Consider the following 60,948-nt stretch of genomic DNA (forward strand, 5'->3'; position numbering starts at 1 on the left):
GTGTCGCTTTAAGGCCTTGTCTATGTGAGGTACATCATAAATATAGCCAAACAACAAAGAAATGTCATTGGCTCTCTTTATTACCCTGCCTTACAAACATGAATACGCAATAAGCATCCACCCCCAGGTTCACCACCCCAAGACAAATTCAAATGTCTATATAAATGTGATACTTTTCCGATATTGAGCAAATGAACAATGTACTAAACAAAGTAAAAAGGTAAGCTCTCTTTCATACTACACCATCAGATATCCTCATTAATGCTTTCTGCTTCTTCATAGATGAAACCCATTGGGATGAAACAGAAAACTTCATCTTAGTTATCTCATCGCTTGATTTTGCTCTAAATTTTGTGGAGTCAAACCAAGAACTACAAGACTAAAGTGTAACGTGTAACATATTTATTACTTAAGTTTACACTAATGCAAAAGGACAATGAACTCTACAACACTTCAAAACATTTTACCAGACAGATATGCTGAGTTTTTTGTGAATAATTTCACTATTGTTGTTCTTGGGATCATTATTAACTCTATCAACGGAGTATTTGTGTTCACATTTTTCAGAAGTTCATTTTTCTACAATGACCCGAGATACATATTATATATTCATCTTGTTATGAATGATATGCTCATGGTTTTTATAAATGTAATTCTTACTGTGATGGTTACTGCACGGACTTATGTTCCTTTACCCATCTGTATTATACTGTTAACAATCGCCTCCACAACTCATAAGAATACTCCATTGACTTTGGCTGGTATGGCAATTGAGCGTTACATTGCCATCTGTAAACCGCTGCATCATCCTCAGATCTGCACCATACGCCGGACCTACATCCTCATCTCTCTCATATGGGGCGTTGGAGTTTTACACGGATTGTCTGACATGATTTTGTTTTTAATTCTTCGCCCTTTACCTATTTTTGAAACTGTTTTCTGTAGTGCGCCAAGACTGTATAGCACACCCTACCATGAAGAACTGAGCAAAGCTATGAATGGACTTTATACATCTGCTGTGTGGCTGATTCTTGTGTTTACATACTGCAAAGTTCTGGTTACGGCCAGAAGAGCCGATACTGATAAATCCTCAGCTAAAAAGGCCCAAAGCACCATCCTGTTACATGGACTACAGCTGATGCTCTGTATGTTATCTTACATCACTCCTGTTATAGACAGGATTTATGTTTCAATGTTACCTGCTTATCGATCAAAACTGATATTTTTAAATTTCATCGTAACGAACTTATTACCACGATTGCTCAGCCCTCTGATTTATGGTGTACGGGATAAACAGTTTTATAGACGCATAAAAGGACTTTATACATGCAAATTACTTATTGTTAAAGTTGAATCAACTAAGCATTAAGCAAAAAGAATATCTTTAGATAAGTACTGTAAATTTGGCTAACATTTTTTTATTTATATTAGAAATGTTGTTAGATTTGTGTTACTGTGGTATTCACACATTCTTGGAAGATTAACATTTTAAAAGTCAAGTGTAAAATTGCTTGTAAAATCGTGTTTTTGTAGCTTCATGCCCGCACATTAAAACTCTAGACATGCAAATGCTTAAATATAATCATATTTATTTGTGATGTGTTTCAAAATACTGGCTACATTTTTTTTAATAAATAAAAGATTGTAAACTTTAAAACATGCACAAATATAAACATAGATGAACGAACGTTCTGTGGTCATGTTAATGTTAAATTTGGCCAAATGTAAGGGATGAAGGCAGCCATAGTGTCCTGTTATAAAAATAATAATTGTTGAATGATGCTTATATGAAATCTAAATCCATATGTTAAGAGGTTTTCTATATATGTTGTATAATAACCAAAATTTTGCATCAGCCTGTTATATACACGTTCCTATAGGCTGTCAGGGGTCAACAAATGGTCCTTAGCTGTAAAGTACACCTTTTAAGGGGGTGCTGCCCTATAGTGACAGCTTATAAGTATTAATTTTTTGACATTTTTTCTGACAGTGTACAGTAGGCATGTTATGTCTCTTTTATTACATTATATTCATTTATGCATTTTGCAGACACTTTTCTCCAAAGCCACTTACAGTGCATGACCTTTTGCCCTGTTAAAACAATGCATACCATTGAGCTATGAAAAAAGTTTTGTACCTGTAGCCATAAAAGCCCTTAATTCATTAAATGTGTAACCTGTTGGTGTTATATGTGTGTATTATGTGTTGAATGTGATGGGTACAATCTGTGGAAACAAATTTCCTCTAACGGGGACAATAAAGAATGAATCTGAATCTGAATGCAGGAGAACCTATCTAAGTCAAAACTGTGGTTGAAATAAAAAATTGGTGGATGAAAATATTATTTGAGACAACTGAAAAGGAAGAAAAAAACTGTTATCATCAGGGGCGAATCTAGGATTTTCATTTTTGGAGGGCTCAGTAAGGTTATGCCTATATACGAACAATGGTAGAGCATTAAATAGGGTTGCCGGGGGTGGCCAAGGCTACTTTACATAGTCCATGAAAGAAAACAACGTGCAACCTGTGGATTACTAAACTTTAAGGATTTTAAGTAATTTAGCCTAGGCCTATTAAAATAATAATGGATTAATAATAACAATAGGACACCAAGGCACTCTTCATAATAATAAAACCGTTTTAATAAAGGTGCTCGTTCATAATGGAACTTAAAAATACCAACATGTTTTTTTTGCCCTGATGAAGGCCTAGATGTAGGCCGAAACATGTTGGTATTTTTAAGTTCCATTACGAACTAGCACCTTTATTAAAGCGGTTTTATTATTAAGAAGAGTGCCTTGGTGTCCTATTGTTATTTTTGATATTTTGCTTATTTGCCAAAGAGCACCTTCGATTTATATATACTTTTTTGACTTCTGGATACTGTTTTGAACGACATAGCCCTCCAGCCCCTTCTTTGTGGGTTCTTGGTTTTGCAAGTTAATTCAACATAATATTTAAGTTTTGATAAGTAAAAAGTTGACATTATCGAGGTTACGCGCCCACGTCACGCTCCTGTGCACGTGGTCGCAAAAACGTAACGTTTGTACATGTATTTAAGCACTGCAGTTTTAAAACAAGTTATTTTAAGCCAATGAAACACAGACAACAGATCTGTGTGCGTTCTTTCTGTGTGTCAGGAGCGGACAAGTCGTGCAACCGCTGCTCTTTCTGTCTGTGAGGAGCGCTACTTATTAAGCTTGTGAGCATTTTTCCGCTTTATTGGCCTTAAATAGACATATGCGTCAATTTCCCGTCTTTGCAAGCATCCTCATAAACACAACAAGTTAGGTCTTAAGAGAAAGTAAACAGCTAAAAGAGAAAGCGCATGCGTGACAGTGTATTGGATCTGGACTTTGGTCTTAAAGGGGAAGTTACCTAATTTTGCTCCTGTCTGTCACTCGTGTTAATCAAACAGCATTGAGAGAAAATCTCTCACTGCTCCTGATTAAATCACTTTTGTATCTTAAATAAAAAAATATAGGCCTATACATACATGCATAATTATTTATTATCATTCTTATATCATATATCTTCAAAGAGCTTAAGTTTTGTTTGTTTTTATCTTCTTTCTATGCTTGTATATGTTTTTTGTGAGAATTATGAACATTTCTATGTGTTGGGACTCGGTTTGTGGGTTTTTGAGATTTATTATTTCTTTGTCATGCTTTGTTTTATTTTACTTATTGCTACTTTTTGTTTCTTGTTTATTGTATTGGGTACTGTTTTTGATTGGGGTCTTGTCTTTGATTATGGTTTTGATTTGTATCATATCTTGTTTTGTTTCTTATCCTGTCTTTGTATTTGATTAGTATTGTTCCTGTGGTTTAAGTATTATTTCTAGTGTTTATGTTTGTATTTGAGTCTTGCCTGTGTCTCCTCGTGTTGATTTATTGTTACCTCCTAGTCATTTGTTACCCTGGTTACTCATTGTCTTTATGCTCCTCCCCTTGTTTGTTGTCATGGTGTTTTATTGTTCTGGTTCTCTCATTGGTTCATATTGTGTATATACTCACTTCCTGTTCTCCCCTTTGTCACGGTCCATTGTTTGATGTTACGGTGTTTGTGCCTTGAGTTTTTTCGTGTTTGCTTTGCTTACCTGTGGATTAAATCATTTAACTGCACTTGGATCTGTTCTCTCCTCATTCGTGTGCACATCGTGACAGAATGGACCGTCACACACAGGATCCAGCAGTTGTTGTGAACTCCGCAAATGAAGTTGTTTGTCCCGATGTCTGTTTGTCTCCTGTCATGTCGGATAAGGAATTCAGGAAGAGACGCACCAAACTAGCTTCACTACGTCCGCGGGATGAATCTGTGGAGGAATTCGCTCGTAGATTCTGGGCAGATTCCCGCGATCTTCGTCTCAACCACACAGAGATGAAAGTGTGGTTTAACCACTGTTTGGGTGAGCCGTTTCCTATGAGTGAGATTTATGAGCTTGATGTGCTGGATTTTTTCGCCTTTGCTCGTCACGCAGATTGGCGTTGTAGAGGGCGTGTTTCATTCACGCCGGAGCTGCCCGAGGCGAAGTCTTCAAACTCCTCGTCAATGACTGCTGAGCCGGTGAGCTCGCGCTGTTCGCGCAGTCGGCGGAGAGGGAGGAGATCCACACACAAGCAGTCTGTTGACAGCGTTGATATCGGTCTCTCTTCTCCAGTCTGTTCGGCAATAAAGTCCGAATCTCTCCACAAGATGTCAGCCACCACACCCGAGTCATCGCTCAAGATGGCCGCCTCTCCAGTTCTTCCAGTGGGTGCCCAGATGCAGCGGTTGATCTCAAGTCTTGCTGATACTCCATTAATGTCAGTACGGTCATCTGCAGCCACTTTTGATCATTTTAAAGCCATTTCTGAAGCCATCTCATCAGTTAAGCCTGGACAAGGCTCTAGACTGGCAATAAGAAGAACACCTTTCACCACCAAGCCAGTTAAAATTACACCTATTATCAAGATGGCCGCCGTAGAGCCTGCACCTCTTCTAAGAACGGCTATAGTGAAGTCTGCACCAGTGGTTGAGAATGCCACCGATATACCTGCACCCACTCTTCAGAGAGCTATAGTTTATCCTGCACCTGTTTTTAGAAGGGCTGTAGTAGGATCTTCACCAGTTCTCAGGATGGGAGCTGCCATTTCTGCACCCGTGTTCCAGACAGCTGTGCCCTTACCTGCACCCATTCTCCAGCGAGCCGTTGCTAGGACTATACTTCTCAGAAGAGCTGTTGTCAAGCCTCCGCCCATTCTCAGAGAGGCAATAGAGGTATGTCCTTTGAACACTGCTCTGTCTACATTTGCCGTAGCCCTGGGGTGTGTGTGGTCTGTCTTCTGTTCGTTTTTCTCCTGTGATGTCTCCCAAGCCCCCGAGACTGAATCTTTGGAGGATACTGATGTGCCGCCTGTCACGGTTGGAGGGTCTGGACCTGTGTCATTTGAACTTTCTCCCACGACTAGAGGGTCCAAACCTGAGTCTCCTACCCGTTTCTCCACTGAGTCTATTGTCACCATTGAGCCATCTGAGTCACTGTGGCCACGTGAGTCCGAGACATTTCCTATTTATGATGAGAGGGCTAAGATTGAGGATATTAAGTTTACTGCCTCGACAAGGTCTGCTGAGCTGACTTTCTCTGAGTTTCCTGTTTCTACCATAAAGCCTGTCACCAAGCCTCCAGAGCTTCCTGTCAAGGATAAGATGGTTATTTTGGTACTCTCTGCGTCATGTAGGTCAGCTTACACTTGTTCACCTAAGTTTTCAGCCCTAGCCAAGATGGCTTTTGACTCGCATAAACTTTTTGCACCTATCTACCGGGCCTCATTTGACTCTGAACTATTTGCCCCACCTAAAATGACTATTTTTGAACTTTGTGCTCTGTCTAATGTCCTGCCCTGTGCTCTGTTTAATCTCCTGCCCTGTGCGCTGCCCAGTGACCTGCTCTGTGCACTGCCCAGTGACCTGCCCTGTGCGCTGCCCAGTGACCTGCCCTGTGCGTTGCCCTGTGACCTGCCCTGTGCGTTGCCCTGTGACCTGCCCTGTGCGCTGCCCTGTGCACTGCCCAGTGATCTGCCTTGTGAACTGTTGCAAATGACTTTCAAAGAGCTCACTACCATGTTTTTGTTCGAAGAATTGGAACTGTTAAGTGTCTCTTTGCCTGCATTGTGTCCTGTTTTTCTGGCTTTTTTTTAAATATGTGTTGATTTGGAAAAAAAAATGCTGCATGTTTTTTAAGTGTACTACTGTATAAGATCAAATGCAATAAAATGTTTACATTTGGTTAAGTTAATGGGTAGGAAGCGCCATGCCGCGCACACAATGCGCATTGCGTTTTCAAGTTCAAGGCCGCAGTCCAGTCCAGCACAGTTAATCTCATCATTAAAAGATCACTTCAATAAAAATATGGCCTTGAGTTTTAAGCCCAAACTCAGAGAAGCTGCACAAAGCCACATATTTAGGTAAGTATATCTACAAAACAACTGAAACAAAATGGACAACAAACAAAAATTGTGTTATCGTGGAGAAGATATATAGAAATATAAACATATATTTTAATAAACATATTTCTTGTTAAGAATAAAATAAGATTGATTTCACTTTATATTTGAAATTTAAAATGATTTATACAATATAATAAACTTTCCCTAAGACTGGGTCTGACTGGGCCTTTCTCATATTAACCAGTGCCTTATGCTGTTTTTTTCCAGATCCTCGCTTGCAAACATCTGGAAAATGAACTTAACATCTGATTTTGTGGATAGTTATGAGGAAGCTTTAGTTAAAAACATTGTTATAGTTTTTCTTGGACTTATCATTAATTCTATTAACGCAATGCTTGTGGTCACTTTCTTTTCCAATCCAATATTTTCAAGAGACTCCAGATATATTTTATACATTAACCTTGTAATGAATGACATGATTATGATCTTTGTGTCGGTAGCGCTTTATGTGATGAGCTACACTTTACGATTTGTTAATTTCCCATTTTGTTGCACATTGTTGATTCTTGCTGCAACTACCTTTATGATAAGTCCATTGAATCTGGCTGGCATGGCCATTGAGCGTTTCATTGCTATCTGTAAACCTCTGCACCACCATCAGATTTGCACACCACTAAGGACCTACATCTTTATTAGTTTTTTATGGTGTGTAGGAGCCATACCTTCACTGGCAGATCTCATTCTTTTATTTTCAACGCAACCTGCATCTTTCTTCAGGTCTCCTGTATATTGCTACCCATTAATTGTGTTTCCTACCAAACCCCACCAGGATCGTAAGACTTATTCACAAGTCATTTATATGTCATTAGTGTGGTTAATTTTGATTTATACTTACTGCAGAGTTTTGTTTACAGCAAAAAAGGCAACTTCACAAGGATCAGCGAATAAGGCTCGAAACACAATACTGTTGCACGGTGTGCAATTACTTCTTTGTATGTTGTCTTATCTTACACCAATTTTGAATTTTGTCATCCTATCCGATTTACCTGCATATAGAAGTAATATGACTTTCTTAATTTATCTGCTCACAAATATTATTCCAAGATTATTGAGTCCTTTGATTTATGGTGCTCGTGATCAGAAGTTTGCAAGAAAAATAAGGGAACGCTTTACATGTAAAGTCTTTATTTTAAAGATTGTGCCATCATGAACAATTTCACTTAAGTGCTTTTATGACAATGATACTTGATGTATCATGTATCGGTGTGTATGATAGGCTATTTAAATCAAATTTAACAGTAATGAATTGTTGATCAATGTTCATACTTGTAAAAGTTTATTGTAATATTATGGGATGCTTCATGATTACCAGTGTACTATCTCTTATCCCCCTACATGTTACTCACATACAGTATGTAATTGCAGAGAGAAAGAGCAACTCTTAATTTTGATTGAATGTGTGTTTTCTGTGTTTTGTATTGCTAATGCCTAGCAGCATTTCAGTGTGTGTGTTTCTCTGTGTATGACTACAGACTATGACTACAGTTAATCGTGTTTTTAAGCTATATAAGACCCTTTTTACAAACTTTTGACACCAAATGTACTTTCAATCTACAGCAGTATACTGTTAAAAAAGGTCAAAATATGTACTCCAGCTGTGACTAGGTCAGTAACCTTTTAAAGGGCTCTGAAATGTACCATTAGGTACAGATATGAAAATATTTGGTACCATTATGTGCCTTTGAGATACTAATACTGTACGTACATTTTTAGGTGCTAGTAAGCTTTGGTACTATATCATGAACAAACAATGAACAACATATTTAGCAGCTTGACCTTCTTTATCTTTTTAATGATGTAAATTCCAGACGTTAATTTCCCTACACCTCGTCTTTAATCTTCACTTTTACTTGTTTGTTTTGTTGTTGTTGGCGACAGGTCAAAGGTTTAAGAACATCACGCAAGTTACGTTGCTAAATACGGGCCTACATATTGTAACTTTAGGCTTGTTTGAGATGCGGTTTGCCTCGCCTTAAATTTAGACAAGAACAAGTGGCTGCAGTGAAAAAAGATCGGACATTTAACCAATCTCGCAGACCAGTCGACCACAAACGTCATATTAAATATAGACAAACAACAAAGAAATGTCATGCAATCTTACAAATGTATAAAAACCTTAGAACCTTAAAGTGTTAATATTGGTACCTCAAAGGTAAATAATGAAGCAAAATGTATACATACTGCATATGTGCGTATCCTAAATGTAAATTCTTATGGTTGCCCTATAGTGACAGCTTTGGAGTTTGTTTGTTTTTTTACATTTTTTTCTTATTGTACCTTATTCATGTTTTTTCTCTATCACATTACATTCATTTATGCATTTTTCAGACGATTTTCTCCAAAGTCACTTGCAGTGTATTACAAGGTAGACATCTTTTATTAGTTATGTAAGCACCTAAGTCAAAAATTAAAATAGATGAGGGTTGTTGGACGGTGTATGTTTGTACGTGCACACTTGGCTTTCATTTGACTTTTATTAACACAGTGTCCACTCACCATTTGAATGCTCAGATTACATAACATTAACATGTTGGTTTACATTGGTTGGTATTTTGTTTGCTTCCTCAAGCAACACCTGTAACCTGAAGAAAACTTCCCACCTATATATTCCCTCATTATACAAGAGTGAACCCTAGTGGACACCTTTACAAAGACAAAATGGCTCTTACAAGTAATGCATTTCCTGGTTTCAAACCATGACCTTTTGCCCTGTTGACACAATGCTCTACCATTGAGCTTTACAGGAGCACTTATCTAAATCACAAACTGTGGTTGAAACAAAAAATCAGTGGATGAAAATATTATCTGAGACAAGACAACTGAAAATGAAAGAAAAAAAAGTGTAATAATCACGGGGGATTCTCAAATTTTTATCTTAGGGGGGCTCAGCCACCAACGAAGGTATATTAAAAAAGTATTAAAAAAAAATTTGAATACAGTGTAAGGTTAGGCCTATATACGAACAATGACAGAGCTTGAATTAAATGGGGTGGCCAGGGGTTGGCCGGCTACTTTATGAGGTCCATAGTCCATGAACGAAAACAATGTGCAACCTATATCAAAAAAGAATGATTCTTATGATTGCTGATTACTAAACCTCATGATAAACCTTAAACTTAACACGAGGGGCCCTATTTTAACGATCTAAGTGCATGGTCTAAAAGGGTCTATCCGAATCCACTTTTGCTAATTTAACGACAGGAAAAAAATGGTTTGTGTGCCTAGCGCACATCTAAATCGTTGTTCCTATTCTTGTTATGAGTAATGGGTGTGTTTGGGCGTAATGTGCAATAAACCAACAAGAGTCTCATCTCCCATCCCCTTTAAAAGCCAATTGGACGTGACATGCCGATTCCCTATTGATGGTGGAATTTGTAAACTGAAAAACTAAGCTGAGAAAGAAGACCACCAGTTTGTGGGTATGTGTCGGGTATGATAGGGCCCTAATGATTTTTGGCAAAAAAAAACTACTTTTACCTATTTAAAGGGACCATTTAAAATATCCGCCAAAAAAATCAATTCATACTCCACACTCCAAACAGAAGGGGGGAGTATACCTCCAGAAAGTGAGTTGGTCTATTTTAATTTAGCAGCTGCAAATTTAGCAGCATATATCAAGTTTGATTTACATTAGCAACTAAGTTATCATTAGTCACAAAAAAAACATTCAGTCACAAAAAAAAACATTCGATCTCATTAAAATTGCCATGTTTTCCGCTACGTTTCGTGCGTCCATTTGGTGTTCATTATCATCGAAGACATTTCAAGCTTCTTAGCTAATGTTACATTTTAGCATCAGCTTGGTAGATAACGGGTGAAAACCGGATCGGATCTGTGGGTAGAGCTAACTATTTAACGCTAACAGCTAAGGATGCGCGATAATTTGCATGCCATAGTCATTGCGCTTCTCGTCAGTGAAGCCTGTTTCTTGATTAAAAGTGAATCGCCATTAGCTGCTTTTGTAATGACTTGTAAGAGACGGAAGCAAACGCAGATGTAAAATGAAACAATGTTTATTAAATATAAACAAAGAGAGAGTATTCAATGTCAAATGCAGAAGTAATCCAGTCCGGTGTTGTTGCTGGCAATGGTGACGATGACTACGGTGGAAGTTGGTGTTTTGAGTGCGACGTTGGTGTAGTGGTGAGCAGTGGTGAAATCCAGACTGACACGGAACATCCACACGAAGACGACGACGACAATACACATCCAAACTGAAACACGCAATCCAAAGCACAGGGAACAACCAAGCAACACGGAGACTGAGCAAACAATAGAATCTGGCAGGGAACAGAAAGTCAGGTGAGTTTTTATGGAGATGATGTAATGATGAACAGCTGGAGCGAGACAATCAACACACAGGTGAAAGGGATCGCTCTAACGAGCACATGGCAGGGTAAGTGACCAACACACACACACAAACATGACACGGAGGAAAACAATGGATTTCCTACCGTGACAGTACCCCCTCCCCTAGGAACGCCCCTCGGCGTTCCCAGCCTGCTTTACCTGTTGATTGAACGCATCAATAAGGCGGTGATCCAGTATGTCCCGAGCAGGAACCCACCTTCTCTCCTCCGGACCGTAACCTTCCCAATCCACCAAGTACTGAAATCCGCGTCCCCTCCGTCTGGAGTCCAGAATACGGTTAACCGAATATGTGGTCTCCCCATTAACGATACGAGGCGGAGGGGGAACCGGGGCAGGCGGATTAAGCTGGGAAGAAATCACCGGTTTAATTTTGGAGACATGAAAGACGGGGTGAACCCTCCTGTACGCAGGAGGAAGGCTAAGACGCACTGTTACCGGATTAATGATTTTGGTAACAGAAAACGGGCCAATAAATTTGGGAGCAAGTTTATTCGAGACGGAACGCATCGGAATATTCTGGGTTGAAAGCCACACTCTTTGACCGACGACGTATCGGGGAGGCTTTGACCGGTGGCGATCGGCCTTGGCCTTGGTACGTGACCTTGCCTGGAGCAGAGCTCTGCGAGCTCTGGTCCAGGTGCGGTGGCACCTCTGGACTAGTGCGTTTGCGGAGGGAACCGACACCTCGGATTCAGTACTGACAAAATTAGGTGGTTGGTACCCTAAACTACACTTAAATGGAGACATGCCCGTAGATGACACCGGCAGAGAATTGTGTGCGTACTCCACAATTGAGAGTTGCTGACACCAGGACGAAGGATTCTTGGAAACCAGACATCGCAACACCCTTTCGACGTCCTGATTGGCTCGCTCGGTTTGACCGTTGCTCTGGGGATGAAACCCGGACGAAAGACTAACAGTCGCCCCTAGTAATTTGCAGAACTCTCGCCAAAATTTGGACACAAACTGGGGACCCCTGTCAGAGACCACGTCTGTCGGGAGGCCATGTATTCGGAAGACGTGGTCAATGACAGCTACCGCTGTTTCCTTGGCTGATGGTAATTTGGGCAAGGGAATGAAATGGGTCGCCTTCGAGAACCGGTCCACTACGGTCAAAATCACCGTATTACCCTTAGAGGGTGGGAGGGCGGTAATAAAATCTAGCGATATGTGGGACCAGGGTCTCGAAGGGACAGACAGCGGTAAAAGTAACCCATCTGGAGGACGATTGGAAGTCTTACCAACGGCACAAACCGAACAAGCCAAGACGAAGTCGTGGACGTCACGAGCCATACCAGGCCACCAAAATCGTTGCTTGACTAGAAACCTAGTTCTACTAACCCCTGGGTGACAAGCAACACTGGAACCATGACCCCACTGGAGGACGTCTGACCGTAACCCTTCCGGCACAAATAAACGGTTCGGTGGGCAGCGAGCCGGAGGCGTTACCCCTTCTAAGGCTGTCAAAACCTTCGATTCGACCTCCCATCTGAGCGCAGAGATAATGATTTTCTCTGGTAAAATGGGCTCGGGAGTAGCAGTACGATCGGAACGCTCAAAAAGACGGGATAAAGCATCGGGTTTGATGTTTTTGGAACCCGGCCGGTAAGAAAGTGTAAAATCGAAACGACCGAAAAACAATGCCCACCGAGCCTGCCTGGAGTTAAGTCTTTTGGCAGTTCTAATGTATTCGAGATTCGTATGGTCCGTCCATACAATGAAAGGTACACCCGACCCCTCAAGCCAGTGACGCCATTCTTCCAGTGCTAGCTTGACCGCCAACAACTCTCGATTGCCAATGTCATAATTAACTTCCGCAGGAGATAAGCGATGGGAAAAATACGCGCAAGGATGAACCTTTCCGTCTGAGGATGCGCGCTGGGACAACACTGCTCCTACCCCCACCTCTGACGCGTCGACCTCCACTATGAATTGACGTGAACGATCAGGGGTAACGAGAATGGGAGCTGAAACAAAGCAGCTTTTCAGTTTGGCAAACGCAGCCTCAGCTGCGTCTGACCACCTGAACGTCAAACCAGGGGAAGTCAAAGCGGTCAGAGGTGCGGCTAGTTGGCTGAAATTGCGTATGAAACGCCGGTAAATATTGGCGAACCCCAGAAATCTCTGCAGGGCCTTGCGAGACTCTGGGGATGGCCAATCTACCACAGCCTTAACTTTCTCAGGATCCATGCGAACACCCTGAGTCGAAATGATGTGTCCTAAAAAAGAGACAGACTGTGCATGAAAAACGCATTTCTCCGCCTTGACAAAAAGCCCATTCTCTAACAACCGCAGAAGCACTCGTCGTACGTGTTGCAAATGTTCCTGGAGAGACGAAGAAAAAATCAATATGTCATCCAGGTAAACATATATGAACTGGTCTACCATGTCTCGCAACACGTCATTAACGAGTGCTTGGAAGACTGCCGGCGAGTTCGTGAGACCGAAAGGCATCACGCAGTACTCAAAATGGCCACGAGGGGTGTTAAACGCAGTCTTCCATTCATCCCCCTTCCTGATGCGAACCAAATGATATGCATTACGTAAGTCCAATTTAGTGAAAACGGACGCTCCCTGCAACCTCTCGAAAGCTGAAGACATCAACCGCAAAGGATAAGTATTCTTTACCGTGATGTTGTTCAACCCTCGGTAGTCAATACAAGGTCGCAAGGATCCGTCCTTCTTCCCCACAAAAAAGAACCCCGCCCCCGCTGGAGATGAGGAAGGGCGAATGAACCCCGTTGCCAGAGAATCAGAAATATATTTCTCCATGGCCTCCATCTCCGGAACGGACAGAGAGTATAACTTGCCCTTAGGCGGAAACGTACCTGGCAATAAGTCTATCGCACAGTCATAGGGACGATGAGGAGGAAGAGAATCAGCCCGCGACTTACTGAACACCTCCTTCAGGTCGTGGTACTCCGCGGGCACGGTAGACAAATCTACTGCTTTCCCCTGAAACACAGACTCAGACACAGAAACACAAGCAGAGACAAGACAGGACTTATGACACTCCTCACTCCAGCTGGTAACAGAACCCAGTTTCCAGTCAATTCTTGGGTTATGGGAATGAAGCCACGGATGACCAAGAACTATGGGGGAGAGAGCAGTGTCAGTAATAAAAAATGAAATAGTCTCTGTGTGGTTTCCGGAAGTGATGAGTGTGATAGGTGCTGTGGTGTACTTGATAGTGGGTAACTGATGTCCATTGAGGGCGAAGGGCGCAATCTGGTGGGTGAGTGCAGTGAAAGGTAACTTGAGCTTACGTGCTAGTGAGCTGTCGATGAAGTTGCCCTCCGCCCCCGAATCCAGAAGTGCGTGCCCTGAGTGTGACATAGTGGACCACCGTAGTCTCACCGGAAGGAGAGTGGATGTAGTAGAGGTCTTCTGTGCGGAGATCCTGCCCGATAGTAGCCTCTGTCTTACTATCGGGCTTGGTCTTTTACCGGGCACCTCTGGCATTGGTGACCCGACTCACCACAGTACAGGCAAAGACCCAAGGATCTCCGCCGATTCCTCTCCTTCCAGGGTAACCAAGCTCGACCCACCTGCATGGGTTCCGGATCTGAGAGACCACCGGCGGAAACTTCGACGAGAGGATCCGTGGACTCCGCTTGACGTAGGGGCAGAACTTGAGTCCTCCTTCTGGCAACGGTAGAAAGGCGTGCATCAACCCGGATCGCCAAGTCCACCAGACCGTTGAGCGACTTCGGTAATTCCGCCGTGATGATCTCTCGATGGATCCGATCCGCCAACCCATGCAGGAAATGGTCCCACTGCGCTTCCTCGTTCCACCTGCACTCCGCCGCCAGGGTACGGAACTCGATGGCATAGTCCGAGACCGACCGCTCCCCCTGCTGGAGATCCGTGAGGAGCCGGGCGGCCTCCCTCCCGGCGACGGAGCGATCGAAAACCCTCTTCATCTCTTCAGAAAGCGAGGCGAACGAGGAACAACAGCTGTCCTTGTTTTCCCATACCGCCGTCCCCCAGAGGGCAGCCTTGCCCGAGAGCAGCGAGAGCGTGAACGCTACCTTGGTCTCCTCGAGCGAGAATGTCCGGGGCTGTTGGGCGAAATGTAGAGAACAATGAGAGAGAAAAGTACGACAGTAATTGGGCTCACCGGCGTATTTCTCCGGGATCGGAAGTCTCGGTTCCTGGAAGAAACTACCCCCTGGAGGTGAAGATGGTGCGGGCGGCATGGGTGGCGCAGTGGGAGGTGTGATGTTCGAAGATCGCTGAGAGAGCTCGGAAACCTTCGCCACCATTGCCTGGACGGCCTTCCGCATGTCTTCGATGGTTTGATCCTGATGATCCATACGAGCCAGGGATCGCTGGAGAAACTCCTCCAACGCGGAGATCGGCTGACCACCTGCTGCTTCCATGTTGGCCAGATTCTTCTGTAATGACTTGTAAGAGACGGAAGCAAACGCAGATGTAAAATGAAACAATGTTTATTAAATATAAACAAAGAGAGAGTATTCAATGTCAAATGCGGAAGTAATCCAGTCCGGTGTTGTTGCTGGCAATGGTGACGATGACTACGGTGGAAGTTGGTGTTTTGAGTGCGACGTTGGTGGAGTGGTGAGCAGTGGTGAAATCCAGACTGACACGGAACATCCACACGAAGACGACGACGACAATACACATCCAAACTGAAACACGCAATCCAAAGCACAAGGAACAACCAAGCAACACGGAGACTGAGCAAACAATAGAATCTGGCAGGGAACAGAAAGTCAGGTGAGTTCTTATGGAGATGATGTAATGATGAACAGCTGGAGCGAGACAATCAACACACAGGTGAAAGGGATCGCTCTAACGAGCACATGGCAGGGTAAGTGACCAACACACACACACAAACATGACACGGAGGAAAACAATGGATTTTCCTACCGTGACAGCTTTCAGATGGAGCCACATTTACTGCACAAAGCCGTAGTTCATGTACAAGCTGAGCATAGGTTATCGCAATGCCTATTATAAGTGAACTTCTAGCGAAATACTAACAGCATCTTACTTACCAATCGAAAAGAAATGTTGTCATTTCGGAGTCGAACCTCATTTCTTTCATGTCCATTAGTTGTCTCCAGCGATGAAAAGCAGTGCCAGTATTTACTCTGGTTCGGTTCCTTTATTTATCATATTTTATTTGTGATTCTGAGCGCGTTGTTCCCTGCAGCAAATGGTTGTGTTAGTGGTAAATGTCTCTTGCTTTAGCCATTCTTCCGCTCTCTTCCCTGAACTGAAATACGTCCGAAAACCCTATTGCAAGGTAGGAAGGCATGTCCGAATCCATGGCTGTCCGAATTGCATTTCTCTGAGCTGCCTTCATGCTTCTCTAGTCAACAAGTCAGCTTCGGACGCAGCGGTAGTAGTAGAGGGCTGTACTCCCACACACGCGACTTATTCGTGTATTGCAGTTTGGCTGGCGGTTATGTGCGTGGCCCGCATACCGCCTCCCATGGTCGAAACTGGTATTACAACACCAGTCAGACTAATTAGCTAGTAATTTAGCATGCTAATTCAGATTGATATTTCTGCAGCACTATCCCTTGTCATTTTTTTAATGACATCTTTGCCCTTATTTCTTCTCATTCTTTTGATGCGTGTAGCTAATTTTCTAAAATCTTTTACCTCAATTATTCCAAATGGCACCTTTAAAATACAATGTCACAGTTAACCAGTCATACCTGTGAATGATTTTCTCTTCTTCTTTTCTTATTTACAGTACTTTCCATAAGCCGCAACCAAGTATAAGCCGCATCATTTAAAAATGCGTCATTAAGACGAAATAACATATATAAGTCACAGTGGACTATACGTCGCGTTTATTTAGAAAATTATTTCACAAAATCCAAGCCGAAGAACAGACATTTAATCTGGAAAGCCAAGTTATTCATCTGGGCCCGGTTCCCCGATAACGCTCACTCTTAGCACGCTAAGAAGGCTCAAAAAGATATATCTTAGCAAAGTTGTTTATGTTCCTAAGTGTGTTCCCCGAAGTGTCTCTTAGGAAGCTTCTTAACACGCTGCCTCTAAGTACGACGTAACAATGTCGCTGTCCCAAGTGAAGGTGCTGAATTATTTGCGATCGATCTCTCAGGGATCGATTCTCCACTTCACGCGAAGGTGCATTACGGCGTTAAGACAGACAACAAGCTCTATACAAATGGAACATTACTCAAATTATTCCAGTAACATTTATTTTAACATAGTTTAAGTTATCCGTCAAATATAGACTATTAATTAAATTATAAAATTGTCAGTAATACGGGTGGACGAACCGGGTATTCCTCGCTAATCATCCACGTTAAACATGGGTTTAACGACTTTAAAAAAATATTTAATACCCTTTTATACTAATGGTAATGTACTACGATCAGAATTGATTGGCAAGCAGCTGCAGTTACTTCTGTTTAATGCGGTATTGCTGGCCATTGTTTAATGTTTTCATTAAAAAGCAATATCTACAATGAACAGAGAGAGAGAGAGAGAGAGAGAGAATTAGATACAGAATTATGGTCTGAGAAGATCCAGCAGCTCCATTATGGGTTGTCTTGGGAGGCAATTTTTTTTATTTAGCCACGTCAGGCAAAATGTCATAAGTATTGCCGAATAATAAAATTGTCATGGACTAAACGGTTACGCGGCCGGTGTCGAAGTCTGTTCCCCCTGTGTTTCCCTTTAGTTTAGTCTTTTTATCGCGTTTTTATCACATTATATGTTTATTCTTTATATACATTGAAAGTTTTAATGGCTACTGAGATGTATATGTGGGCATTTATGTAATGTATCTTGACTGTTCTTGATTGTAAGTCAATTATTTTAACAGTATGAATCATATTATATGTATAATATATATTTATTATGTTTGGAAACATAACAGTTTTAAAACAAACAGTAGAGAAAAAAGAAAAGAAAATGACAGGCTATATGTTAAAAGACATAAAACTGTCAAATATGAAATATTTAATAAATTGTGTAATAGAATACATGATATTATTGCTTTTTAGTATAACCAATTGAAATCTTTGATCTTTCTAAATAAATTATAAATATAACGTGATGAAAACGCTATAAACATAGAGGGAACAGACTTCAATGAGGAACAAACACCGGCGCCGTCTTTGATTTATTAGTTCTGATACCAAATAAAGTCAACTGCATAAATAGCCCTGTATACATTGCAAACATATTTTATTATAAGTCTTAAAAATGTCCATAACATAAAATCATTGTCAGCATACCATAGTTTGACTTGTACTGCGCTGCACTGATTTCTAAAGACTGCGGCGATAGCGTTTTGCGCTCAAACAACGCTAAGAGAGAGCTTACGAATGGTACAGACCAACCTTACGAAAGTGTGACTTACAGAAGATATACTTAGCGTACGAACGTTTTGGGAACCGTGCCATAGAGTTAAGAGAGAGGTTAAGGAATAGGTTAAGAACTACTTAGCGATAAGAACGTTTTGGGGAACCGGGCCCTGAACAATAGCAGAGAGAACAGCAGGCTGAATAGATATCTGTACGTTAAAAGTAATATTATCAGTTATTTAATCAATAAACCATAGCATACAGAACTTACCTGGAAGGTTAAATAGGCTAAATTTACCGAACAAGCCAACTAGCGTGAAGTTCGCATACTCGTCATTCCACATTACTGAATTCATTGAAATACATAAATACAGAAACAGAATATGGTGAACTCTCGCGGCTGTAGGCGGTAATGATGTCTCTTGCCTCATAAATGTCAAAATTAATTTATACTGACTTACAAGGCGCACCTGACTGTAAGACGCAGCACCAGCCAAGTTATGAAAAAAACGCGGCTTATAGTCCGAAAAAATACAATAGTAGTTAACTTTAATGACTTCAACAGCTAGGCTTAAGATTGAATGCAAGAAATGTTTACGTTCGGTTAAGATAATTAATTGTTTACAATGATACTTACTAAGATGCTAAGACATGTTTATTTGTATTTGTCCGTAAACCAAAAAGCCGCAAACATTAACTCATTTTGCTCTGTACACGTGCACTATTTTGGGGTAGGAAGCCCAATCTAATGGCATAAACAGTCCTTTATTCAGCTTAGGCTTGGGCTGTAATACGGTAATATGGTATACCGCGGGATCAAAAAATAGCAAAGGTATCAGTTTCAATACCCTCTTACCTTCATAAAAAGTCAATGCACTTATATAGCAGACAAGGATCAAATATTAAATATAATTTATTTAATGCCTAAAAATGCGTATGCGTGGTTGTCATCTCGACCGAACAAGAAGGGAGAGGCGGTAAATACGGACGAGGCAAACGTCACACCACGAATGGGTCTATTTACATTATATATACTTTTTTACAAGCTGCTCTTTGTTATTAAAAGTTGTTTGGGCGGTGTGATTTAATTTAATTGATTTGTGTGCCTGTCTCTGCGCGAAAACTGTTCTGGATGTTTATGTTAATTTATTTCTGTTTGCACTTTTTATGAACTACTATTTGTTGCATGTCATTTTGTTATTGTTCCAGTATTAGTGTTTGGTATTAAATCTCTGAAGGGTTTAGCCATAAGCCAACCGTTTGGTGACGCTGTCTGAGCCTTACGTCATAATTTTATAATTACTCACGGTAATACCGTATACCGAGGTAAAATAGGGAAGAGGTTTGACGGTATCAAAATTTGAAAATCGCCAAAGCCTAATTCAACTTATTGGAGAATTCCACAAAAGCCCCCCTAAGATGGCCTAACAACACCCATGGTTATCATTATTTGTAAACAGGCTCTATAATAATATAATACAATGAATGCAGAAAGCAAATGGACTGAAGTGCCCTCAGGACAATGACTAACTCATTTGATATTCATGATCTACACCCTACTCCCAAATCATTCAAATCATATGAACATGCATTAGCACTGCATTAAAACTCAGAGAAGCTGCACAAAGCCACATATTTAGATACAGATATACACTAAGGTAAGTCCATCTACAAAACACCTGAAACAAAATGTGAATGAGAATATGAATAAGAAAATTGGTAAAAAACTTAAAAACTATATTTTAAGAAACATATTTCTTGTTAAGAATAAAATAAGATTTACATTATTTTTAAATTTAAAGTAACATATATTGCAAAACATCTTTCTCATATTAACCAGTGCTTTATGTTGTTTTTTCCAGATCCTCGCTTGCAAACATCTGGAAAATGAACTTAACATCTGATTTTGTGAATAGTTATGAGGAAGCTTTAGTTAAAAACATTGTTATCGTTTCTCTTGGACTTATCATTAATTCTATTAACGCAATCCTTGTGGTCACTTTCTTTTCCAATCCAATATTTTCAAGAGACTCCAGATATATTTTATATATTCACCTTGTAATGAATGACATGATTATGATCTTTTTGTCAGTAGCGCTCTATGTGATGAGCTACACTTTACAACCTGTTAATTTCCCATTTTGTTGCACATTGTTGACTCTTGCTGCAACTACCTTTATGATAACTCCATTGAATCTGGCCGGCATGGCCATTGAGCGTTTCATTGCTATCTGTAAACCTCTGCACCACCATCAGATTTGCACACCACAAAGGACCTACATCTTTATTATTTTTTTATGGTGTGTAGGAGCCATACCTTCACTGACAGATATCATTATTTTATTTTCAACACAGACTGAATCTTCCTTCAGACCTCCTTCTTTTTGCTACCCACCAATTGTGTTTCCTACCAAACCCCACCAGGATCGTGCGACTTATTCACAAGTCATTTATTTGTCATTAGTGTGGTTTATTCTGATTTATACTTACTGCAGAGTTTTGTTTACAGCAAAAAAGGCAACTACACAAGGATCAGCGAATAAGGCTCGAAACACAATACTGCTGCACGGTGTGCAATTACTTCTTTGTATGCTGTCTTATCTTACACCAGTTTTTAATTATGTTATCCTATCTCATTTTCCTGCATATAGAACTAATATAAATTTTTTTATTTATCTGCTCACAAATATTATTCCAAGATTACTGAGTCCTTTGATTTATGGTGCTCGTGATCAGAAGTTTGCGAAGAAAATAAGGGAACGCTTTACATGTAAAGTCTTTATTTTAAAGATTGTGCCATCATGAACAATTTAATTTAGTCAAATAACGTGAAATCATTTTAATTATCTTAATTTTTGACATTCATTTTTAAATATTGTGCCATCATAAATAACATTTTATTATTACTTATTTACCAGATTTTTATTTCAACAATTGTTTGTAACTGAAGTGCTTTTACTTGATGTATCATATATCGGTGTGTACAAATGATAGGCTATTTAAATCAAATTTAACAATAAAGAATTGTTGATCAATGTTCATACTTGTCAGGGAGCTACACTGCGACCAAAATGGTCGCATATGCGACCTTTTGAACTGCCGTTGCGACCCTAATTTTTAATGGGTCGCAAATGTGCTACCTAATGTTTTAGACAATATGCTATGATTTACTGTGAGCATTTATTAAAACATAAATGTGGATTTTAAGAATACGTTTTATAACGTGCTCTGAGCCATCAACACGTTGGCTTCATTTTGCGTGAAAGCACGTCGTGTCTCTCCCCATCAGTGTGCGTTTGCGTGCTCAGCTGTTTCTCAATGAATTGGGTGCGACGCGACGCAAGCGCAGTGTCTTCCATGTTTCTGAACTTGAGCAGAGGTCTTTCTTCACTGAGGACGCGGGACCCGTATGGTTCCGGGTTTATATTTTAAATGGTCTGTCGGGTCCGGTTAGGTCCTAGTTTAATTACTTTGGGTCCCGAATCTGATTAATATTGAGTTTATAACCCGAGTCGATCGGAAAACGGCCATGAGCGCTACCGCGCTAAAGCTCGAGTGCAGTTTAGCGTGCCTTCGGTTTCTATGGCGATGGTTCTTGTTACGACCACGCGCTGCGTTTTCTTTCTCACATGTTTTTAATAATCTTATTATTAATAAACCATATATTTTCTAAAACCATATCCATATTACGTTTGCACAGATTGTAGCAAAAAAGCAGTGCTAATGTCAAGCCCATTGCACTAAACGAGCAAAGCAATGTAAAGTTTGTCACCGGGACAGCAAGTAGATTTGAAAATAAAATAAGTGGAATAATATTATTGAAATAATAAGTGAATTAAGCTTTTTAAATCGGCAAGAGAGAAATAGAAAGATAGAGCAGAAGCAGTAAAAGTGCCTATTTAATAGAAATTATTACCATTATAACATCAGTCATAACTTCAGTCACATTTATAATATATAGACCTGCACTGTCTATGAATATACTATACATAGTATTGTATATAATTGAGTTTGATAAAAGGGGTCTAATTGCTTCATATATCAGTGCAAAAACATTAAGTGTTTTCGTGGTGCTTTGACAAACAGTGTCAGCTTTTTTAATGGAAAAGAAAGATTGGAGTGTTTAGATTAATGAAATATAATTTGAAATTAATATTAATATTAAATAAATCAAAGTATTGTGTTGTGTCACACATTATTATTTCTTCGTCACATGTATAGTAGACCATTATTTGTCAGTGGGTAATGATAGCCCTTTTTACTGGTTACCACCACCAAGTTAATTTCAGATCTTTGGGAAACACTGACTGCAACGTTTAAGAAAACAAGGAGGCATGTGGTTTAAAAGATTGCAAGTAAAATAAAAAGCATATCTGTATGCAATACAGTTTCATTATTGTTCATTATTAACCAGAGCGCCTTAATATAACTTGAAAAAAATATGTGCGACCAAATAATATTTTGCGCCAGTAACTGAAAAAGTTGGTAGCGCAAGTGCCACCAGTGGAAAAGGTTAGTGTAGTTCCCTGCTTGTAAAAGTTTATTGTAATATAATGGTATGTTTCATTATACCAGTGTACTGTCTTAACCTTATATACATACTGTATGTGAGTAACATGTAAGGGAATAAGATATATGTTATATCTTATCCCCTTACATGTTATTCACATTCAGTATGTAATTCCAGAGAGAAAGAGCAACTCTTTCTATCTTTCAGGTGCTAGTTAGCTCCCTTTGGTACATCAAAGGTACTAATATGAACTCGGTAACACAACTAGTAAACATTAGTAAATGCTTTAACTATCATAAACAATGAACAATATATTTGGCAGCTTGACCTTCTTTATCTTTTTTAATTATGTAATCTCCTGAAGTTAATTTGTCTTTAATCTTTTATTTCCTCGTTTGTTTGGTTATTGTGGCTGGCGACAGGATCTTACAAATAAACATTTTATTGATGAATAAAAGGAATTTTCACATGCAAATTACATATTGTCAAGGTTGAATTAACCAAACATTAAGAAAGAATTGCAAAGCAAAAAGAATATCTTCATATAAGTACAGTACTGTATATTTGGCTAACATATTTGTATTTGTATTGTTGTTAGTTCCCTTTCAGTTGGTCACTACGACGTCACGTAGTGACCGACGAATTAGGAACGCGCCTCGCGGGACCAATCTACTTCAAGAAACTACTAAAATGCCAATAAACTTGGCATGCAGGTATTTGCATCTGTCGGCGCCGCTACGCCGGTTGAGTAACCAAATCACTATTTTTTGCTTCGAAACCAGGCAGATCAACTGCTATTGAGAAGCTCTCTTACCTGCGCAGGAAGACGCTGATGGCTTATAGTTGATAGGCTATCCAGCACTATGCAGTGGAAGCTTGCGGATCTTCACCTCTTTTTTCTCAGTTTGAACTTGAAACATAAAGAATCGTCTTGGCAAAGCCAGAAATGCCCTTAGAATGCTGAATAGTGTTTGGAGATCCAAGCAATATAGCATAAAGACCAAGTTGAAATTGTACCAGAGCTGTGTGCTTTCCACCCTGTTATATGGCTCAGAGTGCTGGAGGATAACAGATAGTGACTTGAATAAGCTCTCAGTTTTCCATACAAAGAATTTGAGAAGAATCATGAGAATTTTCTGGCCATGAGCAATTGCTTGCTTGTTGCAATCAGGACAGTATTGGGACCATCATCATGAGAAGATGGAGGTGGATTGGGCACTTGCTAAGGAGAGAACAAGAAAATATTACCCGCACAGTAATATAACACCTGGCGCCAGAGAGTAGAAGGAGAATTAAAGAACATGAACCACACTTGGGGTACCATCCAGAAGCTGGCCCAGAACAGACAGTAGTGGAAGACTTTTGTTGCTGCCCTACATGCCAGTGGCATAACGGGCAATAAGTACGTAAGAACTTGAGTCTGAGTGTGTGCGTTGCCTCTCCCCTGCGCGCTTCATCAACTCAGCACGGCTAAAGAGTGTTTTCCTTTAAAAGAGCAGCACAAGTGGAATTTGTGTCTTTTTAAAGACAGACATTCTCTTGTGTCACGGCGGAGTGCATCTTTGTAAAGGCGTTATTTCGTCCGTGCAGTTCCGGATGCGGCAAATGTATGGGTCCTAAGGATGGTCAAAACCTCAGTCTCTCATGTTTGGCATTCAGCACGCTGAGGCAGCGTTTGTCGGGGGTTCATGTTCTCACTGCGAGAAAATGTCCCTCGGGGATATGCAAAGACGGGTTACGTTCCTCCGGGACCCCCCTCCCCCTCTGTTGCATAGCTCGGTTAAAGTGCCTTGGCTAAATTTTGGAGCAAGTAGCAGTTCCGATGGAGATGGTTGGCTCATGTTCTACAACGCCTCCGGTATCTGTTGGTCCACCCCATACCTGTCGCTGCATTGGAGGTGGGCCGTCTGTTTCCTTTGAGTGGGTAGCGCACCCCGAGTTCGACCCTCAGATGACGGCCATGCTCCCTCGGGTGGAGGCAGCAGTAGAGTGGAGTAGACTCAATCTCCCCGACCCAAACAGTCCTGCCTTCACGATTGGTACTCGGAGCTGCTTGTGTGTCTTAACACTCACCTCCAGAACCTTTCTTCCCCGAGGCGCATGATGAGCCGACTGGGTCTTGGAGAACCCGTTCTCATTTTCAGACCCCTTCAGCCCTGAGCCCTATTGATTCACGGGCCGCTAAGGTATAATGATGTCCCGACTCTGGAGGGGTTGGTTGAGACGCAGCTGCATCCAGCCACCCCGGCCTCCTTAACAGATATGCCTGTCATTTCCTCGCCTCCTGTGGTAGTTTCACTGGACTGACTGGGAGTAGTCATAGTCATAGTCATAGTTATTTTATTGTCATTCTACTGTATACATGTATACAGTTGAACGAAATTTCGTTTCATACAGATCCGTGTGCAACCATACACAAATATATATAACAACACCTCATGATACACACAATACATACCAACAGTAACCCATACAGTACTGTAAAACCAAAACAATTTGTGCAACTCAACCATAAGAAAGTCATTATTATTTAAAGTTATTAAGCTCATAGTCCTTCAATGGGGGGTGGGAAATGGGAAACAGCAATTTATGACAACGGTATGATGACTGGCACCCTGGTGTTTAGGGCTCTGACAGCTTGAGGGAAAAAACTATTGTAGAATCTTGTAGTGCGAGTCCTGATGCTGCATAACCTTCTACCAGATGGTAACGGGACAAACACACTATGTGAGGGATGGGAGGGGTCCTTTATGATGGCTGAAGCTCTGTTCACACAGCGTGACGTAAAGATGTCTTGGATGGGTGGTAGAGAGGCCCCTATAATCTTCTCTGCTGTCCTCACTATGTGCTGCAGGGACTTACGTTCGTGTATTTTACAGTTTCCAAACCACACAGTGATACAGTAGGTCATTATGTTCTCCACAGTTCCTCTGTAGAAGGTTTTAAGGAGGGGCGAAGGGAGCCGTGCTCTCTTTAGTTTCCGCAGAAAGTGCAGGCGTTGTTGTGCTTTCTTCAGTATGGTTCCGGTGTTAACAGACCAGGTGAGGTCATCAGAAATGTGTAAGCCAAGAAATTTGGTGCTTCTGACTCTCTCCACCTCTGAGCCACTGATAGCCAGTGGGCGATGTTTAGATTGCGTCCTGCGGAAGTCAACAACCATCTCCTGTGTTTTATCCACATTAAGGGATAAGTTGTTGTTTTTGCACCAACCTAGCAGTAATTCCACCTCCTCTCTGTATCGGGCTTCGTTATCGCCACTAATGAGGCCAACCACTGTTGTGTCATCGGCAACTTGATAATAAGGTTGGTATCAAACTTGGCTGTACAGTCATGAGTGAGTAGTGTGAACAATAATGGGCTGAGAACGCAACCTTGAGGGGCACCTGTGCTCAGTGTGATGGAACCTGATGTTCTGCTGCCAATGCGCACAGACTGTGTTCTCTCTATCAGAAAGTCTAGAATCCAGTTGCAGGTGGGGGTGCTAATGCCCAGAAGTCTGAGTTTACTAAACAGCTGCTGGGGGATGATGGTATTAAATGCGGAACTAAAATCGATGAACAGCATTCTGATATATGCGTCCTTAGTGTCCAGATGTGATAAAGCAGAGTGCAGTGTGTAGGAGATGGCGTCGTCAGTAGTGCGGTTGGAGCGATATGCGAATTGCAAAGGGTCCAGTGAGGCGGAGAGTGAAGAGTGAATATGCCTCTTGACCAGACGCTCGAAGCACTTCATCAACATGGAAGTCAGCGCCACAGGGCGGTAGTCATTTAGACATGTCACTACTCACTTCTTCGGCACCGGAATAATAATGGCCTTTTTGAAGCTTGCCGGGACCACAGCCTGGCTCAGGGAGATGTTGTAGATGTCTGTAAAAACACCTGTTAGCTGGTCGGCACAGTCCCTGAGCACTCTCCCCGGTATGTTGTCCGGACCTGCAGCTTTGCGTGGGTTGACCCTGGATAATGTCCTCCTTACGTCGGCTGGGTCCAGATGCAATGCCTGCTCTTCAGGGGTGGGTGTGGACTTGTGAGCTCGCGTGCTGTTCATGGCTTCAAACCGTGCATAGAAGTTGTTTAACTTGTCTGGGAGGTGGGCGTCACTATTGTTGACCTGTGTTGTAACTTTGTAGTCTGTTAGGGCCTGGATACCCTGCCACATACGTCTGGGGTCCTTGGCATCACAGAAGTGGTTGTATATCTTCTGCGCATACATACGTTTTGCTTTCCTGATGGCCTTGGAGAGCTGAGCCCAAGGGTTAATGGGAGTGATGCCTTAGTCAAACGGGTTGGCGTGTTTCATTTTATTTTAAAGATGCATTCCAATTAATATCAATTCAACTACAGTTGATTTTGATTTAAACCTTCATAACTTAAAAAATACAGCTAAGTAGCACCATAAAACAAAATAATAACATGATAACAAAATAATTATATTGACAAAATATTGACATGTTATAATATTGACAAAAATGTTAAAAAACGTATTTATCTCGTTTTGCAAAAAAAATCTTCATATATTATTTCTTTAAGCCATTTCAGGCCTATTGTTGTATCATGTACTGAATAGGATTTAGAAAGTAATAAGTAATTAAATACTTTTTGGAGAGAGTAATTTGTAAAGTAATCTAATTACATGATTCAAGCTGTAATTAGTAACTAATAATTAATTACTTTTTTGAGTAACTTACACAACACTGTTCATTAGTAACATTAATGACTTCAACAGCCAGGCCTAAGATCGAATGCATAAATGTTTAAATTCGATTAAGATAATCAATTGTTTACTATGAAACTTACTAAAATGCTGAGACATGTTTATTTATATTTGTCTCTAAACCAAAAAGACGCAAACATTAACTCATTTTGCTCTGTACACGTGTGCTATTTTTGGGTAGAAAGCGCAATGCTGCGTATACGATGCGTTTCGGGTTTCGCAGTTCAAGGCAACGGTCCAGTCCAACGCAGTTAATCTCATTATCATACAGTAAAAAGATCACTTCAATAAAACATGGCGTTGAGTTTTAAGCCCAATCTATTGGCATATTTATTCAGTTTATTGGAGTATTCCACAAAAGCCCCCCTAAAATGGCCTAACAACACCCATGGTTATCATTATTTGTAAACAGGCTCTATAATAATATAATAAAATGAATGCAAAAAGGAAATGTTACTTAGAATGGACCAAAGTGCCCTCAGGACAATGACGAACTAATTTAATATTCATGATCTACACCCATAATCTCAAATCATTCAAATCATATGAACATGCATTAGCACTGCATTAAAACTCAGAGAAGCTGCACAAAGCCACATATTTAGATACAGATATACACTAAGGTAAGTCCATCTACAAAACAACTTAAACAAAATGGGAATAAGAATATGAATAAGAATTATAAAAACTATATTTTAAGAAACATATTTCTTGTTAAGAATAAAATAAGATTTACTTTATTTTGAAATGAAAGTAATATATATTGCAAAACTTTGTTTCCCTAAGACTGAATGGGTCTTTCTCATATTAACCAGTGCCTTATGTTGTTTTTTCCAGATCCTCGCTTGCAAACACCTGGAAAATGAACTTAACATCTGATTCTGTGGATGGTTATGAGGAAGCTTTAGTTAAAAACATTGTTATAGTTTTTTTTGGACTTATCATTAATTTTATTAACGCAATGCTTGTGGTTATTTTCGTTTCCAATCCAATATTTTCAAGAGACTCCAGATATATTTTATACATTAACCTTGTAATGAATGACATGATTATGATCTTTGTGTCAGTAGCGCTCTATGTGATGAGCTACACTTTACGAATTGTTAATTTCCCATTTTGTTGCACACTGTTGATGCTTGCTGCAACTACCTTTATGATAAGTCCATTGAATCTGGCTGGCATGGCCATTGAGCGTTTCATTGCTATCTGTAAACCTCTGCACCACCATCAGATTTGCACACCACAAAGGACCTACATCTTTATTAGTTTTTTATGGTGTGTAGGAGCCATACCTTCACTGACAGATATCATTATTTTATTTTTAACACAGACTGAATCTTCCTTCAAGTCTCCTGCTATTTGCTACCCACCAATTGTGTTTCCTACCAAACCCCACCAGGATCGTGCAACTTATTCACAAGTCATTTATATGTCATTAGTGTGGTTAATTTTGATTTATACTTACTGCAGAGTTTTGCTCACAGCAAAAAAGGCAACTTCAAACGGAGCCGCAAATAAGGCTCGAAACACAATACTGTTGCATGGTGTGCAATTACTTCTTTGTATGTTGTCTTATATTTCACCAGTTTTGAATTATGTTATATCTAATTTACCTGCATATAGAACTACTTTAATTTTCTTAATTTATCTGCTCACAAATATTATTCCAAGATTACTGAGTCCTTTGATTTATGGTGCTCGTGATCAGAAGTTTGCGAAGAAAATAAGAGAACGCTTTACATGTAAAGTCTTTATTTTAAAGATTGTGCCATCATGAACAATTTTATTTAGTCAAATTAAGTCAAATTATTTTAATTATCTTCATTTTTGACATACATGTTTAAATATTGTGCCATCATAAATAACATTTTATTATTATTTATTTACCAGAATTCTTTTAAAACAATTGTTCGTAACTTAAGTGCTTTTATGACAATGATACTTGATGTATCATGTATCGGTGTGTATGATAGGCTATTTAAATTCAATTTAACAGTAATGAATTGTTGATCAATGTTCATACTTGTAAAAGTTTATTGTAATATTATGGGATGTTTCGTGATACCAGTGTTCTGTTTCAATCCTTTATCATATCCCCCTTACATGTTACTCACATACAGTATGTAATTGCAGAGAGAAAGAGAGCAACTCTTTATTTTGATTGAATGTGCGTTTTCTGTGTTTTGTATTGCTAATGCCTAGCAGCATTTCAGAGAGGAAGTGTGTGTGTTTCTCTGTGTATGACTGCCATTTCACATACTGTCAAATGTCAATATTGTTACTCTACTGTACAGAATTAACCACAGTAAATTCATGATTTTCAGCTATATAAGACCCTTTTTACAAACTTTGGACACCAAATGTACTTGCAATCTACAGTATACTGTTAAAAATGATCGAAATATATACTCCAGCGGTGACTGGGGCAGTACCCTTAAAAATGCCCTAAAATGTACCATTAGGTACAGATACGAATATATTTGGTACCAATATAAGTGCCTTTAAGATAATAATACTGTATGTACCTTTCAGGTGCTATAGCTCTCTTTGGTACATCAAAGGTACTAATATGAACTCTGTAACACTTTACAACAAGGTTGTATTAGTAAACATTAGTAAATGCTTTAACTATCATGAACAAACAATGAACAATATATTTGACCTTCTTTATCTTTATAATTATGTAAATTCTGGATGTTAATTTCCCCCCACCTCATCTTTAATCTTTACTTTTATTTCCTTGTTTGTTTTGTTGTTGTGGCTGGCGACAGGATCTTACAAATAAACATTTTTATTGATGAATAAAAGGATTTTTCACATGCAAATTACTTATTGTCAAGGTCAACCAAATCAACTAAACAGAATATAAGCAAAGCAAAAAGAATATCTTTATATAATTACTGTATATTTGGCTAACATTTTTGTATTTGTATTAAAAATGTTGTTAGATTTGTGTTACTGTGGTATTCATACATTCTTAGGAGATTAACATTTTAAAATCAAGTGTTGTAAAATAATGTATTTGAAGCTTAATGCCCACACATTAAAACTCTATACATGCAAATGCTTAAATTCAATCATATTTATTTAAGATGTGTTTCAAAATACCGGCTACAATTTTTTAAGCTTTACAACATGCACAAATATAAGCATAGATGAACGTTTTGCTCTCATGTAAATGCTACGCAGCCATAGTGTTCTGCATATAAGTTGAGAGTTTTTGTATACATGATGTATAACCAAACATTTCCATCAACCCTTCGCATACGCTGTCAGACAAAATTGTCAACAAATGGTCCCTATCTGTCTTTCTATCAAAACGTGCACCTTTTTACCTTAAAGAGTTAATATTTGTACCGTAAAGGTACATACTGATGCCAACTGTACACATACTGTATCGGTACCTAAATGAACATTTTTAAAGAGGTGCCCTATTTGAGTTTTTTTTTATTCTGAGTGTATCGTATGCATGTTTTGTCTCTATCACATTAAATTCATTTACGCATTTGGTAGACGTTTTCTCCAAAGTGACTTACAGTGTATTACAATGTAGACATCTTTTATTAGTTATGTAAGCAGCTAAGTCTACACTTAAAGCAGATGAGGGTTGTTGGACGGTGTATGTTTGTATGTGCACACTTGGTCACTATTTGAATGCCCAGATTATTCATTTTATTAACCATGTTGGTTTGCATTGTTGGTAACAGCATATCCTCATGATATGGTAAAAACATTTGTGCACCTTCCTCCATTTACACATGTAACCTGAAGGAAGACTCCGACCTATATTCCCTCATTATACATAGTGCTGTGCAAAAATATCGATACAGCTAACTATCATGATAGTTAGATGTATCGATAGTGTATCGATATTTCACTCTCTACTATCAACATTTTTAAAACCATCAAATCCCTCTGTGTGCATCAAACGACCTCCTCTGACGCTGCTGTAGTTGTCACTGTCCAGTTGTCTGCCATATACAGCCATTCGGCCAATGTCTCAGAAGTTAGAGGGAGTGAGAACATGGCAGAAAATTTAAAAACAGCTATATTTTTTTACATTTTTGTTAAAAAAACACATTGCATTGTATTGTGATACGTATCGTATCATGACACATGTACTGTGATACGTATCGTATCGGGAGGCCCTTGCCAATACCCAGCCCTAATTATACAAGAGTGAACCCTAGTGGACACCTTTACAAAGCTCTTACAAGTTAGATATAAAGACAGCCGTGGCTGTGTAAGCAAAGCAGTGCTCTGCTGAGGGAAACGTGGGCTAGTAGGATTAACCCCACGGAAAAATACTCACAAAGGAACCCGGTGGGACGCAATGTGAATGCCCGAGCCAAACACATAGGTTTGCGAGGATGCAGCTAGTGAGAGGCTGACAGCAGATGCTCCCAACATCAGGCTGCCAGGGCAGCGGAGGAGAGTCAATCAAACCATTACGCATTTTGACTGGATGGCCTTCCATACTGACAGTTATTGTGTAGCGTCAGTTGGAGGCTGCAAGCCGGCATGCGAGCCGGTGCTCAGTGATCTCCCAGATGAGGAGAGAACGTGAGAAGAGACCGGCTCGACACGAACACTGTAAAACCTAATGAACGTGTAAGGTGTCGCCCAACCAGCAGCTCTACAGATATCTGTTAGCGAGGAACCACAAGCGAGTGCCCAAAATGAGGCAACACTTCTAGTAGAGTGAGCTCTCAATTTAAATGGAGAAGGAATGCCCTGCAGATTATAAGCAAGCGCGATAGTATCAACTATCCAATGAGACATCCTCTGCTGAGTGACAGATATCCCTCTCTGCTGACCACCGTAACAAACAAAGAGCTGGTCTGAGGTCCTGAGGCTTTGTGTTCAATCTATGTAGAGGCGCAGTGCGCGTACGGGACAATATAAAGCCATGGTTAGGTCTGCCTCCTCTCGGGGCAGCGCTTGCAAGCTCACCACCTGATCTAACCTCTTAACAAAGGCCAATGCGAGCAGGGTCAGAGTTTTGATTGACAAAAACTTCAGACTCACAGACTGCAAAGGCTCGAATGGGGGTCCCTGCAGGGCTTTCAGCACCATGGACAGGTCCCAAGGAGGAATAGAGGGAGGGCGCGAAGGATGCAGCCTTCATGCGCCTCTTAGAAATCTAATAATTAAATCGTGCTGGCCAACCGATCTGCCGTTTATTAAAGAGTGATGGGCAGATATAGCGGCGACATCAACTTTAATGGTGACAGCCTACCATCTAACCAGTGTTGAAGGTATGTAAGCACGATATTAATGGGGCATTCTCGGGGGTCCTTGCGTTGCGAAGAGCACCAATCGAAGAAAAGGTTCCATTTAAGCGCGTACGCGTGTCCAGTAGACGGCGCTCGCATTGCGGCGATGGTGTTAGATACCGCTTGCGATAAATCACCTAAACCTTGTGTGCGCACAATGACCATACATGAAGATCCCACAGGTCGGGGCGCTGGTGCCATAATGTGCCCCCTCCTTGAGAAAGAATGTCCTTCCTCAGGGGAATCCGCCAGGGAGGGGCTGTCGCGAGGAGCATCAGTTCTGGAAACCAATTCCTGGTCGTCCAGTAAGGTGCGACCAGTAGAAGGCTCACCTCGTCTTGCCTGACCTTGCACAGAGTCTGTGCGATTAAGCTCACTGGAGGGAATGCGTATTTGCGCATCCCCCGTGGCCAGCTGTGTGCCAACGCATCCACGCCGAGGCTGCCCTCGGTTAGTGAATAAAATGGGTGACAATGGGTAATGTCCGGTGACGCAAACAGATCTATCTGCGCACGACCGGACTTCTTCCAAATTAGCTGAACCGTCTGGGGGTGGACGGTGCAAACTAATACATCCTTCCCTCCTAGCTCCGTAGCGAAGCGTACTAGTCCCAAATATACAGCCCACAACTCGCGGCAGTTGATGTGCCAGTGCAGCTGGGGTGCTGTCCACACCCCCGAGGCTGCAAGCCTGTCGTACGTGGCTCCCCACCCCGTGTCGGATGCATCTGTGTGCACAACAGCATGCCAAGAGACCTGTTTCATGGGCACACCTGCTCTCAGAAACGCGGGGTCTGAACACGGGGTGAATGTTAGACGACACGCAGGTGTAATGGTTACACGGTGAATGCCAGCGTGCCACACTCTCCTCTGGACTTGATCGTGAAGCCAATGCTGAAGCAGTCTCGTATGGAGCAGCCCGAGCGGTGTCACAGCCGTGGCTGCTGCCATATGTCCCAGGAGCTTCTGAAATTGTTTCAGAGGGACCGCATTCTTCCCTTGAAGAAGAAGTTTTATTTATATAGCGCCTTTCCATGGCTCAAGTCCGCTTCACATAATATAATACAGTACATTAACACCTCCACCAATACAATACAACACATAAGACCATAACACAATACAAGTACATTAAATCAGATTCAACAACATTATCCATAATAACTACTGAAAAGATAAGTTTTAAGTTGGGCCTTAAAGGTAGACAAGGTTGTTATTGTACGAATTGAAAGGGGTAGGGAATTCCATAGTTTGGGTGCATTAACACTAAAGGACCTACCACCTACAGTGGTCAGACGAAACCGGGGAATGGACAAAAGACCAAGCTCAGATGATCTGAGGGGCCGGGCAGGAGAATAGGGGCAGAGAAGGTCAGACAGGTATGGAGGTGCAAGACCATGTAATGCCTTAAATGTGAGAAGCAATATCTTAAAGTGAATGCGTGACGCCACAGGTAGCCAGTGAAGATCATGCAGTAGTGGTGTAATGTGAGCAGAACGCCTGGTGGAGGTGAGAACTCTTGCTGCAGAGTTTTGAACATACTGTTACCTTGCTATGAGTTTTTTAGGCAGACCAAGAAACAGTGCATTGCAATAGTCCAGACGTGATGTGATCAATGCATGGGTTAAAATTTCAGCGTCACCTAAAGTGAGAGAAGATCGAAGACGGGCAATGTTGCGGAGATGAAAAAATGAGTTTTTAACAACAGAAGAAATATGAGAGGCAAAAGATAAAGTGGAGTCAAATAAGACACCAAGATTACGGATGATTGAAGAAGGCTTAACATGAACCCCATCAATATCAATGGACAGGTCCATTCTTTTGACCAAGGTAGTTGGGCCAATCACCAATATTTCAGTTTTGTTGTTATTGATTTTTAGAAAATTCAAGGACATCCAGTGCTTTATGTCCCTGATACATGCTGTGAGTGAGTCAGGCAGGGATAGCCTATCAGAGCTGGTGGTAAGATAGATTTGGATGTCATCAGCATAGCAATGAAACTGGAGTCCATGCATGCGTATGATGTCACCAAGTGGAGAGATATAAATGATAAACAAAAGTGGACCTAAAACTGATCCTTGAGGAACACCCTGTGAGACTGGAGCAATGGCAGATTTATGCCCTTGTATAGTGATATAGTATTTTCTGTCGCTGATATAGGAAATGAGCAAGGAAAGAGCTGAACCAGTGATACCGATATTAGAAAGGCGGGTGATAAGTATTTCATGACAGACCGTATCAAAAGCAGAGCTTAGATCGAGAAGAATAAGAATATTTACTAACCCTGAATCCATGGACCTCAGAATATCATTAGTCACACGAAGAAGGGCTGTTTCTGTGCTATGTGAAGTGCGAAAACCTGACTGAAAAGGTCCAAAAAGGCCATTTCCGCTTAAATAAGATCTTAACTGTGAAGCTACAACTTTTTCCAGAATTTTGCTTAAGAAGGGTAAATTTGAGATTGGCCTGTAGTTGTTCATGTTTAGATGGTCGAGGCCTGGTTTTTTGAGAATCAGGGTCACTGCAGCCATTTTTAATTCTGCTGGAACGATGGCCGATATTAAACTACAGGTTATTATATGTGTTATAAAAGGTTCAACCTCAGGAACACACTTCTTAAGCAAAACAGTGGGTATTGGGTCTAGCTGGCAGGATGTAGAATTAGACTTCACAATTAGATCACTTATGGCAGCAGAAGTGGTGAGAGTAAAAGCAGTGAGAGAGTTTGTAGAGGGAACTGCGTCAATCGACATCAAGCGTGCATTTGAGTCAGTTGTATAGGAGGTGTCTTTAGAAATAGAGTCAGTGATTGACTTCACCTTGTCTGAAAAGAAATGAGAAAAATTATTCGCAATCGTCTCAGAACCAGAAATAACATGTTGTGGAGAGTTAGTGAGCCTATTGACCATAGCAAACAGAGATTTGGGTCTGCACATAGAATTTTTGATAGTGGAAGAGAAGTATGAGGATCTTGCAGCATTAAGGGCTGTACGGTACTTAAGCAAATGTTCTTTCAGAGCCAATGAGTGCACAATGAGTCCAGTTTTCCTCTACAGTCTTTCCAAACGACGTCCCATAGCTTTCATTGCTCGAAGTTCCGGGGTGAACCAGGGTGAAACATGTGTAGATGGAACCAGTCTGGTTTTAACTGGAGCATGTTTGTCAAATATTTGGGAAATTGAATTATTATAAATACTGCAAATTTCTGATGGACAGTTGGATAAAAAACAGTCTGACAAAGTAGACGACCTTATTGAATCAGAAATAACAGATGGAACCACAGAAGAGATTTTACGATAAGTGAGCATTTTTTTCATAGGCAATGTGGTTGTAGGAAAAGTAAAACTGAAATTTAGAAGTTTGTGGTCTGAAAATGCAAAAATGCATTCTTCCCTTGAAATGAACCGAGGCAAGTCAGAATCGACTGGACGCGCGCTTCTGTTAAATGCGCCGATAAATCGATTAAGTCCAGTTCCATGCCGAGAAAAGAGATCCTCTGTGTGGGGCAGAGTTTGCTCTTTTCCCAGTTGCCCCGAAGACCCAAACGGGCCAGATGCCGAAGCGTTAAGTCTCTGTGTCCGCAAAGCGTCAGCCGAGAATGCGCTATTATAAGCCAATCGTCGAGGTAATCCAATATGCGAACACTGCTCTCTCTCTCAGAGTTTTAACACTGCTTTCACTACTTTCGTGAACACACGGGAGAGAGAGACAGTCCGAATGGTAGTACTTTGTATTGGTATGCCCGCCCCTTGAACGCAAAGCGAAGAAATGGCCTGTGGCGAGGGAGAATGGACACATGAAAGTATGCGTCTTTCAGGTCTATCGCTGCAAACCAATCTTGGGGGCGTATCAGTTTTGGGGTTAACATTCTAAAGGATCGATTTTGGAGAGTTTGTTCAGAACGCGCAAATCCAAGATCGGTCGTAACCCACCGCCCTTTGTTTGGAACTATGAAATACAGGCTGTAAAAGCCTGAGCTCATCTCGGCTGGAGGGACAGACTCGATCACGTCCTTTGCCAGGAGGACATCGAGTTCTGCACGAAGTACGTGCATCGGACGCTTTCACTGTAGTGAAACGAATGTCCGAGAATTTGGGTGTGTGCCGGTTAAATCGAATTCCGTAGCCGAGGCGGATCGTGCGTAATAACCAACGGGATGGGCTGGTGAGCTGAAGCCAAGCCCCCAGAGACCATGCGAGTGGAATTAGGGGCACTACCGGAGAGCTTGCGGTGGGGCAGCTGAGCGGAACAGGTGTGACTTCCGGTGCGCGCCGTGGGAGTGCACGTAACTACAGTGTGTAGTGTGACACTGACCTAAGCCCACTGAGTGTGATGGTCGTCTGGTCTCCTGCGTGGAGAGCGAAGACTCTGGAAAACACCCGCTGGCGATAGAGGAGGAGGGGGTGAGCTGGTGTGTGCCCACTCATGGCTCTCTCAATCCTCAGGAGACCTGGAGAGGGAAGAGGAATGCACTCTTAGTGTGGTCTGTGGGTACCGGTTGGCAGAACAGCAGAATGAAACCAAGGATTTTCCACCCGGCCCTCCTCTGGGGGAAGGAGCAGTGTTTTCACCGTCTCCTGAAGAGTGATCCCATCCGATTCCAGGTCGCCCGTCTCAGGACCTTTCTTACCTCCATAGGTGGCGGGCTGAGCGGTCAGGGCAGGCTTGTCACAGTGGGTTCCTCAGCGCTGCCTGGAGGATGATAATAGCCGTGACAGGCACCCTCGGCGAGGAGCAGGCTGAGGTGGTGGCGTAGATGGACCGGAAGGGGGCAGCTGGCTTCAGACGTGGCATGATGGCCTCAGTCTGCTGGCAGTCGAGTACTGCTGTAAAGCACTCTACCACAACAGCCTGGCGGTGACCTGGATGCACTGATGGCTGAGTCATGACCTCCCTCGTGTAGATTTGTTAGAGCCTTAACCTGACATACCTGCGGCAACGCCATGTAGTGCAGGGGTCGCCTCTTCGCGAACCTGATTTGCAGACGCTGTTCGTGCGGAAGACTGCTACCGGTCAGTGAGGAAAGGACAGGCTGTCCCCTCCAGAGTCGGGACATCACCATACCTAGCGGCCCGTGAATCGAGAGAGGTGAGGGCTGAAGGGGTCAACAGATAACGGCAGTCTCGTGAGCCAGCCGGCTCATCATGCGTTTCGGGAAGGAAGGTACTGGAGGTGAGTGTTAAGATGCACGAGCAGCTCCGTGTACCAACCGTAAAGGGCAGGACAGATCGGGTGGGGTAGATTGATTCTACTCCACGCTACTGTCACCACTGCCCGAGGGAGCATGGCCGTCATCTCAGGATTGAGCTCGGAGTGCGTAACCCGTCTCCGCAAGAACATGAACCCTCCACAAACTTTTTAAATATAAAAAATAAATTATTAAATGTAAAAGATTATTATTGAGTCTCTTGGACATGAATGAGGACTGATTACGAGTAGGGCTGTCACAATGTGTGTAGTATGCAAAGTAGGGCTGTCCATGTGTGTAGTATGCAAACGCACATTATCGTCTTGTTTATAGGCGCAAAACTAACACGCTCTTTAAATGACAAAAACAATATTGTCATTGACCTTATACAAGGTTTTAGTTGGTCAGTGACGTAGTGTTGCCACAAAATATCGCGCCAACCAGGGGCAGTTCTAGGATTTCATTTTTAGGGGGGCTTAGCCCTCAGTGATGATGTCAAGAGAGCATTACGATGGCTTTTTGTAAATTTGGACCAGTATTATTATTATATTAATAAATTCATAGAGCCTACATATATAACTCTACCAATACAGTTATTACAAGCCCTTATAATTTTTTATTTATCTTTAGTAAAAAATATAAGAATTACACAGTTGTAGTCATATTCATTTTGGAGTTCTCCAAATTCTAAAGAGGAGCCTCGCCTAGTCTCTGAATGAAGTGACTTGAAAAGACCAATCCTGCCAAGGAATTATCCTTGACACTGAGAAACAGCCAGGGTCCTTAAAAGGTTCTAGAAACGCCCCTGGCGCCAACAATGCACCTGAACAAACCTTGTTTTCAGACCAGCACGCTCATGGGCGCAAATGCATTTGCTATTTAAACAAGGTGACGCAATGGTTTACATCAGAAAAAGTTAAAGCACACTTTCAGTTGTGTAGACGTAGTAACTATATTGTTACGCTAATCCGGTAAAGAACACAAATTTCATAGGCAACACAATGTTTCATCAAAGTAGGATATCTAAATCCATCTCAATACAAACATATCGCGTACCTACCTTACCAAAATAAACAGTGCAACGACCCTTTCAGACCCTTTGCCTCCTGCAGCTGTTTCCTCCTGTGGTAAAGCAGTAAGTCCACACCAATCAAGCTTATCTTCTTTTGATACCGACAAGATGATGCCATTTCCCTCAAATCTACGTGCGGCTAGGGGCAGGACAGATGTCATGTCAACAATATGGCCGCGGTTAGCTACTTCCGTTGTTTGCAAACAAGCCCTATTGGATTTTTATCGGACGCACGATACGCTGCTGGTCTAAACTTTACTTTCGGGTTTCAGTTTTTTTAAATGTCTGACTAGTTGCTAAACTGAACTCTTCAACAAATACCACGTCAAAAATAACAAATGGTTTGGTTTCATAGGTAATCTACGTGTTGTTTATTTTGCTTGTATATACATAAACTACGAAGTGCTTTATTGTTATTTATTCTTAGTAGAGTTTACCGGAAGGTACATGTTGACCACAAAAGCCGCTTGTTTATGTTGTTACAGCTGAAACCGTATATTCCACAAAAGCCCCTCTAAAATGGCTTAACAACGCCCATGGTTATCATTATTTGTAAACAGGCTCTATAATAATAAAACACAATGAATGCAGAAAGCAAATGTTAGAATCGACTGAAGTGCCCTCATGACAATGACTAACTTATTTAATATTCATGATCTCCGCCCTAATCCCACATCATTAAAATCATATGAACACGCATTAGCACTACATTAAAATTCAGAGAAGCCTCACAAAGCCACATATTTAGATACAGATATACACTAAGGTAAGTCCATCTACAAAACAACTGAAACAAAATGTGAATAAGAATATGAATAAGAAATATAAAAAACATATTTTTAAAAACATATTTCTTGTTAAGAATAAAATAAGATTTACTTTATTTTGAAATTTTAAATAATATATATTGCAAAACTTTGTTTCCCTAAAACTGAATGGGTCTTTCTCATATTAACCAGTGCCTTATGTTGTTTTTTTCCAGATCCACGCTTGCAAACACCTGGAAAATGAACTTAACATCTGATTTTGTGGATGGTTATGATGAAGCTTTTGTTAAAAACATTATTATAGTTTTTCTTGGACTTATCATTAATTCTATTAACGCAATGCTTGTGGTCACTTTCTTTGACAATCCAATATTTTCAAGAGACTCCAGATATATTTTATACATTCACCTTGTAATGAATGACATGATTATGATCTTTTTGTCAGTAGCACTTTATGTGATGAGCTACACTTTACGATTTGTTAATTTCCCATTTTGTTGCACATTGTTGACTCTTGTTACAACTACCTTTATGATAAGTCCATTGAATCTGGCTGGCATGGCCATTGAGCGTTTCATTGCTATCTGTAAACCTCTGCACCACTATCAGATTTGCACACCACAAAGGACCTACATCTTTATTAGTTTTTTATGGTGTATAGGAGCCATACCTTCACTGACAGATATCATTATTTTATTTTTAACACAGACTGAATCTTCCTTCAGACCTCCTGCTTTTTGCTACCCACCATTTGTGTTTCCTACCAAACCCCACCAGGATCGTACGACTTATTCACAAGTCATTTATATGTCATTAGTGTGGTTCATTTTGATTTATACTTACTGCAGAGTTTTGTTCACAGCAAAAAAAGGCAACTTCACAAGGATCAGCGAATAAGGCTCGAAACACAATACTGTTGCATGTTGTGCAATTACTTCTTTGTATGCTGTCTTATCTTACACCAGTTTTTAATTATGTTATCCTATCTAATTTCCCTGCATATAGAAGTAATATAACTTTTTTAATTTATCTGCTTACAAATATTATTCCAAGATTACTGAGTCCTTTGATTTATGGTGCTCGTGATCAGAAGTTTTCGAAGAAAATAAGGGAACGCTTTACATGTACAGTAAAGTCTTTATTTTAAAGATTGTGCCATCATGAACCATTTTATTTAGTCAAATAAAGTCAAATAAGTTTAATTATCTTCATTTTTGACATACATTTTTAAATATTGTGCCATCATAAATAACATTTTATTATTATTTAATTACCATTTGTAACTTAAGTGCTCCTTTGACAATGATACTTGATGTATCATGTATTGGTGTGTACAAATGATAAGCTATTTAAATTAAATTGAACAATAAAGAATTTATGATCAAGTTTATTGTAATATTATAGTATGTTTAATAATACCAGATTACTGTCTTAACCCTATATCTTTTCCCCTTACATGTTACCTTAAAATGTACCTTTAGGTACAGAAATATATATTTTTGGTACCAATATGTGCCTTTGAGATATTAATATGTACCTTGCAGGTGCTAGTTAGCTCCCTTTGGTACTTTGAAGTTATACTATTATGAACCCGGTAACACTTTACAATAAGATTGTATAAGTAAACATAAGTAAATGCATTACGTATTCTAAACAATATATTTGTAAACAATATATATATATATACAGTATATAAACAATTAACAATAAATCTTTTTCAGCATGTATTCATTAATGTTATTATTTTTTAATGTTAATACAGTTTTTCATGTTATTGTTAGTTCATGGTGCATTAACGTTAACAATAACAACCCTTGATTTTATCAGTTTATTGGTAAATGTCAAAATTAACATGAACTAAGATTAATAAATGCTGTAGAAGTATTGTTTATTGTTAGTTTACGTTACGTGCATTAACTAATTGTTCACAAATGCAACCTTATTGTAAAGTGTTACCATGAACTCATTAGGTGCAAAGATGTACTTTTTAAAAGGGTACAGCTAGGGCAGTGGTTCCCAAACTTTTTCAGCGTGCGGCCCCACTTGTGTACAGTGCATTATTTTGCACTCGCTTTTCTGCTCCCCGCGAGCCGGAGACTCGCTCTTCTGGTCACCGCGAGCCGGAGACTCGCTCTTCTGGTCACCGCGAGCCGGAGACTCGCTCTTCTGGTCACCGCGAGCCGGAGACTCGCTCTTCTGCTCACCGCGAGCCGGAGACTCGCTCTTCTGCTCACCGCGAGCCGGAGACTCGCTCTTCTGCTCACCGCGAGCCGGAGACTCGCTCTTCTGCTCACCGCGAGCCGGAGACTCGCTCTTCTGGTCACCGCGAGCCGGAGACTCGCTCTTCTGCTCCCCACGAGCCAGAGACTCCTCTGTTCCCTGCAAGAAGACCTTCACATCCATATCTGTTCCCCATGAGAGGAAGAATCAACGGAGAATACTCAGATGATGTCCGTGCGGGCGGCCGGAATACCAAGTCCGGTTGGGTATGATCCCATGGTCCTTCTTGCATCAAAAGATGCCCTTTGAGTTCAGTACTTCCCGTGTTTGCCATGGCCCTGTGGTGTACGTGGTCTGTTTATTGCTTTTCTGTTTCCTGTGAGTACACTCAAGCCAACGAACCTGAATCGCCTGACTTTCCTGAATCACCTGACTTGCCTGAATCGCCTGAATAATTTGCACAAAATGGCTGCCTCACCTACATCTCCAGTTCATGCCAAGACCCGACTATTGATGTCAAGTCTGCTGGATGTCCCGATAATGTCTGTGCAGACAGCTAGGATCTCAAGTCAAGTTTTGTCCAGTTCTGTGGTCCCTATAGCAACGGAGGTATGTCCTTTAAACTCTGCGCTTCCTGTATTTCCCATGGCCCTGTGGTGTCCATGGTCTGTTTTCTCGTCTGGTTCACCTGAGTCGTCTGGGACTCGCAGCTGAGTCGTCTGGGACTCGCAGATGAGTCGTCTGGGACTCGCAGCTGAGTCGTCTGGGACTCGCAGCTGAGTCACTTGCACTTCATGTTTCAGTTGGAAGGTCCAAATCTAAGTCCCCTGAGCTTATTGTCCTGACCACGTCTGCTGAGCCTTATTTTTCTGAATTTCCTGTCATGACCATAAGGCCTGTTTCTGAATTTCCTGAGTTTCACGTAGAGGCGAATATGGTTCACCCTAAATTTCCTGTGTCCTGTAGGTCAGCTATAATGGTCACTCCTATGCCCCATAGACTCTCTGCCCTTGCTAACATAATCATGCATGACTCACATAGACTCCTTGCCCTATCTAAGATGGCCAAACCTGAACTCTCTGCCTGGCTCAAGATAAACACAAATGGACTTATTGAATTAACTATATTTATGTTCCTGTTGTCTGAATACTTTGCTCTGCCAGCCTCTCTTTCTGCTATTTCTGTTTTCAGGTCCAGAGCACCACCAGGTCCACGTCTGCCTCGTGACCCAGGTCCACGTCTGCCTCGTGACCCAGGTCCACGTCTGCCCTGTGACCCAGGTCCACGTCTGCCTCATGAACCAGGTCCACGTTTGCCCCATGACCCTGGACCGACCTGGCCACACGACACAGAACCGTCTCTGTTATTTGTCCGTGCCCTGCCTCTGCCTCAAGGTCCTCATTCATATTGCAGTGTAACACCTGCCTTACTGAGCATTTCATTGCCTTGTTTCATGTTCATGATTTGTTTTGTTTCTTGTTCTTGTTATGGTTTTGACCCATTGCCTATCATTTGGATTACTCTTTTGGATTACCCTTTTGGATGTCTTTGCCTGCCCTTTGGGGATTTAAATAAAACTTCTGCATTTGGATTCTCTCGCTCTCCCTGGCTTTGTGTAAGCAGTCCCTTTGTTACATATATATCAATAATCTCATAGAGCCTACATATATAACTCTCCCATACAGTTGCAAGTAAAAAAATACAAGAATTACACAGTTGAAGTCATAAAATACTGTAGCATGTTTAGCCAGATTCATAAACTAAACAACTTGTGCCGCACATTGCTCTGCACTGCACCGGGTATATGATCGGGCCCCAAGAATTTTTGGCAAAAAAGTAATTTAGCCTATTTAAAATACAAAGTCACAGTTAACCAGTCATAGCAGTTAATGATTTTATCTTCTTCTTTTCTTATTTAGTTAACTTTATTAAAGGACAAGTTCTGTATTTTACACTTAAAGCCCTGTTTTCAGATTGTTTATGATGAAATAGAACGGTTTTGACTGAAATTTCAACATATGCGGCTGCCCCGAGAATTTTCGAGTGTTTGTTGTTTCACCTCCCACCTCTACAATGGTTGTATAGGTGCACTAGAACAATCCTTCCTAAAATGCATTAAGCTTTCAGTTACAAAGACATGAAACTCACCGAGTAGTCAGGGGTGTTCACTGATATGCTCACACAAAAATCGCTGCAACAGACGGATTCCAACAGGTTTTATCATAGTTTTTGTTTAACTCCATTGACTTGTATGAGATGTGCTGTGACTTACGGTATTACTCCGCGCCGGGAACGTTGTTTGTATTCTTGCAATTGGCAAAGGCGAGTTATCGCCACCAACAGGGCTAGAGTGTCTATTATTCAAGCTCTCAACGGAAGAATATACAACGAATGGTAAAACAGCTGTTGGAAAGCATCTTTTGCAGCAATTTTTGTGTGAGCATATCAGTGAACACCCCTGACCACTCGGTGAGTTTCATGTCTTTGTAAACAAAGTTTAATGCATTTTAGGAAGGATTGTTCCAGTGCACCTATGCAGCCATTGTAGAGGTGGGAGGTGAAACAACAAACACCTGAAAATTCTCGGGCCAGCATCATTATGTCCAAATTTCAGTCAAAACCGTTCTATTTCATCATAAACAATCTAAAAACAGGGCTTTAAATGTAAAATACCAATCTTGTCCTTTAAAAGAGACTTCAACAGCTAGGCCTAAGATTAAATGCTTTAAATGTTCACATCCGTTTAAAGCAAAACTAGAGTTTTTGCTCTTTGCTCCCTGTAACCCACCTTAAAGTTTGGTTACTAAGACCATAACTTTAGTATTAGATTGCTCAATAACTATATAAATATATACATATTAAGACACAGAATAAATATAAATATAGCAAGAACAAAAAGCTGTTTACATTATATGTTTTTATTTTTCATTTTCTTTTGGTCTGCTTGAAAGTGTTTAATAAAAGACTTTAAATTTGTTATAGTCAACTTCAAGGTGACTGGTTTGTTTTTGAATATATAGACCCCTTCACGGTTCACGTCACAGGCTGTTCCCACTGCGCATGTCGGGGTCAGAAAAGTCATTACAGCAGATTGAGTTGCGTATTATTCGGTATCGTCAAAAATGCCTACTTACGTCGAGGGCTGTGAAAATCGCACCAGGTCTTCCGTTAAGTTTTCGCGAGTCATGCAGAATCTCAAAAACAAAAAAATACAACATCTGCGTCTGCAAGCAATTAACGTGCAGACTGAGACAATGCAAAGATCAAAGAGGCTTGTGTTTGTAGTGCTCACTTCATTTGAGGTAAGTCATCATTTTTCAGCACTGTTAGATTAAATTATAAAGCCTAAATGGTATGAACAGTTCGACCCCGTGCTGCGCGCGCACCCGATAGTCATTCAATGTTTACAAACCTTGAAGGGGTCTATTTGAAAAGACTGTTATTTTGGTGCAGTTATCTCCTAGGTGACGGGTTTGTTTGTCATTCTGGAGACTCCACTTGAATTGTAATTAGACGTTATTGATAACTCTTTTAAGAAAAATTATACTTTTGTAATATAATCTAACAATTTTTATAAATCTGAATCAGCTTACCATTCCTTGTACATATTTTGTCTACATATTGTTGAGGCTAGAAGACCTGTGTTGTTTTATCCCAAACTCCGGTGAGTTGAAATACTATGATATTACTCTGATAACTGAACTGACTAATTAAAAACCAATCGGAGATTTACTTTTATTTTATTGTACTGTTATTGTGATAATATTGTTTTTATGTTTTTGAGTAATATAGAAGTTATTAATTAATATATTGAATAACATGATTTTTGATATATATGACTGTTGATAGTAACAAACTCCTAAGAGATAGGAGACATTAATGTTTAGAGGTGCGCACACATTAACCTGTGTGTGTGTGTGAGTGAGAATGGCACTTTCTCTCTCTCATTACGAGCGATGTTGAACTGTAGTTGAATTGGAATTTAAAGAGATCTTATGATTTTGATATTTAATATATGATGTTAATTAGTATTCTCAAACTGCTGCATGCAGATTGGTTTTTTTATTGAGCTGGAACACTGAGCTGGAACACTGGATGGCGAGTCAGTCCCATTGGATTTCGATTGAACTGGTTTTCCTTTTCACATTGGACAACCAAACCCCTTGAACTCTACCCTTGGATCAACCTGTGTTCCTTGGACACAGATAAGCCTTCACACATACACTGACATATACACCTTACATACCCGGGTACAGGACTATTTCTTTTCTTTTAATCATTTTATTGGAAAGCTTTTATTTGAAACTTTGGGAAAAGAGCTCTTATTTATTTATTTATTTTATTATTTGTTTATGTGTATTTATTATTATTATATATTTCTCAATATTTAATATTTCTCAATATTTAACTGTGGTTCTCTCTTTTGTGATCAGAATGAAATATTTTAAATAATTTATTGCTGTAATAAAATTACTGCATTTTCTTCCACTCTTACACATTGTCTTTGTCAATTTACTCCCCCCTCAATGCTGAACCTAGAACTGGCCTAAACCTAATCATAACCTATAGAGGCACCTCCTTTTATTTCAAAGCAATACATTTTTATTCTAGTTAAGTAGAGCAGAGAGGTGCTACATAAATCTTGGCGAGCCAGCCAGGAGGGGGCAGTGTTGACAATTTTGTAATTAATATTTAAAGTGTATATATATTTTCTCTTTGCATTTACATATTTTCTATTGAAACTTAGATTTTACATTGAAACTGTACATTTGAAATGGATGTGGTTAAACAAAAGAATGTTAAAGTGCCTAATTCAGTCTTAGTCAGTGGTATGAGTGATAGTGATGCAGATGGAGAAATATTTAGGTTCTTAGAGGAACATGGGCCTTTCTCAAGGGTAATACATATAAGTAGCTCTGATCCAGAATTACAAAACACAGTCATAGTTGAGTTTGAGTCAGGGCTTACAATAAAAAATTTAGGTCAGTTACCACTCTATAGGCCTTCCCCAGATGACCCCAGTACTGTCCACTGCATTAGGCAACTGTCTAGTGTTTATTCAAGGTATGTGGGAAGTACTTTAACACAGACATACCTTGACTCCTTAAAAGACATAGCTAAACTGAGCGGTCTGGACTTGGAGTCACTTTTGCATGACGAGCTCTCCCGTCTCCAGGGTTCTCTTGGAACTGAAGCACCCCCTTCCTTACCATCCATCCCTGTTGAAAGCTCAGGTGTCTCAAGAATGCACAGCCCATCAGCAACCTCTGACCACCGGCATGCATCTTTTGATCCCCACAATTCTACTTCACCATCCGTCATGGCAGCCGATGTTCTTAGTGGCACTTCTCCAGTCCAGTTCGACACTACTGATGTTCCCTCCCTCGGCGGACGACCATCATACACAATTCCTGTGAATCAGCTCACAACCCCTGAGGTGCAGAAGGTGGTAGTAGAGCACATTGTCCGTGGCACAGACAGCATGTCTTCTCACAGCAGCACTAAACTGCGGATCTTCTCTGGTAGACTGCCTACCCCTAACCATGAAGTGGACTATGAAACATGGCGCAGCCACACTGAGTTTCTTCTTTCTGACCCATGTGTGTCTGAAAGGCACGTTACAAGGAAAATTGTGGAGAGCCTGTTGCCTCCTGCAGCCAACCTGGTGAAACACTTAGGGCCTCATGCTCATGTCAATGCCTACCTCCACATCCTTGATTCTGCCTATGGCACAGTTGAAGATGGCGATGAGCTTTTCGCAAAGTTTCTTAACACCCACCAGGATGCTGGTGAGAAGTCTTCTGCTTACCTGAGCCGTCTGCAGACAGCACTCAACAGGGTCGTGCAAAGAGGAGGCATTCTGTTTAGTGACTTTGACTGCCAGCTGTTAAAACAGTTTTGTAGAGGTTGTTGGAACAATACTCTCATTTCCAGTCTTCAGCTTGAGCACAAGAAGAATGCTCCACCTCCATTCTCTGATCTGTTACTGCTTCTGCGGACTGAGGAGGATAGGCAGGCTGCAAAATCCAACAGAATGTCCCAACACTTGGGTTTCTCCAGAACCAAAGTCCAGTCCAAACACCACCACGTGTGGGACTGCAATGTAGATGAGCTCGGCATTGACATGCAGGTCACAGAGACACTCTCTGCTGGTGAGAAGCAAATGAGAAAGGAGATTGCTCAACTTAAAGCTCAGCTTGCCTCCCTGACAGCCTCACAGTCTGAGCAAAACAAAAAAAATTCAAAGAAGAAGGCGGATGTAAACAGAGCTGGACTGAAGGCTAACTCCAACCACGCACAACCCATGCGTGATGAGACAGTCTCCAAGAGGCCAAAACCTGGTTACTGTTTTAACTGTGGAGAAGATGGCCACCTCTCCTCTGTGTGCAGTGACCCGGCAAATCCAGCACTCGTTGATGCTAAGAGAAGGGAGCTCAGAGAGAAGCAGCAGGCCTGGGACAGAGCCCATGGTGTTTCCGGTTCTGCTCGTTTAAACCAGCATTAGTTTCTGTTATGGGGCAAACAGAAACTGAGACAACCCCCTGCCCCACCACCACAACCCCACAGACTAAAGCAAGGCTCTCTTATGCAGGCTCAAAGCAACATCCCAACGTTCCCAGAGGGCTCATTGGTCATAAGTGCACTGCTAACCTCACCATCTCTGGCGTGCACTGCAACGGCTTGCTTGACACAGGCTCTCAGGTGACAACTGTGTCCATGTCCTTCTATCACAACCACCTCTCCCATCAGCCCATCCATCCCATGAGCCATTTCCTTGAAGTTGAGGGAGCTAATGGACAGTCTGTTCCATACCTCGGGTATGTAGAGCTCAAGATAGCTTTTCCCAAGGAGTTCATTGACACAGAACCTGAAGTACACACCCTAGCTTTAGTCATCCCCAACATCCGCTCTAGCAGTGACATACCTGTTTTAATTGGCACCAACACACTGGATATGCTTTATGATGAGCACTGTGATCACCACACCTCCAGCCTGATTTCCCCTTTGCCTGGATACACACAGATTTTGAAGTTGCTGGCACTTAGGAAGAAGCAACGAATGAGTGGACACCTTGGAACAGTGACGCTGAGAGGGAAAGAGCCCAAAGTAATCCCCGCTGGAGGAAAAGTTCCATTGGAGGGTCAAGTGAGCACTAGCAATGTCACCTCTGAGAGATGTGCCCTAGTTGAACATCCGACTACCTCAACCCTGCCAGGTGGAATCTTTGTGGACACTTGCCTCATTACCTTGCCATCACAGCACCCCTCCAAGCTTCCTGTTTGGGTCAGAAATGAAACAAAGCATGACATCACACTGCCTGTAAACTGTGTTATGGCTGAGCTGACCACCCCCCTTGACATAATTTCCAGCCCTTCTTTGGAATCCAAGCAGTATGAGACAGTCAAGTGTTGTCAGCTGTCCTCCCAGCAGCTATGTTCAACTGAGACACCTGACTTGAAGTTTGACTTCGGTGACTCTCCACTGCCAGAGTCCTGGAAAGACAGAGTCACACACGTACTGAGGCAGTTCTCTGACGTCTTTGCTCAACATGAGTTGGATTATGGCCATGCAGCCAGAGTGAAACATCACATCAAGCTCAAAGACGAAACACCTTTCAAGCAACGATCAAGGCCAATCCATCCCCAAGACTATGAGGCAGTCCGTAAACATCTCCGGACCCTCCTTGATGCAGAAATCATCCGGGAGTCTGAATCTCCATATTCCTCTCCCATTGTGGTTGTCAGAAAGAAAAGTGGTGACGTCAGACTGTGTGTGGATTACAGAAAGTTGAACAACCAGACCATCAAAGATGCCTATGCACTGCCAAATGTGGAAGAGACCTTTTCTGCTCTCTCCGGGTCCCAGTGGTTCTCAGTCATGGACTTGAAGTCTGGGTACTACCAAATTGAGATGGAAGAGACCGACAAGCCCAAAACTGCCTTCGTCTGTCCATTGGGTTTCTATGAATTCAATCGTATGCCCCAGGGGATAACGAATGCCTCCTCCACTTTCCAACGGCTGATGGAGAAGTGCATGGGAGACATCAACTTGAAAGAAGTCCTTGTTTTCATTGATGACCTGATTGTGTTTTCCAAGTCTTTGGAAGAGCATGAAACCAGGCTGACCCACGTTTTGACACGGCTCAGAGACAACGGTCTGAAGTTGTCCCCAGACAAGTGCCGGTTCTTCCAGACCTCTGTGCGCTACCTGGGACATGTCGTGTCAAGGGATGGAGTTCACACTGATCCAGAGAAAATCAGAGCTTTAACTACCTGGCCAGTGCCCAAGACTCTCAAAGAGCTGCAGTCTTTCCTGGGATTCTCTGGATATTACCGACGCTTTGTCAGAGATTACTCTAAAATTGTGAAACCCCTGAATGCCCTCACTACTGGTGATCCACCTGCCCAGAAGGGGCGTAGGAGCAAGACTGATAATGATGTGAAATACTTCCACCCTAAAGAACCGTTTACAGACAGATGGACTCCTGCATGCCAGCAGGCCTTTGAAACCCTTATTGAGAAACTGACAACCTCTCCAGTCCTTGGGTTTGCTGATCCAAAGCTGCCCTATGTGCTACACACTGACGCCAGCACTATCGGCATAGGAGCAGCTCTGTATCAAGAGCAAGATGGGCAAAGCCGTGTCATCGCTTATGCCAGCCGGGGTCTGTCCTCCAGCGAGTCCAGATATCCAGCTCACAAGCTGGAGTTTTTGGCTTTGAAGTGGGCTATTGCCGAAAAGTTTCATGACTACCTGTATGGAAACACCTTTACAGTCATAACGGACAATAACCCCTTGACTTACATCCTGACCTCAGCAAAGTTGGATGCAGCAAGCTACCGCTGGTTGGCAGCTCTCTCCACTTTCAACTTCGACATCAAGTACAGAGCTGGAAAACAGAACCAGGATGCAGACGGACTCTCCAGACGTCCTCATTGTGAGGTGATGAGTGACCAGGCTTCGCTGGAAGAGCATCAGAGAATAAAGCAGTTTACTTCCCATCACTTGTCTTCAGCTGCTGAGACCAACTTACCTGCTGATGTGGTCACAGCTGCCTGTCACAAACACCTCCTCTGCAATACTGAGCCAGACTCCCCATCAGTGACACTTGTCGAATCCCTCGCACTCCATCCTAAGGCGGTGCCAGATGCCTTTGAAGAGGACGACTGCCTTGAAGGACATGTCACAGTCCCCAGGTTCTCAGAGGAAGATCTTAGGCGACACCAGAGGGTAGATCCTGCCATAGGCCAAGTCATCACCCTGCTTGAGTTAGGAGAACAGGTTACACCTCAGCTCATGACTGCTTCTTCAGAGCTCAAGTTGATGGCAAAGGAGTGGAGCCGCCTGGAACTCAAGAATGGCATCCTGTACAGGAACCGGCAGTGTGACTCCCAGCCTGTTAGTCAACTCGTGCTACCCCAGGAATTAAGATCACTGGTGCTCAAGTGCTTGCATGATGAAATGGGCCATCTAGGGATTGAGCGCACTTTGGACCTGGTGAGATCAAGATTTTACTGGCCGAAAATGGCAGCGGATGTCGAGAGGAAGATAAAGTCCTGTGGCAGATGCGTCAGAAGGAAATCTCAGCCAGACAAGGCAGCACCCCTCGTCAACATCCAAACCACTAGACCAATGGAGTTGGTCTGTATGGATTTTCTGTCCCTGGAACCTGACCGCAACACCAAAGACATCCTGGTGATTACTGACCATTACACCAAGTATGCAGTTGCAATTCCAACAAAAGATCAGAAAGCCTGCACTGTGGCACGGTGTCTGTGGGAGCAATTCTTTGTCCACTATGGATTTCCTGAGAGGCTCCATAGTGACCAGGGACGGGACTTTGAGTCACACACTATTAAAGAGCTCTGTGCCATTACCGGGATCAGGAAAGTTAGAACAAGTCCTTACCACCCACAAGGAAACCCAGTTGAGCGGTACAACCGCACCCTTCTGAGTATGCTGGGAACATTAAAAGATAAAGAGAAGAGCAGATGGCGTGATTTTGTAAAACCCCTCACTCACGCCTACAACTGCACTAAGAACGAAGTCACCGGTTTCTCCCCTTATGAGCTCATGTTCGGCAGACAGCCCCGTCTTCCGATCGACATTGCCTTCAGACTGCCAGTTAGAGGCATACAATCTACCTCCCACTCTCAATATGTAAGAAAGCTCAAGTCTCACCTCAAGGATAGTTATGAATTGGCCATGAAAAATGCAGAGAAGGTTGCTGTCAGAAACAAGAGACGCTTTGACAAGTCTGTCCGTGCGTCTGCTCTGGCGGAGGGAGATCGTGTCCTGGTTCGACATCTGCGGCTACGGAACAAGCACAAGCTGGCTGACCGGTGGGAATCAAGTGTCTACAAAGTGATCAAGCAAGTGGGTGACTTACCAGTCTATGTTGTTCAACCTGAGGGAGAAGATGGTCCAACACGCACTCTCCACAGAGACCTGCTGCTGCCTTGTGGAGTGTTGACTGATGAGGAGATTCCAGAACAACCTGAGAAGGGAATGACACGACGACCACGAACAAGGAACAACCCTGTTCAACAGTCAGAAAGTGAAGCTTCAGACCCTGAGAGTGATGACTCATCCTGCTCGGAAAGTTCCCCAACTCTCTATGAGAAAAGATTCTCCAGAGTCTACAAGATTCCCAAATGCCACAATGAATCCCCAGCTGTTCACCCAGTTGGACCTGACAAGCATGAGGGAAAGTTACCTGTGGAATCCATGGAAGAAGGTCCTGTAGACACTGTTACTGCTGAAGGTCCCGTTGATGCTGCTGATGTTGAAAGTCCTGCGGCCAATGCTGAGGGTCCTGTCCGTAGTGCTGCTGCTACTGGAAGCCTTGTTGCTGCTGAGGAAGTTGAAAAAGCAGCAATCAGTGAGAATGACTTACCTGAGTCTGTGGATGACTGTTGGAGAGAGGAAAAAGAGTCTCAAGAGGAAAAAGAGTCTCAAGATGATCCTCTCTTTGGGAAGTTGGAGCCCTCAGAAGCATCTGAACTCCATGAAGTGCCAGATGATGAAGTGCCTTCTGAAGATCCTCCTACTAGGAGATCTGAGAGAATGCGGAGAGCTCCCAGCCGTTTTCAGTATTCCCTGCTTGGGAACCCCCTTATATCTTTCGCCCACACCATATTAGATGGTTTTGATAGGGCCATTGTCTCTTTTAATGAGCTAGACAATCACTCACTCCTGAGGATATAGCTTAAAGAAAATTAGGCACCCATGAAGGGACTCAGGGTGATTTAGGGGGGGAGGGTGTAACCCACCTTAAAGTTTGGTTACTAAGACCATAACTTTAGTATTAGATTGCTCAATAACTATATAAATATATACATATTAAGACACAGAATAAATATAAATATAGCAAGAACAAAAAGCTGTTTACATTATATGTTTTTATTTTTCATTTTCTTTTGGTCTGCTTGAAAGTGTTTAATAAAAGACTTTAAATTTGTTATAGTCAACTTCAAGGTGACTGGTTTGTTTTTGAATATATTTGAAAAGACTGTTATTTTGGTGCAGTTATCTCCTAGGTGACGGGTTTGTTTGTCATTCTGGAGACTCCACTTGAATTGTAATTAGACGTTATTGATAACTCTTTTAAGAAAAATTATACTTTTGTAATATAATCTAACAATTTTTATAAATCTGAATCAGCTTACCATTCCTTGTACATATTTTGTCTACATATTGTTGAGGCTAGAAGACCTGTGTTGTTTTATCCCAAACTCCGGTGAGTTGAAATACTATGATATTACTCTGATAACTGAACTGACTAATTAAAAACCAATCGGAGATTTACTTTTATTTTATTGTACTGTTATTGTGATAATATTGTTTTTATGTTTTTGAGTAATATAGAAGTTATTAATTAATATATTGAATAACATGATTTTTGATATATATGACTGTTGATAGTAACAAACTCCTAAGAGATAGGAGACATTAATGTTTAGAGGTGCGCACACATTAACCTGTGTGTGTGTGTGTGAGTGAGAATGGCACTTTCTCTCTCTCATTACGAGCGATGTTGAACTGTAGTTGAATTGGAATTTAAAGAGATCTTATGATTTTGATATTTAATATATGATGTTAATTAGTATTCTCAAACTGCTGCATGCAGATTGGTTTTTTTATTGAGCTGGAACACTGAGCTGGAACACTGGATGGCGAGTCAGTCCCATTGGATTTCGATTGAACTGGTTTTCCTTTTCACATTGGACAACCAAACCCCTTGAACTCTACCCTTGGATCAACCTGTGTTCCTTGGACACAGATAAGCCTTCACACATACACTGACATATACACCTTACATACCCGGGTACAGGACTATTTCTTTTCTTTTAATCATTTTATTGGAAAGCTTTTATTTGAAACTTTGGGAAAAGAGCTCTTATTTATTTATTTTATTATTTGTTTATGTGTATTTATTATTATTATATATTTCTCAATATTTAATATTTCTCAATATTTAACTGTGGTTCTCTCTTTTGTGATCAGAATGAAATATTTTAAATAATTTATTGCTGTAATAAAATTACTGCATTTTCTTCCACTCTTACACATTGTCTTTGTCAATTTACTCCCCCCTCAATGCTGAACCTAGAACTGGCCTAAACCTAATCATAACCTATAGAGGCACCTCCTTTTATTTCAAAGCAATACATTTTTATTCTAGTTAAGTAGAGCAGAGAGGTGCTACACTCCCCCTATGGGTAGGAAGCGGAATTGTCCATTACCACTGTCGTAAATAATTTAGCCTACTGCAGCAAAGCTGGTTTTGATTGGATTGTTGGTCTGCCGTAAAGCAGGATTTTGTAGTTTTCACTTGAAATACAGGATCGCGACCTGACGGTTAGAAACTTCTTTAGTGCGGTAAAAAGAACAGTTCAATAAAAACATGGCATTGAGTTTTAAGCCCAATCTATTGGCTTATACTTTATTAACTCCTTTATTCACCTTATTGGAGTGTTCCACAAATGCCCCCCTAAAATGGCCTAAGGACGCCCATGTAAATGGGATCTATAAAAATGGAATACAATGAATGCAAAAGCAAATGTTAGATTAGACTGAAGTGCCTTCAGGACAATGACTAACTCATTTAATATTCATGATATACACCCATTATCTCAAATCATTAAAATCATATGAACATGCATTTGTCACAGAGTGACTTTATAGAGCGGAACCAAAATTGGTAAAGACTGGTTCCGCCCGAAGATGGTTTCGGCCCGGACCGCAGACCACGAACACCGGAACTTCCGGGAAAGTCCGGGAGGCAATCTGGGTTTACGAGCAACAGGTGTGGAGATGAGTGTGGCAATCGATAATTGGATGATGGGATGAAGATGAGACAGATAAAGAGATCCTCAGAAACACAGGGGAGGGCGGTCGATTTCGAACCTAAACACACACGTCTTTTGAAGAGCCTGAAGGCTCTGTTGATCCGGGGATCGCTAAGAAGCAAGCGGAAAGAGTGCGGGGCCGAAGGAGGCGAAAGAAAGGAGTGGAAGTTGGTGTGTTAAAGGAGCACCATGGAAACAGACGAGTGCTTACAAACCGATTCGGTGTGAAGAAGCGGAGGTCTGGGTGAAGTCACGTATGATAGCAGTGGAGGTTGACATTTGCTGGGTGAAGAAGGAGACAGAGACAGGAAATACTGGGCTGAGTATATCTGACTTGCATTGATGTTTTGACTGAGATAGCATACGTGCATCATCTATGTGTTGGGTATAATAGTTTGGAGAACAACTTACCGGAAGTATCGTCAAAGGCGATCTCCAGTAGCGGAACACAAGAGGGGTGAAGAGGATTTGGCCCACTAGAAGGAGAAAGAAACAAGAAGAGAGTATTAACATCAACTGTGAGTACATAGGACATCATACCGTACATCATTGTGGGAAGTGCAATAGCCAGGTCAGCGGCCCCATCACGGAGCAGAGTGTTGGGTGAGCCGGGAAGTATAAATACAGGGAGACGTAAGCAGGCACGACAGCGACGTTCAACATCTGGTTCTAGACCTACTACAACGCCCGACGAGTCCCCAGACGAGTCCCAGAAGACGGTGGTTCTGACCTTATTTTCACGTAGAGTGTGTGAAGTGCCGTGGGTGAGTCCTTGTCTTTGCTGGGAGTGCGTACACTTGAAATCTGCAGTGGGATGCTGTGTTTGTGTTGTCTGTAGCCACTCTAGACTGGACGAGTCGTGGGGAACAAGAGCCCGTCGAAGCTGGTGAAGTGCCCTCTCGCCCACATGCCATGGGAGCCAAAGACTGAGATCCATTTTTTTTTGTATTTAATCCCCCCTACGTGCTTTTAATATTTAAATAAAAGTTGTTAAATTGTAATTCTTTGTCTGTCTGGTCATTGGGGTGTTTTGGGACCTCCTCGGGGTGGAAATAGGAGGAGCGTGACCCACGACAGGGGCGGTCTGCTTCTCTGACCTGTTACACATTAGCACTGCATTAAAACTCAGAGAAGCTGCACAAAGCAACATATTTAGATACAGACACACTAAAGTAAGTCCATCTACAAAACACCTGAAACAAAATGTGTTTCTTGTAAAGAATAAAATAAGATTCACTTTATTTTGAAATTTTAAATAATATATATTGCAAAACGTTGTGTTTCCCTGAGACTGAATGGGTCTTCCTCATATTAACCAGTGCCTTATGTTGTTTTTTCCAGATCCACGCTTGCAAATACCTGGAAAATGAACTTAACATCTGATTATGTGGAGAGTTATGATGAAGCTTTAATTAAAAACATTGTTATAGTTTCTCTTGGACTTATCATTAATTCTATTAACACAATGCTTATGGTCACTTTCTTTTCCAATGCAATATTTTCAAGAGACTCCAGATATATTTTATACATTCACCTTGTAATGAATGACATGATTATGATCTTTGTGTCAGTAGCGCTCTATGTGATGAGCTACGCTTTACAATTTGTTAATTTCCCATTTTGTTGCACATTGTTGATTCTTGCTACAACTACCTTTATGATAACTCCATTGAATCTGGCTGGCATGGCCATTGAGCGTTTCATTGCCATCTGTAAACCTCTGCACCACCATCAGATTTGCACACCACAAAGGACCTACATCTTTATTAGTTTTTTATGGTGTGTAGGAGCCATACCTTCACTGGCAGATATCATTATTTTATTTTCAACACAGACTGCATCTTCCTTCAGACCTCCTGCTTTTTGCTACTCACCAATTGTGTTTCCTACCAAACTCCACCAGGATCGTACGACTTATTCACAAGTCATTTATATGTCATTAGTGTGGTTAATTTTGATTTATACTTACTGCAGAGTTTTGTTCACAGCAAAAAAGGCAACTTCACAAGGAGCAGCAAATAAGGCTCGAAACACAATACTGCTGCATGGTGTGCAATTACTTCTTTGTATGCTGTCTTATCTTTCACCAGTTTTGGATTATGTTATCATATCTCATTTACCTGCAAATGCAACTAATTTAACTTTCTTAATTTATCTGCTCACAAATATTATTCCAAGATTACTAAGTCCTTTGATTTATGGTGCTCGTGATCAGAAGTTTGCGAAGAAAATAAGGGAACGCTTTACATGTAAAGTCTTTATTTTAAAGATTGTGCGATCATGAACAATTTAATTTAGGCAAATAAAGTCAAATTATTTTAATTATCTTCATTTTTGACATACATTTTTAAATATTGTGCCATCATAAATAAGATTTTATTATTATTTATTTACCAAAATGCTTTACAGCAATTGTTCATAATTTAAGTGCTTTTAATAATGAAAATGATACTTGATGTATCATGTATCGTTGTGTACAAATGATAGAATATTTAAATCAAATTTAACAGTAATGATTTGTTGATAAATGTTCATACTTGTAAAAGTTTATTGTAATATTATGGGATGTTTCAAGATTACCAGTGTATTGTCTTAACAGTACACTGTTAGACAAAAATGGTCAATATATGTACCCCAGTTGTGAATGGGGCAGTACCCTTTAAAAAGTACCCTAAAATGTACCATTAGGTACAGATATGAATATATTTGGTACCATTATGTGCTTTTAAGATACTAATAATATTCATTTTATTAATTTATATATAGCTTTTTTATTATTATTTGGTAAAAATTTTTTTACTATTTGTTTGTCTTATTATTTTTATGTTATTATTATTACGACTACTATTATTATTGTTCCATTGTTGTAGGTCGTTTCTTTCCATTTTAATTTTATTCTTACGTTATTTGCTGTGCAGACCCTTTTATTAACAATAAGTATGTGTATGTATATGTTCTGTTGTTGTATGTTATATTTGGTAAAATTTAAATAAAGTGATGAAAAAAAAGATATTAATACTTTATGTACCTTTCAGGTGCTAGTAAGCTGTCTTTGGTACATCAAAGTTACTAATATGAACCCGGTAACACTTTACAAAAAGGTTGTATTAGTAAACATTAGTAAATGTTTTAACTATCATAAACAAACAATAAACAATATATTTAGCGGCTTGACCTTCTTTATCTTTTTAATTATTTAAATCCCCGAAGTTAATTTCTCCGCACCTCGTTTTTAATCTTTACTTTTATTTCCACATTTATAAAAGCGATTTAAGTATAAAAACCAGAGGAATCCCTTTAAATATATCATGTGATCGATGTCTTGAGGTGTGGTAACCGTAGTATAAGCGGAATACTCTGGGCTGTTGAATTATTGAAAACTAATGCACACCTGAGGTGTACCGGCCACTCCACTTCACGTTGCTGGCAAGCGCAAGTGATTTACATGTCAATTCAATGCACAGACACAAATAAGCATCCTGCGGCGTATTACGCACGAATGGCACGGTGCAAATGGGGAAGAACGCGCGGAAGGCGCGTTGCGGAGCACACGGATGACTCGTTCCGCGCGTATTAACCGTTGCGGTAGGAAACGCATGACTTAAAAAATATGAACTTTGGCAGATATTTGTGCCGCGTTAACCAATAAGGAGCTTGCTCTAGTAGTCACGTGATTACAGGGAGCGAGTGAAGTCGCAGAAGCCCCTCCCATGATGCAAATTTCTGTGTGAATGTCTTGAATGACTAGAATTTCACACGCAAATGAAGCTAGTACACTCAAAATGTTCAAGCGTCCAACTCAGAAATGATCACACGGGGGCAAATCAAGACTTCGCATAGTTCAATGTTCCAGAGGGGTTTAAATACGCAGTCTGATTGGTTGCAGGTGGTAGCATGATCAGTCCCAGGTAAGTGGCATGATGGGAAATGTAGTGAACGGGGAAGACTAACTAAAACTCTGGTGAAGGTGCCCTCTGTTGACGGAGAGGACGTGAAGAGGCGGGTTCATTCGTAACAGATGGTTTTGGGTAATGGCTGAAGTAATCCTGCTGGTAACTGAGGGGGAATTTTAGAAGTTTTGCAGATGTTACATTGATTAATGAACCTGGTGGTGTCTGCAGATAATGTAGATTACCAGAAGCGGTTGTTGAGAATTTGGATGGTGGCAGTGATACCTGTGTCCAGATGTCCAGAACTGGGATTAGCGTGGGTGTGTTGGAGTAGTTTGAGTCTCATGAGTTCTGGAACATAAATTCTGTTTGGGAGGACATTCGGCTGGAGGTGGATGTTTGTTGTTGTTTGGACCAGAGCGACTAGCAGAGTGACAGGAAGTATATTCTCTGACTGATCGGCTTTGGTGGTTTCATCTGACTGATGGGATAGTGCATCGGCTTTGGTGTTTTTGGATCCGGGACGGTAGGAGATAGAAAAGTTAAATCATGTGAAAAATAGTGCCCAATGAGCTTGACATGGAGCTTGAAGCGTTTGGCAGAATGGATGTACTTGAGGTTTTTGTGGTCTGTGATCACTGTTAATGGATGTTTAGCCCCCTTTAACCAGTGCCTCCACTCATCCAGTGCTGCTTTCATGGCTAGGAGCTCCCGATTACCCACATCGTAGTTCCTCTCAGCAGACGAAAGCTTCAGAGAAAAGAAAACACATGGAAACATTTTGGGAGGATTACATTGTTGCTGAAAGAACAGCCCCAATGCCGGTGTTAGAGGCATCCACTTCCACAATGAAGGGTTTTTCTGGATCTGGATGATGAAAGATGGGTGCTGTCGTGAAACGTTCTTTAAGTTCATCAAAGGCAGTTTGAGCTTCACTGGACCAGGGTAAATGGGACATGGAGCTTTTGTCATGGCGGTTAAGGGTGCTACAACAGAGCTGAAGTTCCTGATTAACCATCGATAAAAGTTAGCAAAACCTAGGAATCGTTGAAGTTCCTTGAGCGTTTTTGGATGGGGCCAATACAACACTGCTTTCACTTTGGTTTCATCCATGGCTACTCCTTCCTGACTTAGGGGTTGTGCACACCAAAACTTGAAAATGCCTGGACAACGCCGAATGCCAGCTGTTTTTTCAGCTGAATGTCAGCTATCTTCAGCTGAGCGCTTTGGAAGCTGTGATACTTTAGCTGTGAGCCGGTTGGTTGCTGTGGTAATGCCCCGCCCCTCCTCCACTGTGAATGGACAGCCATGTGAGAATTAACATTGAGCTTTTCACCCAAAGTTGAATATTTTTAAGCGCTCAGGAAAAAAAACGGCAAGGGGAAAAAACTGTTAGCTGCTGGCTTATTTGAAAAACACTAAGCTTCCATTGGAAACAATTGAAAACATGTGCCGGCCGCGGGTGTAAAAGCTTTGGTGTGCACGCCCCCTTATGATGTATCCGAGAAAAGCTGTAGATGTTTGAGGAAATTCACACTTCTCTGCCTTAGCGTAGAGCTGAAACTGAATCAGGCGTTTAAGTACCGCTCTGACATGCGCTTGGACGTGTTCTTCGTAGGAGTTTGAATAAATGAGAATATCATCAATGTAGACGATGACCCACCTGTCGAGCATGTCTCGGAACACATAATTTATGAAAGACTGGAATACAGATGGACAGATGGATAGGCCCAAGGGCATCACCAAATATTCATAGTGGCCTGAGTTGGTAGAAAACGCTGTCTTTCAT

At 41.3% G+C, this 60,948-nt stretch overlaps 6 protein-coding genes and 1 pseudogene across 6 annotated transcripts; all 7 read left to right on the forward strand.

The window, feature by feature from the left end:
* Positions 1 to 436: 436 nt before the first annotated feature.
* LOC129450884 (odorant receptor 131-2-like) lies at positions 437 to 1,369 on the forward strand. Its single transcript, XM_055213920.2, has one exon. It carries the CDS (start codon positions 437 to 439, stop codon positions 1,367 to 1,369), a length of 933 nt encoding a protein of 310 aa, XP_055069895.2.
* Positions 1,370 to 6,720: 5,351 nt separating this feature from the next.
* Positions 6,721 to 7,638, forward strand: LOC129449967 (odorant receptor 131-2-like). Its single transcript, XM_055212311.2, has one exon. The coding sequence runs from the start codon at positions 6,721 to 6,723 to the stop codon at positions 7,636 to 7,638; it is 918 nt and encodes a 305-aa protein (XP_055068286.2).
* A 12,424-nt stretch (positions 7,639 to 20,062) lies between these two features.
* Positions 20,063 to 20,980, forward strand: LOC129449947 (odorant receptor 131-2-like). The gene has a single exon (XM_055212276.2). It carries the CDS (start codon positions 20,063 to 20,065, stop codon positions 20,978 to 20,980), a length of 918 nt encoding a protein of 305 aa, XP_055068251.2.
* Positions 20,981 to 28,260: 7,280 nt separating this feature from the next.
* On the forward strand, positions 28,261 to 29,175 carry LOC129449988 (odorant receptor 131-2-like). Its single transcript, XM_055212351.2, has one exon. The coding sequence runs from the start codon at positions 28,261 to 28,263 to the stop codon at positions 29,173 to 29,175; it is 915 nt and encodes a 304-aa protein (XP_055068326.2).
* Positions 29,176 to 39,918: 10,743 nt separating this feature from the next.
* On the forward strand, positions 39,919 to 40,861 carry LOC129450065 (odorant receptor 131-2-like; annotated as a pseudogene).
* Positions 40,862 to 45,347: 4,486 nt separating this feature from the next.
* LOC141365736 (zinc finger CCHC domain-containing protein 12-like) lies at positions 45,348 to 48,422 on the forward strand. Its single transcript, XM_073870486.1, has 2 exons — positions 45,348 to 45,581; positions 45,970 to 48,422. The coding sequence occupies exon 2, from the start codon at positions 46,692 to 46,694 to the stop codon at positions 48,420 to 48,422; it is 1,731 nt and encodes a 576-aa protein (XP_073726587.1). The 5' UTR covers positions 45,348 to 45,581; positions 45,970 to 46,691.
* An 8,213-nt stretch (positions 48,423 to 56,635) lies between these two features.
* Positions 56,636 to 57,553, forward strand: LOC141365965 (odorant receptor 131-2-like). The gene has a single exon (XM_073870971.1). It carries the CDS (start codon positions 56,636 to 56,638, stop codon positions 57,551 to 57,553), a length of 918 nt encoding a protein of 305 aa, XP_073727072.1.
* The last annotated feature ends 3,395 nt before the right edge of the window (positions 57,554 to 60,948 follow it).

This window comes from Misgurnus anguillicaudatus, chromosome 8 (genome assembly GCF_027580225.2).
Source record: "Misgurnus anguillicaudatus chromosome 8, ASM2758022v2, whole genome shotgun sequence".
Classification (NCBI taxonomy): domain Eukaryota; kingdom Metazoa; phylum Chordata; class Actinopteri; order Cypriniformes; family Cobitidae; genus Misgurnus; species Misgurnus anguillicaudatus.

Coding starts and splice junctions, on each gene's coding strand:
- LOC129450884 (XM_055213920.2), top strand. CDS start 437: ATGAACTCTACAACACTTCAAAACATTTTACCAGACAGATATGCTGAG.
- LOC141365965 (XM_073870971.1), top strand. CDS start 56,636: ATGAACTTAACATCTGATTATGTGGAGAGTTATGATGAAGCTTTAATT.
- LOC129449947 (XM_055212276.2), top strand. CDS start 20,063: ATGAACTTAACATCTGATTTTGTGAATAGTTATGAGGAAGCTTTAGTT.
- LOC129449967 (XM_055212311.2), top strand. CDS start 6,721: ATGAACTTAACATCTGATTTTGTGGATAGTTATGAGGAAGCTTTAGTT.
- LOC129449988 (XM_055212351.2), top strand. CDS start 28,261: ATGAACTTAACATCTGATTCTGTGGATGGTTATGAGGAAGCTTTAGTT.
- LOC141365736 (XM_073870486.1), top strand. CDS start 46,692: ATGGATGTGGTTAAACAAAAGAATGTTAAAGTGCCTAATTCAGTCTTA.